General features: G+C 43.3%; 1 protein-coding gene across 6 annotated transcripts; it reads right to left on the reverse strand.

The window, feature by feature from the left end:
• Window positions 1-29,027: 29,027 nt before the first annotated feature.
• CCNA1 (cyclin A1) lies at window positions 29,028-39,176 on the reverse strand. 6 transcript variants are annotated; one of them, XM_045015653.1, is made up of 9 exons: window positions 39,059-39,176; window positions 37,525-37,701; window positions 34,665-34,908; window positions 34,314-34,438; window positions 33,457-33,680; window positions 32,635-32,839; window positions 31,644-31,757; window positions 29,710-29,843; window positions 29,028-29,269 (listed from the first exon to the last, which is right to left on the reverse strand). In XM_045015653.1, the coding sequence occupies exons 2-9, from the start codon at window positions 37,675-37,677 to the stop codon at window positions 29,218-29,220; spliced, it is 1,251 nt and encodes a 416-aa protein (XP_044871588.1). In that variant the 5' UTR covers window positions 37,678-37,701; window positions 39,059-39,176; the 3' UTR covers window positions 29,028-29,217. The 6 variants fall into 6 exon arrangements, with proteins under 6 accessions (XP_044871588.1, XP_044871607.1, XP_044871596.1 ...); XM_045015672.1 differs by lacking the exon at window positions 39,059-39,176 and adding an exon at window positions 38,768-38,903; XM_045015661.1 differs by lacking the exon at window positions 39,059-39,176 and adding an exon at window positions 38,645-38,700.
• Window positions 39,177-72,089: the final 32,913 nt, after the last annotated feature.

Raw genomic sequence — 72,089 nt, forward strand, 5'->3', positions numbered from 1 at the left:
CAGTCTAGAGATAACCAGGTTAGTTCAATCAGAGAGGATGAGGCCCTCTTCTAGCAGTTTAGGTGTGAACATCACGAGAGGAGAAACTGCTTTTGTAGTTGGTTAGACATTCACAGTCTTTGTTCAATCCTGAGCTGGTGATGTCAATTTTCAAATGAACTGAAGCTCAGTTTCTCTTTGAAGTCTGGTCCTGAAGTTTTTTTGCTGCAGGATGGCTACCTTTAAATCTGCTATTGTGTGTCCAGGGAGATTGAAATGTTCTCCTACAGGTTTTTGTATATTGCTATTGCTAATATTTGACTTGTGTCCATTTATCCTTATAAATAAATACACAAGTCAGATATTAGGAATGGCAATATACAAAAACAAGTCCACATTCCCAGAGGTCCCCAGATCAATCCTGCCTGCCAATGACCGGGGTCTGTTGTCATTACACGACCAGGGGAAATAATCAAAGCCATGGAGGAAATAAGTCCCAGCAAGACTCCCAGCCCTGATGGCCCACCGATAGAATTCTATCAAAGTTTCAAAGAAATTCTGGCCCCTGAGCTGTTATACACTTACAAAGATGCCTTAAAGAAAGGTACCTTGTATCCTACTATGAGGGAATTACTATACTACTTAAACCAGGTAAGGATTCACAAGCGGGTAACAACTATACACTCATCTCTTCAATCAATACTGATATAAAAATGTTGGCCAAGAAGCTTGAAAAAGTAATGAGGTGGGATTTATTTAACAAAGCATGATTCAGAGAACACATGTCACGTGATTAGTGTTATGGCATTCCATCAACATTCTAGAAATTCCCATGCAATCATTTCACTCGGTGCAGAGAGAGCCTTCCACAGAGTGTACTGGCAATAGTTGTTTCTTACCTTGGATAAATTGGGTTGGAGGAATCCTTTATTTCATGGATAAAGCTGTTATATTCTCACCCCAACCCTTGTATCCTAGAAAATAGCACCATATCCAGGGCCGGCTCTACAGTTTTCGCCGCCCCAAGCAGCGCACCGAACTGCCACCGTGGACAGCGGGGCAGTCCGTGTGCCCATAGGGCGGCAGGCGCGTTTCTGCAGCAGCGGCAATTCGGTGGCAGCTTCTATGTTTAGCTGAAGCCACCGCGGACAGCTAAACATAGAAGCTGCTGCTGAATTGCCACCACCGCGGAAATGCACCTGCCGCCCTAAGGGCACACGGACTGCTCCCCCGCCCGCGGCAGCAATTCGGCACGCTGCCTGGGGGCAAAACAACAGGGACTGCCGCCCCTTACAAATTGCCGCCCCAGGCACCAGCTTGGAATGCTGGTGCCTGGAGCCGGCCCTGACCATATCCTCCTCCTTTGATCTGTTTCAAGGAATTAGACAGGAATACCCATTCTCCCCACTCCTGTTCAGTCTGGCACTAGAACTACTTGCAGTACTAATTAGCAGCAACCAAGGGATTCATGGGATCAAATCAGGGACCCAGGAGGGATAAAAAAGTCTTTCAATATGCAAATGACATCTTCCTATTTATTAAAAATCCAGCTCAATCTATTCCAAATATCCTACAAACAGACAACTTTGGTAAATTCTGTGGCTAAATGATAAACTAGGATAAGTCAGAAGCAATGAAGATCTCATTGGATTTAGTTGGAAGTGGCTTTCCTATAGGGACGTTTAGCTGGCAAAAGACAAACCGGAGATATCTTGGCATCCATTTCCCTAAGGAAATTAAAAACATAGTCAAGGTTAACCTAGCCCCATAAATCATGCAGTTAGCAAATGATCTAATGAGATGGCAGGCACTACCTCTCTCCCTTTAGGGAAAAACAAACAATTAAAATGAATGCCCTTCCCAAGATCCTTTTTATTCTGAATACCTTCCTATCCATATTCCTTACTTTTATTTTACCACAATCAACATGTTCAGGTCCTTCTTGTGGAGTGCTGGTAACAAACCCAGAATCTTCCGACAAAGACTACCGCTCCCTATCTAAAAAGGTGGCTTTACATTTCCAAATTTTAAACTTTACCATCAGGCAGTAGTTCTTAACCACAGCTCATTCCCACATGCTGTAGAGCCCGCAGATTGGCTTCAGCTAGATGCAGATGTGGTTTCTTCTTTACCCCTTTCCAATGCACTGTATTTGGATTACTACCAATTCCCTAAAGAACAATTACCAATTATTGTGGCAGCCAGAAGTACTTGGCATACGTTGTGTACCCCTTCTGCATATCAAGGCTTCTATCTGGGGTGACTCAAAACTCTGTCTAGCAGGCAACCCCACTATTTGGCCACATTGGATTAGGAAAGGGATTTTGACCACCACTCAATTTACTGAAAACAATGTGATGGGTTGGATCACAGAACCCATCTTGGGACCTGCCACACGATGTGCCAAGACTACTACCCCTGCCTTCCCTGCCAGCTCAGCCAGACACTCCCATCTGCTCCAAAGACCCAGGGTCTGAATTACTTGCCCCCAAAGCTGCAGGTTTACCTGAAAGCAGCTAAGTAGTGTTTTTGTCTTTAACACCCAGATGTCCAACTCCCAGCGGGGTCTAAACCCAAATAAATCCGTTTTATCCTGTATAAAGCTTATGCAGGGTAAACTCATAAATTGTTCACCCTCTATAACAGTGGTCTCCAAAGTTTTTTGATCGCACACCCCATCAGTAAAAATTTTGACCACGCACCCCCTGCTCCCGGCCAAACTGTTGAAGCAAAACCACACAAAAAAACAAAACAAAAAAAAGCCGCTCGGACTCCCGGCTGAACTGCCAAGGGAGGGGGAAGGAAAAAAAGCAGCACTGCTTCGGCGGCACTCCTCCTGCCGCGCACCCTGAAGGATCCTCGCGCACCCCTCTTTGGAGACCACTGCTCTATAACATTGACAGAGATGTGCCGGCTGTTTGCTCCCCCAGATATTAATACATACTCTGGGTCAATTAATAAGTAAGAATTGATATTAAATACAGAAAGTAGGATTTAATGGTTCCAAGTAGTAACAGACAGAACAAAGTAAGCCACCAAGCAAAACAAAATAAAATAAAATGCACAAATCTATGTCTAATCAATCTGAATACAGATACTGAAGCATCTCTGAGCATGAGTGTAAGTTTTTTCCTCAGACTGGACACCTTCCAGGCCTGGGCACAATTCTTTCCCTGGTACAGCTCTTGTTCCAGCTCAGCTGGTAGCTAGGGGATTCTTCATGATAGCTCCTCTCCTTGTTCTATTCCAGGCCTTATATATCTTTTGCATAAGGCAGGAATCCTTTGTACCTCTCTGGGTTCCCACCGCCTCCTTCTCAATGGAAAGACACCAGGTTAAAGATGGATTCCAGTTCAGGTGACATGATCACGTCACTGCAAGACTTCATTTCCCACTTGCCAGCACACAGGTATACAAGAAGATTTACAGGTAAAAAACACCCATCTGCAGACAACTGTCCTGGTTAATGGGAGTCATCAAGATTCCAAACCACCATTAATGGCCCATACTTTGCATAATTACAATAGGCCCTCAGAGTTATTTTTATATTTCTAGTTTCAGATACAAGAGTGGTACATTTATACAAATAGGATGATCACACTCAGATTATAAACTTTGTAATGATACCTTACAAGAGACCTTTTGCATAAGCATATTTCAGTTACATTATATTCACTCATTAGCATATTGTTATAAAACCATATAGACTTCAACATCACAAATACTTTCCTCCTCCTTACAATATTAAAAGATTGAATCAAGGAAGAGTGGCAATATAGCCATCTTAAACACACTATCTCCCATCTGTTTGTCCCCCATGCCTTTGCTACCTTCAATCCACCTGAACTGATTTCATTTCTCCAAATATTACTCAGATTGCCAAGATTTATGGCAACACTATTTGAACTATATTTGAAGCAAATATCCTAACAAAGAAAGAGAAGGAACTAAGCCAATTATTTTCTGCCAACCAATAGAAACAAATTTTAGCCAGTGCTCTCAACAGCTCATTGGTCCTCTGTTTAAGAATAATCCAGCAGAAAATCATATGAGGAATGCATTGGATCCCTCACCAACTGTTCTGCTAAGTACCACTAAGTCAGACAAATGTTGGTGCTATGATGCATTAAGTGCTAATTTAGCCCATATGCTGTGGGAATGCTCCTATACCCATAGGTTTGGGGCAGAACTGAATTGCCGAGTTAAAATTTTATTCGACTGGAAAAAAATTCCAGTCGAATAAAAGCCAATATGTAATTTTAATCCTAATGGATGTTAATTGGAAGCTGAATAAATCTGAAAAACTTTGGCTAAGCAGAGTACTAATAATTGCTTAAAGGTTAGTACTACAAACATGGAAATCTAAAAACTAACCAAGAATTGAAGACTGGAGCATAGACATCATAAGTTTGGCCAGCATGGAAAGAATTGTATACCGCAACAGAAATACCCAAGAGAAAAAAAATCTCAGAAATATAGGATACTTTCCTGGAAGTATCTGAATGATCCTATTAAATACCTGCCTCCTACACCTCTCCCCATCTTTGATACCCTCTCCTCTGCATTTTGCTTTTGTTGTTCTTATTTTAATAATTTTTCTTTAACTAGTTGGATTTTTATAAGCAAAATTTGAGTCTAAATTATGTTATACAAATAATTGATTTATATTTTAACCATTAATAGGATATATAATTAGATGTTTAAAGTATAGCTAAAGCTAGGTAGCAATTGGTTAATAGATTATGAGAAGTTTATGTATATTTTGTTATGTTTTTTCTATTTTAAAAAGTTAATACAACATTAATAGAAAAAATGGAATTTTCAGAAATATTCAGTGCAGGCCTAACTCTGCTACTCCTGAGGTCAGTGCTCAAACTCCCATCAGCCTCAATGGAAGCAGAGTAAGGCCCTGTCTACACTACAAAACTATGTTGACCTAAGTTACGTTAGCATACAACCGCCACAGTTATGACATCACTTGTGCATGTCTACACTATCCTCCTTGTGTCAGTGGTGTGCATCCTCACCAGGAGTCCTTGTATCGATGCAGAGCGCAGTGTATAGTGAATAGCTATCCCACTGGGAAACTCATCACCATCCACTGCAAGGTGTTTTGGAAAGTTTTTGCAATCCCTGATGGGGCTGAAATGAGTCGAGCAGGAATGACTGAGAGCAAGGGTTTAATTTCCCATCATGCAGCATTCTCCATCCCATAATTTCATCTGCATTCCATAATATTTTTTGTCTCTTTTCAAAATCCCTGCAAACTCACGTCCGTCCTCGCTGTCCACCATCTCTGACAGAAGCCTGGAGCCTGCCCAGCTCTGCAGTATTGTCACAAGCCTTGTGAGCATGGGGCACCTGATCCTTCGGTATTTGCAGAGCCACAAGAGGAGCAGCAAGGAACATTACAATTCCTTGGAGGTTAGCTTATTCTGGGACATAGAAACAAATAATTCAAGTTTGTTGGTGGCATTCACAGAGCAGCTGCAGATAGTGGAACCCCAGTTCCAGGACAGAGAAACAAGGACCGACTGATAGGTTTAGGATGATAACCAGTGGTAGCAGAACTTTCAGATGCACAAGTCCACATTCCCAGATTTGTGCAAAGTCATCCTAACCTCCCAGAGCAGGGACACCAAAATAAGAAGTGTGCTGACAGTTGAGAAATGAGTAGTGATTGCACTGTGGAAACTTGCCAGATTGTTACCGGTCAGTCAGGAATCAATTTGGAGTCAGGAAATGATCCACAGGGGTAGATGTCATGCAAGTGTACAGGGTCACCAGAGCCAGCCTTATGAGTGGGTGACCCCAGGGCACTGTGGTCAAGAGAGGGTGCTGTGGTCAAGAGGCAAGGAATGGGGTAGGCCTGGGGTATGAGGCCACAGAAGGGAGCTTTGGGCAATAGGAGGGTGGGGAGCCTTGGGCAGTAGTGGTGGGGCCAGAGGTGATGAGGTGGCATCAGGGGTCAGAGGCAATGGAGGGGGTGGGGGTCATAGGGAGGGATCAAGGGTGAGGGGTGATGTGGGGGTGGGTGGGAAGCCCAGGGAGGTAGTGAAGGCCAGGGGAGGACTGGAGGGACTGGAGTGCCAAAATACAAGTTCACCCAGAGCAGCATTTTCCATAAGTTTGGCCCCGAGGGCCATCAATTGCTCCTGCTATGCAGGACTGTGAGTCTGGACAACATTTAGGACATAGTGGATGGTTTTGAAGCAATAGGCTTCCCCAACTGCAGTGGGGCAATAGAGGACATGCATATCCCTATTTTAGCACTTGACCACCTTGCCACAGAATACATCAACAGACAAGGCTACTTTTCTATAGTAATGCAAGTGCTGGTGGATCACTGGGGATGCTTTACTGACGTCCGTTTGGGCTAGTCAGAGAAGGTGCATGATGCATGCATCTTTAAGAACACAGGACTGTTCAGAAAGCTGCAAGCAGGGTCTCTTGCCAGACTGGCAGATTACTAAACAGGAATGTCGAAATGCCAATAGTGATCTTGGGAGACCCAGCCTACCCCTTGCTCCCATGGTTCATTAAGCCCTTCAACTACAGGCTCAGCAGTTGTAGAACAACAGTTAAATGTGCCTTTGGTTGTTTGGAGGGTTGCTGGCATTGTCAATTTACTAGATTGGACTGCGGTGGAGCGGGGGGGTTCCACCAGGGTAGAAAAGGAGCAGCCTTGTATCTAGCTACCAAATTCATGGCCACGAAAAACACATCACAGACCCTTGAAATTAGGTCCCCCAACCCCATGAAATCTGGTCTTTTGCATGCTTTTACCATATACTATACAGATTTCAGGGGAGAGACCAGAGTTTGTCAAATAGGGGTCCTGATCCAAAAGGAAGTTGTGAGGGGTCGGGGGGGGTCACAAGGTTGTTTTAGTGGGGTGGTAGCACTGCCACCCTTACTTCTGCACTACCTTCAAAGCTGGGTGGCTAAAGTGTGGCAGCAATTGGACGGACAGCTAGCTCTGAAGGGAGAACTGCCACCAGCAGCAGCACAGAAGTAAGGGTGGTGATACCATACCATGCCATCCTGTGCTGCTGGTGGCGACTCTCCCTTCAGAGCTGAGCTCCCGGCCACCAGCAGCCTCTGCTCTCCAGCCACCCAGCTCTGAAAGTAGTTCTGCCCCCTGCAGCAGTGCAGAAGTAAGGGTAGCAGTACCGTAACCCCCACCCTACACTAACCTTGTGCCCGCCCTTCCCCCACAACTCCTGTGATAAAATAAAACAGGAAAGTGGTGGTGGTCAGTCCTGCTCAGCACCAGCCAGCATATGCTGTGAACAAATAAAGATGAATTAAGTTCCAAAAAGAAAAAAAAAAGTTTTGCAACATGAACCAGGCAAACATTTAGAGCTTAATAAAGGGGAAAGAACAGTCATTTCCATTTCATCTGCACATACAGCACCTATGTGTCTTTCACAGGCCAGTGAATGTGGAACTGTGATTGTTTTTAACGTCCACTAGTGTGGAGTGGTAGGGGTAGCGTTGTGGTCCCTGATGCCATGTGGAATGTTGAAGGGTGGTGTAGGGAGTTCCCAACGCTGAGTTGTCTACAGAGGCAGGTGAGCATGGGATTCTTGGGCCTGTAGGTCCACCTGCATCCCATGCGTCTGATGAAGTAGGCATTCACCCATGAAACCTTATGCTCCAAGACATCTGTTAGTCTTTAAGGTGCCACAGGACTCTGTTGCTTTTTAGAGATCCAGACTAACATGGCTACCCCTCTGATACTTGGACCTGCAGGTCCACCTGCATCTGCAGCATCTCTGTTTGCTGCTTGAGAAACCCTATTATATCCTGATGCATCCCCCTCTCCTTTTCCTGTTTGGACTCCTGGGCCTCTCCCTTCTCCACACTTTCTGCAGTGGTCATCCTCCAGGCCCTGGTTTATTCTCTGCAGCACAGGCTTGCAGCATCTCCTTGAACAAGTCATCTCCAATCCTCTTCTTTCTCCTCCTCATTTGGCTCAGCTCTACGGCTGTGGTGCTGGAGCCCCTCAAGGCCACAATGGCAGCAGCTACAACTCACAGAAGTACCATCATATTCACAACAGAAATTAAAAACTTAGGATACTGAACTTACTTCCCTTGATCCCCCAAAGTTGTAAGCATTATGTTTTCACTTTTCCTCAGGACCGATACAGCACAGCACCAGTCACAGAACCAGCTGTGGTGAGGTCTAGGGTGGCATGTTGGGAATAGCTCACAGGCATGGAGTATATCTGCCTAGGGCAATGGAACTGAATCCTGGCACTGTTTTCTACAGGCAGTGATTTTAGCTGATCACTCACTCCGGAGGCTAAAAGAGGCAGAGATTGAGCGCACAGCTGCTGCTGGCATCCTGATGCTGCCCAGGCCCATATGCTACTGGCCTCTGTGCTGCAGTGGTACCTGCTGAAATAATCGCCGAGTTATTTAGGGAGAAGTGTCCTACTGCACAGGAACAAAACAAGGCAGCCCACCCCAGAAACCTTCAGTGGAGGAATGCAGCATACCTCCATGAAAGTTTCATCGTAATCTCTATGGAGGATTCAGGGGACATCCTGGTACATATAAACCAACTGCTCTGTGTGTACCCCACTGCCTAACTCAAGAGGTGAATGAAAAGCAGATACTACCTCTCATGGTTGTTTTACTACCTCTCATTACATGTGAGAGGAAAAGAAAAAAAAAGTCAAGAGGTTTTCTGCTACTGGATACTTACCAGAGATTCCTTCCCCTGCATTCGGCTTATGTATGCTCAACTGTAGGGACAGGCTGCACTGTGGTGGAGTCAAGAACATGTCCTGGCTTGCTGTGTAGCTGAATCCCCCAGTTGCCTCTCATCCTCACTGTTCAGAGCAGGGATCTCTGACTCAGGTTCCACTGAGTATCCACCATGCTCCTGAGGGTGGGTGTCTCCACTAAAGATATCATACAGCTCTTGGTAAAAGTGGCAGGTTTATGGCTCTACCCCTCACCTTTTGAGACACCTGCTGCAGGTCTTTGGCTGTCACATGGCATTACCACTGGTCCATCTTGTAGCCCTTTTTCTCCACATCTCAAGCAATCGGCTCGTAGATGTCAACAGCTATCCCTGCAGAGCCTCTTCCCACAGAGGCTGTGTATTCCAGGCAGGAGTGAGTCTTCAGCATGGTCACCTGGGCAGCTGCCCCCAACAGGATTGCAAGGTATGGTCACTAATCTGGCCAACCAGAAAAGGAATTTCAAAAATCTGAAGGGCTTTAAAGGGAAGGGGCTAGGGTGACCAGATGTCCTGATTTTATAGGGACAATCCTGATTTTTGAGTCTTTTTCGTATGTAGGCTCCTATTACCCCCCACCCCCTGTCCTGATTTTTCACACTTGCTGTCTGGTCACCCTAGAAGGGGCAGCTTCCTGTCCACCTAGCCTCTGAGCAGTAGAATTCACCAGAGTGGGGCAGTTCCTGGAGATCAATAGCAGTCAATGTAACACCCACAGTGTCTTTGCTGACACTCTGTCACCCCAACTACATCTGCCTTGACTATGCCACTTAGGGAGGTGGCCAATGCCAGGTGCCTCAAAGTGCATGAGCAGAGCAGGTAATCAAGTGATCCATCCCCTATTGTGCAGTCTGAGCTTCTAGGAAGCAGAGGTTAGAAACACTTCAGAGCATGGTTTTGCATCCCAGCCCATTCTGGCTAATAGCCATTGAAGGAGCTATTCACCATGAACTTATCTAGTTCTTTATTGAACCCTGTTATACTCTTAGCCTGTGGAACTCTTTGCCAGAGGATGTTCTGAAGGCCAACCGTGCATTGTGTGGAGAAATACTTCCTTTTGTTTTAAACTTGCTGCCTATTAATTTCATTTGGTGACCCCCTCATGCTTGTGTTATGAGTAAAACTTCCTTATTTACTTTCTCTACACAGTCATTTTATAGACCTTTATCATATCCCCCATAGCCCTATGTGCCACTGCTGTCCATGCCTCCCTCTCCTATATCCCATGCCTCCTCCTGTGGCCCCACAGGCAGGGTGCTGTGAGGAAGACAGCCTCTCCTCCTCCCTCTTTGTGGCTGGCTGTTTTGACCCATAACCCAGCTGCCCTCTCTTCTGTGGGCACTTCAGCCCCTGATGGGTAAAAGTTGTAATTGCAGTGCCTCCCCAGCAGAATGTGTGTGGGGGTTTTTGGGGGGAGGGGGAAGGAGTTGGGGGGCAGGGCAGCAGGACAGGACAAGTTCTGCACCTGCACAGAATTCCCCCAGGAGTGGATGCTGAAGGCAATATATTAATATGCCAACATATGCACCAAGACACAGAAGAATTACCGGGCCCTGGAGTGAAAGGACCAGTTCTTGTTGGACACCACTTAGCTTTTTCCCCAGCAGTGGATTTCACAAGAACCACATACAGTCCTGAGTAAATGTGTTTATACAATCATTTCAAAACAAGACATTTTAGATTACCACCATAATCAAAATTATTAGCATGACATTTAGTGAAGCAGTAGGTGTCCAAGAAAATTGGTAACACTTTCCATGGTGAAAGCTAACTAATTGATTCTGACACTGCTCTGAAAATCCCATGACCTGCCTTGAAATGTTAGTGACTGATGTGCCACACCTAGGGTGACCAGACAGCAAATGTGAAATCAGGACAGGGGGTGTGTGTGCGGGGGGGACAATAGGAACCTATATAAGAAAAAGGCCCAAATGTCAGGACTATCCTTATTTAAAAAAAATCCAGGACAGCTGGTCACCCTAGCCACCCCACAGCTTCCATTAGCAGATCATGTTTTAGTCTAAATAATCTGAAGTCAAATTTCCCTGAACAGACATCATCACAGAGGATTATTTAAAAAAAAAGTGATAAAAATGTAAGGCCCTGATTCAGCACAGCACTAAAGTACATGCTTCAGTCCCCGTGAAATCAATAGGAGTTAACAGGTTTAAATACATCCCTATTCAGCAAAGAATTAAGAGTCATTCTAGAAACACAACATTTTTATTATTAAGTGTGTGCTTAAAGTTAGCAGCAAAGAATCCTGTGGCACCTTATAGACTAACAGACGTTTTGCAGCATGAGCTTTCGTGGGTGAATACCCACTTCTTCGGATGCAAGCAGTGGAAATTTCCAGGGGCAGGTGTGTATATATAAGCAAGCAAGAAGCAAGCTAGAGATAACGAGGTTAGATCAATCAGGGAGGATGAGGCCCTGTTCCAGCAGCTGAGGTGTGAAAACCAAGGGAGGAGAAACTGGTTCTGTAATTGGCAAGCCATTCAGTCTTTGTTTAGTCCTAAGCTGATGGTGTTAAATTTGCAGATGAACTGGAGCTCAGCAGTTTCTCTTTGAAGTCTGGTCCTAAAGTTTTTTTGCTGTAGGATGGCCACCTTAAAATCTGCTATTGTGTGGCCAGGGAGGTTGAAGTGTTCTCCTACAGGTTTTTGTATATTGCCATTCCTAATGTCTGATTTGTGTCAGGACCAGACTTCAAAGAGAAACTGCTGAGCTCCAGTTCATCTGCAAATTTAATACCATCAGCTTAGGATGAAACAAAGACAGAATGGCTTGCCACTTTCAGAACCAGTTTCTCCTCACTTGGTTTTCACACCTCAGCTGCTGGAACAGGGCCTCATCCTCCCTGATTGATCTAACCTCGTTATCTCTAGCTTGCTTCTTGCTTGCTTATATATACACACCTGCCCCTGGAAATTTCCACTGCTTGCATCCGAAGAAGTGGGTATTCACCCACGAAAGCTCATGCTGCAAAACGTCTGTTAGTCTATAAGGTGCCACAGGATTCTTTGCTGCTTCTACAGAACCAGACTAACACGGCTACCTCTCTGATACTTGCTTTAAGTTAAATACACATGAGTATTTAGCTGAATTGGAGTCTAAGTTTAGATTGTGCCAGACCTGAGTAAGAAGCAGGATGTAGCCCGCTTCATCAAGAACAGTCCACAGAGGCATGCACAAGAGGATGATTAAGGAGGAGAATTAGCTACAGCCCTTTTCACAAAAAAAAAAAGCCACAAAACTTATTCCAACCTTGCTGGCTAGCACTAGGAAATACAGAGACATTGCTTGCTCTGCTTCCTTCCCCCTTGCTTCTGGAAGGAAGCACCAAGAGTTAGGATCCGGGTAGCGCTAATGCAGTAACATGAAGTAAGGAGAGGTTGCGTCCTGTTCTCTTGCATGGTCACATCAGGACTAGAGCCAACCTCACTATAGCTTAGCTGAATTCTAGACATAACCAATTCTTTGGGCTCCTCCCCCTCATGCTTGTGTGTGTACTTTTGTAAAGTGACTCCATTAAACTTGATTAAGAAATATTTCTTAATCAGTAAATGCTTCACATCACGATTATGCATAGTGCGTAAAATGTGCAAAGGCCCTTTAGATGTGTAGACTCACCCCTGTGGCACCTCCTGCTGGTCTCTCAAGGAATTAGCTCATTCCAGCTCCAGAGCGCCCTCTGCAGGCTGGTGATCCTCCCCCAATGTCCCTCCCTTGACCTGGTGCCCTTTTGCCTGGGGTGGTGCCCCCAGCAGTAACCCCTCAGTCTTAGGGTCTCCCCTCCCCAGGGAACCCCCACCCACTATTCCCACCTCACCTCAGTATCAGGCTACTGCCAGTCATTGTCTAGCGCCCACGCCCTGGGGCAGACTGCAGTATCAGCCTACTCATCACTGGCAAGGGTGGGTTTGGAGCTGCTGCCTTAGCCTACCCCTGGTCTGCCCTCTGCAACCCCCAGTACCTTTTGCCTTCTGCTAGGCTGCAGCCTAGGACTTTCCAGGCTGGAACTCCCCAGCTCCTCTGCTCTTCCCCAGCCCTAAGCCCTCTCAGGTACCCTGGCTGTAGCTCCCTGCAGCCAGGCCCATCTCCCTCTACAAACAGTCCCTCTCTCTGTTGTCTACCCCTGGCTTCTCTGCCTTTATGGTGCCAGCTGGGTCTGTTTGGGGTGTGGCCCAAGCTGCAGCCACTGCCCTCGATCAGCCCAGCCTTTTAGAGCTGCTTTCTCCAGCCACAGCCCCTCTCCCAGGGCTGGTTTAAGCCCTTTAGTGCAGGAGCAGGGTAACCACCCTGCTACAGGCCCCTATGTGATTTAAGAGGAAAATAAGACAAGCAACCTAGGTCATGCAGGCACTTTTGAAAACGTGCCCTGGAATGGTAAAGGAGGATGACTGGATTGGTAAAATTGACCCAGATTTGAAAGGCTCTACCTTAGCTCAGATTAAGAACTAAACTTTGTTACCTTCTACCAGCTGTAGAGTGTCCTTGTGAAATGAGTTGGTGACTTCAATTCCCCCTCTAATATAGAGTCTTATCACCAAACCACCACAGCTGGCACCTTTATTGGCCATCAGTGACATTACCCAGGGTACAAACTGGACTGATGGACAGCTGTGTCCCCTCACTTTGCCGATGTGGCATGCCTTTTATGCTACTTCCCTGTGAGAGCAAGTATGCTGATCCTGGTCACACACAGACTCCAGTATAAAAAAAACCAGGAGTACTTGTGGCACCTTAAAGACTAACAAATTTATTTAAGCATGAGCTTTCGTGAGCTACAGCTCACTTCTTCGGATGTATGCAAGTTACTCCCAGCTATATTGTCTGAGGGACTGGCCATAGCACTTTTGGATTACACTGCAGAGGAACATCAGCAAATTCCCCATCCTAGACTTCCTCCCCAGATATGAACATCTTGTACAGCCCAGCTCTCTTCTTCCAGACAATACAAGTTCATATAAAGTCATTTTATTAATAGAAAATATGCACAAATCCTGGGATTGAAATATCTGAGATAAATTTGTCTTTATCTAAACCAGCATGGTGTTAAATACAGAACAGGTGTAAGTGATGAGGTATAAAAAAAAGTCAGAATTGATTACAAGAAAATAAAAGTAAAATGCAGCTAATACCTAACTTAACAAATGAAGTGGATTCAAAGCAAGAGTCTCTTGTGCCACATATCTTAGCAGTCTGACTGGCTGAACTTTTCAGTCAGAATCTCCCTTCCAGTCCAATACTGTTTCCTTTGTTCAAGTGTTACTGATGCTGTGAAGAGAGGAAAGAGAAAGGAGAGAAACACCCCCCCCCCCAAAAACCCCAAACAAACCACTTATAGCATTTCTCTTGAGAATCATCTCCAGCTGAGTTCAGGAGACAAAGTTTGTGTTGATAGAAATCCCCAGCTGTTCCTTTTGTTATTCATGACCACCTCCTCTTCCCTGAGGAAGAATGACCACTTAATCAAGTGATGATCCAATTCATCTTGTTGGCTCTGGCTGAGGCTTTGGCTACACTTGCATTTCAAAGCGCTGCCGCGGCAGCGCTTTGAAGCGCTAAGTGTAATCAAAGCGCCAGCGCTGGGAGAGTTTCTCCCAGCGCTGTCCGTACTCCACTTCCCTGTGGGGAATAACGGACAGCGCTGGGAGCGCGGCTCCCAGCGCTGGGGCTTTGACTACACTGGTGCTTTGTAGCGCCGCAATTTGCAGCGCTGCAGAGGGTGTGTTTTCACACCCTGCTGCAGCGCTGCAAATTTGTAAGTGTAGCCAAGCCCTGAGGCACTGGACTAGCCTTCTGTATCTTGGGATCTGATTTGAGGCTGCTTTCCCAGACTTGGAACATGTCTTAAACATACAAGATTGCCACACATTTTATTGGGATAATAATGATCAGTGAATGATGAGTTTTCAAATGATACTTCACAATGCATACTTTGTACAAAACTTATAATCCTGGAAAGGGATGAACATAGGGGTACAGACTGTCACATCATCTCAGCAAAACAAAGTGCAGGACTGGAAGGGCATGAAGACAGTTCCTGCCATTTCATTCCCTGGCATCACCAGGTCCAAGTTGAGGCCTACTGATGAGGAACTGTGCAATGCCACTGTCTGTGCTGTACCTATCTTAAGAAAGATGTCAATGACCAGACCTTTCAGAGTACACAAAGCTGTGTGCTTTTAAGTAAGCGAGAGAGAAAGGCATGCAGACTATGTCTCTGAATACTAAAGCCAATGATACCCTTTGAAGGATGATAATTTTATTTGCTACTGAAGTATGTCTTCCACTTTAGGCATGTGGTGCTCCAATGTCTATGGAGAGAAAGAAAGTTAACATTAACTACAATAGAAGAGAGACCCCTATTGTTTCTTAAGCAAAGGGGATATTTATATTCTTATCCCTGTGGCAAGTATTTAGTCAAATAAAACTATTTCTAATGTCTTTGATGGCAAATAAATCAGTATTACACATTTGTTAGATTAGCAGGATGGTTTTGTGTTGACAGCAAAGGGGCAGGACCCAGGAAGTTTGTTGATTGAAAGCTGGAGTGACTCAATACTGCAATGGGTAACATGCTGCCAAAGAGCACTGGGCACCCTTAGCTCCTATGAAAGAATAAGCAACTAACTAAGTTACCCTAGTTGTGCCTCCCTCAACCCACCTAGAGACCCAAAAAACCAAGATCATGCTGGAAATGAGACTTCATTTGAGTTGCTGGGTAAATAACTTATCATTTTCAGATATTTAAACGGTGGTAAGAATCTGTGGTTCTCCCGAATGACTCAAGATGATCCTCTTGTGTGCCACACTCCTGCATGATGCCACCTTCTCCCTTCAATTTAACACTTGATTAAAACAGGATTGAAGTGTAGGGCAAAAGGCAACCGCTAAGATTGAATGCAATGGAAATAGTATATTGTGCAATGTTGCTACTTAAAGAACTGCTTTATCCCAGCAGACATCACTGAATTATAAGGCTGAAAGGGACCTTGAAAAGTCATCTAGTCCAGCACCCAGGCAGGACCAAGTAAACATAGACCATTCCTGACAGATGGTGGTTGACTAACCTGTTCTTAAAACCTCCAGTGATATGGATTCCACAGCCTCTAGTGGAAGCCTATTCCAGAGTTTAACTACCCTTTTAGTTAGAAAGGGGTTTTTTTTTTTTTAATATATCTAAACCTCAATCTCCCTTTGCTTCAGAATAAGTCCCCTTACTGAACAATTGGTCATTTGCCTTCACTGGATTTAGAACTAAAAAGAACACTAAATACATGACAACTGCCACTGAAATCTGAAATTGACAATTTAACTGAAGTAGACAGCAGCCTGAAATCAAGCCCCTGATCAATCCTGAAGTGTGAAGAAATGCATTGACAAACAAATTACTTGTTTTAAAAGCAGCATTGGACATCAGTACAAGTGGGGGTATTTGATAGTGTTACCGTAACTGTAATTCATTATATATTTGATCAGTGCTTCTCAGTGGAGAAGCCATCCAGTCAAACTTTGCCAGAATAAGTGCATTGGTCACTTGCCAGAAGACAGGGGAACCATGCTTAATTTGTATACATGCTGATTCAGCTTTCATTAGAAGCCAGTTGGGGCGGGGACCAGGTTTTCTGCAGTTTTTAATACTGTTCCAAAAACAGTGTCAGCATTTAACAATCAATATTTATTATTACAAGGGTATGTCCCCCAGAGATTGTAGATCCAGCAGTGTAATATCTGCGGCCTAGGCTTTGATATATGGCATCAGTTAAACCATTACTGGAAGACTGCAGCCAGTTCTGGTGTCCACATTTTAACAATGTTGCTGAAAAGTTGGAGAAGGTTGCAAAGAAGTGTTACAAAAAATGTGATTTGAGAGCTGGAAAATATACCTTACAGTGAGTATGAGACTGAACATATGCAGTATAATCTAATACAGTCCAGAAAGTAGATTTTTGCTAAACTAATGAAAAAGCACTTGCAACAGGACCATTGAACCATTTAATGATAGAAGACAGAATGAATACAAGTCATACTTCATGAGGTAAGCAAAGGGCTTTGTTTGTGCTCTGAATGAAAGCGATGTCTGTTATGTATCCCCATGGGATCAGCCAGGCCACCTGTTCACTCAGTTCTAGAGTTTACTGTTTTGCACATAAGAATTACAAGCCATCCACTTGGATCTCCTCTCAAGTCATGTAACTTATTTAGCACTGAAACAAAAAAGTTAAGGAGTTTAAGGAACAATACAATGGTAGCTTACAAACCAGCACATCTTTGTTGGACAGCCTTTCAGAAGCTGTGTGGTCCCTGGTCTTAGACAGAGAAGCAAATCATCATCGACACCAGCTTATCACCTTGTATGTGTGTTCCCACATCCTTCTAGCCAAAAGTTGAAGTCATAACTCATATGGACACCAGACCAGCTGATTTATAGACATCCAGTGAATTCTTCAGTTACTGGATTAATTTTACTGAACCAAACACATGTAACATTTATTGTTTCATGGAAAGCATTTACAATTAGTCTGGCAGCATCCTAACAAGGGCAGTTGGGACCAAGAATCAGAGCAGGATCAAAGGCTGGGGCAGTGGAGGTGCTGCTCATAGTCAGGTTCCAGACCAGGGTCAATACCAAGGGTCAGAGTCCAACTCAGGTTTCAAGGTCTAGGCCAGGAGGTGGAGTCCAAATCAAGCCAAGGTTGAAGCCAGGAGTTCAGGAGCAGAAATGGTCATGGCAGCTACAGGAAATCCACACTGTTGCCTGGACACTTCCTGGAATGCCCTTTGGTTTATATAGGATGGGAAGCCAATCAGGGGCCACAAGGCTGCTGCCTATCAGACCCCTTGAAGTGGGACTTCTTATGGTTTGTGTCCCCAGCCCATCATGGGCATTGGAGCACAAGTTGGTTACAGGGCTGCTTGGTGACAGCATTGGATGTTAGGTAGCTGGGAGCTCTGCAGACCCAGGTTTAGACCCATGGGGCCATATGTAGTCTTTCCCTTGTTTTCGAGAGGATGAACAAAGGTGATTTAGTTTTATGGAAGGTGTCTTTCCACCAATAGAGTGGGTGAAATCCTGGCCCCAGTGAAGTGGGAGTTTTGCCATTAGCTTCAATGGGGTCAGGGTTCTACCCTGCATACACACTAGTCTTTCATTTAAAGGCACTCAAAAGTCACAAGCTGCCCACAACACGTGTGTAGGTAGTCAGACAGAAAGGTGAAATCAAATAAACCCTGTAGAATCCTAGAATTTCTCAAAGTCACTTAACATGGCGCTTAGAGGAAAATGGTGGTTATGTAGACTGCTTTAAGAAGCTAAATAAATGGTCTTAAAATAGCATACTAAGAATTGAATTTTCCAAACTAATGTCCCTGACAATTCTCATACCTGAACCACTGCAGAGAAGAGGACATCTCCTGTATTACCTTTCACAGCCTTACAATGGACACTGGCTCATTGGACCAGACGAAGAACAAACCAGAACATTACAGGCCACTTACAAGCCAGGCCTGGATGCTTTTAGCATGCCAAGCAACCAGGAAAAATATGTAGCCGCTTTCTAGGTATGCATTCATATATTATACATTAGGCAATTTTTAAGACACTATTGGTGATTCCATCCTCTTTATAACTGGATGAAGCAACTCCAAATTCCTTTCATATTAACTCCAGTTTTCCTTCCTAGGCAACTGCCAAAAAGCTCTGAATATTTAATTTAGCAAGAGAAAAGGAATTTCCTAGTTTTAAGTCCACTTGGCATTAGCCATTTAAATCCTTTTAAAAAAGGGAATAAAATAACTGGCTAAACAAACATATTGAGCTGGAGATAATTGTCAACTGCCTGCAAAGATTACTGTGTCACACTTTGGTGCAGTTAATTTCATATAATTAACAATGCTCCATATTTATTCAAAGTTGTCAATAGCCCACATTGACTGAGGGCACAAAAGGGGACATCACTTCACTGCCTGTGCGCAGACAGTTCTCTGTTAATAGTAATAGTTACATACACACATTGAGAGAAGACTCTATTCCCATTAGCTAGCAGACCATACAACTCTGGGAAGAATAGATCAGTTAATACTGCAGAGCTCTGTCATCATGCAGAAATAAAGTTGTCAACAGGACATATTTGCACCCATTCAACCTGCACAGCTCTCCCTTTTGCATTGCAATATAAAATTACTCTCCAAAAAGACAAGACACATTACAACTTCATGAATCAGAGTTGGTACAGTGAAATTATTGAGATGAACAAATCTGTTCTTAGCAATAACATGTCAGTGTTGTATAATATTCTGAAAACATTATTATGCAGAAGACTTACTGAATACTGGTTATGCTCTTGAGAGCAAACCATGCACTTACACTCTGCAGATATTGTCCCTGGAGTCCTTCAGTTAGCCTATGTCAACAACCAGGGAGCGAGTGGCCAGAGTCAGGAACAGGGATCCAAGCCAAGGGGGAGAGTCTGGAACCAGGGAAAGAGCAGGACAAGATCAAGACTAGGAAAGGCAGCAAGACAAAGCATACACACAGGAACAGCAGCAGATGTAAGGGTCCAGTAACCAGCCATTAGCAGCAGCTGCTGATGCTGCTGAGCTTAAAAGCAGGTCTGCTAGCTCCCCTCAGCCAATCAGGTGAGTGGGCCAATCAGGTGGTTCTGCTGTAGCTCAGCTGGGTTCATTAGTCATCCTGGAGACTGAGCTAATTAGTCCTAGGCCCAGCTATAGGCCCTCATTCCCGACAGCCTGTGTTTTTGCTGCATGTGACAATGTGTTCTCAAGTACTATCCTAATAAAATCTGTCGGTTCAGACATCTGCACATGGTCAAGTGTTTGTTAAAGCTTTCCTTGCCTCCTCCTTACTACAAGCTGTGATGCTGTGTATTAGAAAGATGATCCAATGACCCTTACATAAGAACATAAGAGAGGCCGTACCGGGTCAGACCAAAGGTCCATCTAGCCCAGTATCTGTCTACTGACAGTGGCCAATGCCAGGTGCCCCAGAGGGAGTGAATCTAACAGGCAATGATCAAGTGATCTCTCTCCTGCCATCCATCTCCATCCTCTGATGAACAGAGGCTAGGGACACCATTCTTACCCATCCTGGCTAATAGCCATTTATGGACTTAGCCACCATGAATTTATCCAGTCCCCTTTTAAACATTGTTATAGTCCTAGCCTTCACAACCTCCTCAGGTAAGGAGTTCCACAAGTTGACTGTGCGCTGCGTGAAGAAGAACTTCCTTTTATTTGTTTTAAACCTGCTGCCTATTAATTTCATTTGGTGACCCCTAGTTCTTGTATTAAGGGAATAAGTAAATAACTTTTCCTTATCCACTTTCTCAACATCACTCATGATTTTATATACCTCTATCATATCCCCCCTTAGTCTTCTCTTTTCCAAGCTGAAGAGTCCTAGCCTCTTTAATCTTTCCTCGTATGGGACCCTCTCTAAACCCCTAATCATTTTAGTTGCCCTTTTCTGAACCTTTTCTAGTGCTAGAATATCTTTTTTGAGGTGAGGAGACCACATCTGTACACAGTATTCGAGATGTGGGCGTACCATGGATTTATATAAGGGCAATAATATATTCTCAGTCTTATTCTCTATCCCCTTTTTAATTATTCCTAACATCCTATTTGCTTTTTTGACCGCCTCTGCACACTGCGTGGACATCTTCAGAGAACTATCCACGATGATGCTAAGATCTTTTTCCTGACTCGTTGTAGATAAGTTAGCCCCCATCATGTTGTATGTATAGTTGGGGTTATTTTTTCCAATGTGCATTACTTTACATTTATCCACATTACATTTCATTTGCCATTTTGTTGCCCAATCACTTAGTTTTGTGAAATCTTTTTGAAGTTCTTCACAATCGCTTTGGTCTTAACTATCTTGAGAAGTTTAGTATCATCTGCAAACTTGGCCACCTCACTTTTTACCCCTTTCTCCAGATCATTTATGAATAAATTGAATAGGATTGGTCCGAGGACTGATCCTTGGGGAACACCACTAGTTACACCTCTCCATTCTGAGAATTTACCATTAATTCCTACCCTTTGTTCCCTGTCCTTTAACCAGTTCTCAATCCATGAAAGGACCTTTCCTTTTATCCCATGACAGCTTAATTTATGTAAGAGCCTTTGGTGAGGGACCTTGTCAAAGGCTTTCTGGAAATCCAAGTACACTATGTCCACCGGATCTCCCTTGTCCACATGTTTGTTGACCCCTTCAAAGAATTCTAATAGATTAGTAAGACACGATTTCCCTTTACAGAAACCATGTTGACTATTGCTCAAGAGTTTATGTTTATCTATGTGTCTGACAATTTTATTCTTTACTATTGTTTCAACTAATTTGCCCGGTACCGACATTAGACTTACCGGTCTGTAATTGCCGGGATCACCCCTAGAGCCCTTTTTAAATATTGGCGTTACATTAGCTAACTTCCAGTCATTGGGTACCGAAGCCGATTTAAAGGACAGGTTACAAACCTTAGTTAATAGTTCCGCAACTTCACATTTGAGTTCTTTCAGAACTCTTGGGTGAATGCCATCTGGTCCCGGTGACTTGTTAATGTTGAGTTTATCAATTAATTCCAAAACCTCCCCTAGTGACACTTCAATCTGTGACAGTTCCTCAGATTTGTCACCTACAAAAGCCAGCTCAGGTTTGGGAATCTCCCTAACATCCTCAGCCGTGAAGACTGAAGCAAAGAATCCATTTAGTTTCTCCGCAATGACTTTATCGTCTTTAAGCGCTCCTTTTGTATTTTGATCATCAAGGGGCCCCACTGGTTGTTTAGCAGGCTTCCTGCTTCTGATGTACTTAAAAAACATTTTGTTATTACCTTTGGAGTTTTTGGCTAGCCGTTCTTCAAACTCCTCTTTGGCTTTTCTTATTACACTCTTGCATTTAAGTTGGCAGTGTTTGTGCTCCTTTCTATTTGCCTCACTAGGATTTGACTTCCACTTTTTAAAGGAAGTCTTTTTATCTCTCACTGCTTCTTTTACATGGTTGTTAAGCCACGGTGGCTCTTTTTTAGTTCTTTTACTGTTTTTCTTAATTTGGGGTATACATTGAAGTTGGGCCTCTATTATGGTGTCTTTAAAAAGGGCCCATGCAACTTGCAGGGATTTCACTTTAGTCACTGTACCTTTTAACTTTTGTCTAACTAACCCCCTCATTTTTGTATAGTTCCCCCTTTTGAAATTAAATGCCACAGTGTTGGGCAGTTGTGTTCTTCCCACCACAGGGATGTTGAATGCTATTGTATTATGGTCACTATTTCCAAGCGGTCCTGCTATAGTTACCTCTTGGACCAGTTCCTGCGCTCCACTCAGGATTAAATCTAGAGTTGCCTCTCCCCTTGTGGGTTCCCGTACCAGCTGCTCCATGAAGCAGTCATTTAAAGTATCGAGAAATGTTATCTCTGCATTTCGTCCTGAAGTGAAGTGACCCTTCTCAAATCCCTCTCTCTCTCACACTGTGTTTACAGACTGGAGCAGACAGCAAATACATTTTTCAAGTAGTCACACACAGAGAATGAAATATATATTTGGGTGAATGAGCAACTTGAAATATTCAGCAAAACTCAATTCAAGTTAGGAATAGATAAAAAGAGGAAGTATGAAAAAGGAAAATCACACCAGTAATTATGTGATAGCACTGTGTAACCACTGTTCAACCGATTGGTTGTCTTGAAACAAGGCTTATCTCTGAAGTGTTCATTAACAGAGGAGCCATGCTCAGACTTCAGTGCTATCCTTAATGTTCCACTTCTTTCTCCTCCAAAGGAACCAACATCTTTCTAGAGACTCTCCTCCCACCCAAAGATTAACTATACCAGTTCCATAGCATAGCAAAGCACAAGTCTTTCCTTCCCCCTTGTAATGTAGCAAATTGCTCCTTCATCAAAACATTTTAACTTGCATATATAATACATTTTTATTAGTGCATTTCACAAGCTGATGATTAGCAGCTTCCATCTTTCTTTCAAGCAAATGCATGAGAAATTTAGAATCAACTACAGAGTACCTGGTTTGCACAGCTATGAAAAGTAACAAAGAAAGTTAAAAATATAGGTAAACTAGTGGAGTAATCTGAAAATTATTAAAATAATATAAAAACCCTGAATAGTTTAATTTACTTAAATAGGCCCTGAAGATTTGCCATTTAAAAGATTGGGAGATCCCAGAGGATGGCCTAACATTGTGTCTTAATTATCCCAGTTACATTTGGAGAAATCTGCCAGGACAGTATCTTGGTTAACGTATATTAACTGTACGTAGCTATCTGGACATTCAAAAATCATCTACTAATAGGATGGTCTTTGTGAGTTCTGATCCAGTGTCCCTTTGGGAAACTCTTGGATAAGTTTCCTTCCAAGCCCAGCAACTACAACAACTGTAGCCTGATTGTAGCCTCTAGGCTCTACCAAAAGGCAAAGAGATAATAATATAGTTATTCTATTATTTATTAATTATTAGTATTATAAGGGACGGTGTTGTTTTGGTTACTGGTACAATGGATTTTAAAGAGTCCACATTTTCATTCTTGACTGACTAAACTTTATAAAGAACACAATTGATTTCTTGATTATATGCCTCTTAGGTAAATAAAGCTGACAGAATGTAATTGTGTTTGCTGTTGATTCATTATTTCCTTGGCGCTTGCTATCAAAATGGAATTTGGGGTTAGTCTTGTTTTGCCACATCAGCATCTTAATCTCATTATCAGCTTTCATTATGATATACAAGAGAGAGAATCTGTGCTCGGGTTGCTCATTTGTTCTCTCAGGATGTACATTTTTCTGTTGTGTCGTCCATTTTGTTAATTGCAGGATACTTTGTATATCTATTTTCTTTCAAGAAAAGAATGTTGGGTCTGATTCATCAGGGTCTTACTCCAGTTTCCTTTGCTATCAGGCAGAGCGAGATAGGGTTTATTATATTTTATTGTACGTAGTTCATTGATTGGCATTAGGCTGTCAGAAACCGTGTTGGTAATGGCCAGGCCTAGTAATCAGAGCCAGAATCAGGAGTCCAGAGCAGGGCTGAAACAAGACTGGAGTGAGAGCAAGGCTGGAGCAGGCTAAGGCTAATGGAATCTGTTACCACTATCAGGCAAGGAAGATTTCCGAGCCATGATGTGACATTCAGCAGACTGAGTTGCAGTTTCTCCTGTGAGGCTTGTATACCTGCCCTGAGAGCCACCGGACCAGCTCCTGGCTTGTGAGTTGACCCAGTACAGGAATGAAACGTCAACACATGAGGTTTAATCAGGCTCTAGTTCTGTGATGAGTCATCACCTTACCTAGGCATCCAGGTGAGCCACGGATGTTCTATTTAATACAGCATTGAGCCCTGCAGCTCTCTTTCCCATTTCATACTTGCTGTCCATGAAAACAGCAAGAGGAGGTGGTGGAAGGAGAAAGACTCATCTCTTGACAGAACTTGATATCTGATTATGGACCTGATTTGCCATGGCATTACTCTATTACACAAGTGTGATCCTGTTGATTTCACATGAAACAGAATTGGAAAAAGTCTAAAATTCTTTAGAATATTTTTTCTTCTTTAGAACTCCAAAACAAAGCCCTGAGGACTCAGATTCTGCCCAATGATCAGGCATTCAATGCCATTAGCATGAAAGACAATAAAATGCCCTGGTGTGATGTTATTGATATAATCTAGGACCATATAGAACATGGTAGTGGCACCAAATCTTATGTAAAGGGGGTCATATAAGGTGTCTAAGACCAGGTTATGGGTTGCTGGTTATGATTGTCTATATGTATGCATCATTTTGTAGTTGAAGTTATGAGTATTGGCTCTATACTGTCTGTATTTCAAATTTGTGCTGCGCTTCTGGGAGACATCCCCGACAAGTTAGTGTTAGCTCTGCCTAGCCTGCTTGATGGCCCATTAAGGACTATCAACTACACAGACCCATGGAGAGAAGGCAGATATGCCTTTGTAACTCAGCAAAGTATGCAGGGAATTGCCCATGTGACTCCAGACTCCATTTTGCTGTAATTTTCCACAGTAAGAACAAAGAGGTTCTTACACCTGGAAAAGCCTATATAAGGCCCATGCCTCATCTCCATCTTGTCTTCAATCCTGCTTATCATCTCTGGAGGGACTTTGCTACAAACTGAAGCTCTAAACAAAGGACTGATTACCCATCCCAGCTGGGGATGTAATCCACAGACTTGATCTGAACCTGCAGTTTACTCCATCACTGCTACAAGCCTGAACTAAGAACTTTGCCATTACTGCATGTAATTGATTCCATTTAACCAATTCTAGCTCTCATCTCTATCTTTTTCCTTTTATGAATAAACCTTTAGATTCTAAAGGATTGGCAATAGCATGATTTGTGGGTAAGATCTGATTTGTATAGTGACCTGGGTCTAGGGCTTGATTCTTTGGGATCAAGAGAACCGTTTTCTTTTATTGGGGTGTTGGTTTTCATAACCATTCATTCCCAGGACAAGTGGCACTGGTGGTGATACTGGGAAACTGGAGTGTCTAAGGAAATTGCTTGTGTGACTTGTGGTTAGCCTCTTTGTCTGGCTGGTTTGGTTTGCCTTAGAAGTGGAAAAACCCCAGCCTTGGGCTGTAACTGCCCAGTTTAAGCAATTGGTCCTGAATTGGCACTCTCAGTTGGATCCTGCCAGAACTGCATCATCATGAGGGGGAGGGGGAGAAGAGGGGGGCTAATGTCAGGATGTCTCCCCCCTGCTCACTCCATCTTCTATAGAGCCGGGGAGGGGGACACAAAGGACAGAGGGAGCTTCTAGGCAGTAGCTGTGGGTCTCAGCAAGCTGATTTAATTAACAAGGCAGTATCCTTAAGCCTGGGGTCAGCTACTTAAAGGGGAAATGCACATTTTTTTCTCTCACACACAGGGTGTGTGTGTGTCTGTCTGCCCTCCCTCCTTTCCTACTGCCTTGTAGAGTATTGAGAGTTAACCCTTGAGGGCTCAGTCAATTGCTAGTTCATTTAGCAGTAAGGCAGTCCCTGGGAAATATCCCACCCTCTGACTCCTCTACCTCAACCAAGCTTCACAAAATTGTTTGTTTAAAACTTATACTGTGTGTGTGTGTAATATATATATATCTGTCTGGTGAAAAAAGTTTCCCTGGAACCTAACCCCCTCATTTACATTAATTCTTCTGGGGAAATTGGTTTGCTTAACATCATTTCACTTAAAGTTGCATTTTTCAAGATCATAACTACACTGTTAAGTGAGGAGTTACTGTCCATTGGAACCAGGGATAAAAGATCTGATCTGTAAGAGAAGTGCCCAGAAACTGCTAAATAAAGGTTCTCTTAAATAACCAAGGTTGGTCTATTTCTGCACCTCACTTTAATATAATGAGTTAAGAAAAACAAAGTCACACCCTCACATTAGACCATTTACTAAATCTAAGTAACCCATAAACTAGATTTCATTTTTGCAAGTGCCACTTTCCATCTAGGGTGCTATCTTAATCAATGTTTTACTTTAATAGAGCACTTGCTCTAGTGGCTCAATAAATTCTACTCTAAGTTTATCCACTCTGGATTGATACAGACAGAGGGTTCTCCCTGAGTCAACATGCCACTGAGGGCTGAAAACAAGGCCAGTATGTTTAGGTCCTGGGAGAGTGCAGGTCAGCAGGGGATCTCCCTGTATTGCGTTTTAGTCATCTCAAGAAGGGATTAGACAGGATGTTAATGACAACCTATAGCCACTAAATCAGATGGTGTTTTAGACACCATTAACGACAAAAACACAAGGGATCGAGACAGATGGCAGCAGATAGTGTCGGCTGTTCAAATGCACACTCAAATTTTTACTTCTAAAGAAGCAGTTTGCAAGATGCATTGGAAGCAAGGGGAAAGTCTCTTAGGGAAGACATGTGAAATGTCCTGTGGCAAAAAGAGGCAGATAGATACCAAAGCATCTTTTCAGATTAGATGAGGTAGTAGTCCAAGGCCTGATAGGACTGCAGTATTTACATACAATCTGAGCACATTGTAACTGATAACATAGTAGCAGACTGGAAGGACTTTAGGCCAACGGGGTAGTGGGGGGGAAGTCAGATTTGTTTCAAGCTTTCTTTGAAAAGCTGCAGCTTGGGTAAGGGAAGATCACAAGGGCTCGTTCCCCAATGAGTCTTTTGTGGTGTTATTGTTGAGTCTGAACTTTTTATGAGTTTAAACTTAACCCAGACTTGATGTCTCTATCTGAAACTTTTAATCAAAGCTCTGACCTGCGAACTACTCATGACACCCCTCTCCCCTTAAGTAGCCATCTCCCCCTTTTGTCTTTTCTAATTTACATTTTAACCTGTTTTATCCTGTAGAATCTTGATTGATTATGCATGACCATTATGATCTGTTAATCACTTTGTTTACTTCTGTGTATAAATATTGATGCTCACCCCTAATAAACTTGCCACACTTACTCCGAAGGCTTTTAAGCTAAGGATAGTGTGAGCCCATTGATCAACAAAGTGTTGTCTGGTCTCTGACAGATTTGTGAGCCCCATACCAACTCCGCACGAACTCAGGTGCTGGAGAGGTGAGTAAGGACTTGCTTTTTTACCTAACATTATGAACCCTAAGAAGCAGAGTTTAGATTACAAGGGTAAGATGGGAATGTTAAAAGTTGGATGAAATCAAGTATGGAAGAATTTAAGGCTGTTTCCCTGACAGCCTAGTCTTAAGTGAAGGGGAATCCTGGTGGGTGGCATATTGAGAGATCAGTGTATTAGAATGAGTGCAGTATTTAAGAATCCTACACTGGGATATAGAGATCCTCTAATTTCTATAGCATAAAAGTACCCAAGGCCACAGTATGTAATGTCCTCTAACTTCATCTTGGATTCTTTCTGGTTGGTTTTCTGCAACCTCTACTCTGCTTTCACCATGGGTTCTACTGCTTTAAGATCCAATCTCAGGTACCCTGCACTGCCTGCCCCAAATTCATCTTCACTGCTGCTTTAATCTGCTCTCCACTGAAGTCTTATCCTTTAAGGCTGTCCTTGTCTGTTTCTTGAGAAAGACCAGGTAAACAATTTGCCTGTTGTGCGTGCACACAAGTTAATCCTCTCATCAGCTACACAGATTCAAATATTTTTCCCACCAACCTCTCCACTCCTGACTTCAGTCTAGTCACACAGGCTGAAATAAACATCTCCACACCACTTTAAGAGCTTAATATGGCCAAAACCTCAACTCCTCTTTCTGCTCAAGTTCTGTCACTATTAACAAGCCATTCCTGTCATTCAGGTGCACAGCTGGGGAGGGAGTGACATCTTTGACTTCTCTCTCCTGTGTCATTTCCCCCAATGTAGTGTCCAAACCCTGCTGCAGCTCCCAGAAGAGAGTTAGACTTTCTTTCTACAGAGCTAGCACTCCTAGCCCTTATCTTGCATTTTAATGACTGCAGTGTCCACTTCTTTGGCCTCAAACATCTACATGTCCCTTAACTTTAGGCACATCTAAGGGGCCCAAGAATATCACATCTCTTCCCCTTCAATTCTCTGCATTGCCTCTTTTCCCTACGCCATAGCATCAAGTTTCATCTTTGCTTATGAAGTCCCCACAATTCTGCCCCTCACTACTCATCTGCTGTGGACTCAACTCACTCTTACCCTTTCTTTCCCCTGCCAATTAAGTATTCAAGGATTGCATGTTTGCCTCCCCAATATATGCCTACACATTCTACCTGGGAACCCTGAACTTAGCCATATGGCTTTCTCCAATTCCCTTAAGACCACTTCTGCTGTGATCTCACCTAAAAGAAGCTAGCCACCCACTGATGGTTTGATGGTGCAGCACGTGAAAGGAATTATATTCAAGAGGATTTGTGCAATAGCCAACTTTCATAGTTAGGTGATCTCATGTGTTGCCTTTGCTATCCTTCCTGCTTGAAACAAGACTCAAATGACAGATAGCTGCCCTGGAGATCTTGCAGTCAATTATATTAATTTATGGTAAGAGTCAATACAGTTTCTCCTCTTGATTCATAACCCATTTTGGGATCTAGATAAGATTTATAGGTTATAAGGCCAGAAGGACTATTATGATCATCCAGTCTGACCTCCTGTCGAACATAGGCCATAGGATTTCTGAGCTTTTTTCCCCCTAAGATGCTCCTGTTCAAACAAACTCACCCAATATTGATTCAGAGAGGTGCCAAAGATGGAGACTCCACCACAATTCTTAGTAAGTTGAGGCTTAGACTAGTGAAGTTAGAGACATTCATAAGGCAAGATTTATTAAAAGTGCTTTTAGTTTACATTAAAACTAGTCTAGAGTCCTTGTAAAAAATCATATTTAAAAACATCAGCTAAAACAATAAGCATCATGGTTACTGACACATGACCTGCAGTGCCCTATAAAAATGTAAGACCAACTCTGTTGATCAGGAGGCAAGTGCTTTGATTTTTTGTCAGTGTGTTGGTTCACTGGCATTTATTGCAGAGGAAGAACTGCTGGTGGCTCCATAAAGGATACATGCATGTACCTGCAATAGAAACCAGCAGCTAGTTAGTTACAAGTTATTTAACTGACATCTTGTTAGTAGGAAACCCTACTTGAGGTACAAGAATGATCAGGGTTTCAGCTGCTGAGTGCTTCAGCATCATGCAAGTCTGAAACAGAGTTATTGCTATGCCTAGATTATAAAAGATTGCTCTTATAAGAAGAACAGTTCTTACTATTAAGATCACCTCAACCTTCAAGATGTGTGTAGTTAGCATCAGCCACTACCTTGTTAGGGGAGCTACTAGATAGGACTACCAGTTATGTAGAAACTTTTGATTAAATAGCTTGCACATAGGACCTCCCATAGCATAGCTCCATTGATTAGAACAGCATGATTTGCATCAGTTGAGGAAATTTGGCCAATTTTAAGCCCTGCTGTTTGGAGCCAAACAGAAGGCATTTAGTGTCTTAAGAACTTACTTTGACAGCTTGTATTTCTCTCTAATTGCTTGCTGTGGTCGATGAGAAGCATCAAGGCATGTTTTATGTAGATCACTCAGACAAGGCACTATCTCGCTTAGCGAATACCCAGTGAATGCAGCAAGTGTTTCTGGCTGATCAGTAGAGAAAAGAATTACTGTACATTATTGCATGTGGCTAGGTACTGTGTCTTCCAGATTTTGGTAGAGGCCCTCTGTCAAGAAGCAAGTCACATTTCTGCTGAATACTGAGGTGGACAGATGCATCTATTTTGCTGCTGAAGTGAGATCCCATAGCAATCACCATAGAGGACGTGAGCCCTTTCAATACCCCAGATGCATCCTAGCATCAATGTCCACTTTAGGTCTTTACTATAGCAGAGAAGGCTGACAAGAAGCTCCTTCTGATGCAGACAGAATACTTGCTGGTTTCTTTCACCAGTTCTGACCAGTGTCCCCTACCATTACCACCAAATGAAATGATTCCTACAGCACATAGGCAAATACCAATAAGACTGGTATTTGGATAAAACCATGTGCACTAAGATTCTTCTCCCCCCATAACAAAGAGTTGCATAGAGCCCAGTTTTATCAGTTTTTTATAGGGTGGCGTCAATACATTGACAAGATGCTTAATTATATGATGAGTCTCATTAGGACTGTGTACCATAACAGGTTAGTCTCAGCCAGTGACCAAAGTATTGTTCCTGCCTGTGCAGAAGTTCTAGATCAGGGGTCGGCAACCGGTGGCTCGCGGCTCGCCAGGGTAAGCACCCTGGCGGGCCGGCCCGGTTTGTTTATCTGCCGCGTCGGCAAGTTCGGCCGATCGCGGCTCCCACTGGCCGCGGTTCGTGGTCCCAGGCCAATGCGGGAGGCAGGAAGCCGCGGCCAGAACATCCCTCGGCTCGCGCCGCTTCCTGCCTCCCGCATTGGCCTGGGACCGCGAACCGCGGCCAGTGGGAGCCGCGATCGGCCGAACTTGCCGACGCGGCAGATAAACAAACCGGGCCGGCCCGCCAGGGTGCTTACCCTGGCGAGCCGCGAGCCACCGGTTGCCGACCCCTGTTCTAGATGGAAGAGAGGAGCAAGTCTTCAACTAGCTAGATCAGGAGTGAGCAAACTTTTTGGCCTGAGGGCCACATCAGGGTGCGAAACTGTATGGAGGGCCAGGTAGGGAAGGCTGTGCCCCCCAAACAGCCTGGCCCTCACCCCCTATCCACCCACTCCCACTTTCCACCCCGACTGCCACCCTCAGAATACCTCCATCCAACCCCCCAGCTCCTTGTCCCCTGACCATGCCATCCTGGGACCCCTGCCCCTAGCTACCCCCCAGGACCCCTGTCCCCTCACTGCTCCAACCCCTATCCACACCCTTGCCTCCTGACACGCCCCCCAGGACCCCACCCCCTATCCAATCCCCCCTGTTCCATGCCCCATCCAACAGCCCCCTGACTGCCCCCCCAGGGCTCCCTGCCCCATATCCAGCCCCCCAACCCCAGCCCCCTTACCATGCTGCTCAGAGCAGCATGTCTGAAGCCACGCCTCCCAGCTGGAGCCAAACACACTGCCGCACTGCCTGGCATGAGCACGCAGCCCCACCCCAGAGTGCTGCCCACATGGCAGCATGGCTGCGGGGGAGGGGAAGGGGGAGGACAGCAAGGGAGGGGCTGGGGGCTAGCTGCCCAGACAGGAGCTCAGGGGCCGGGCAGGAAGGTCCCATGGGCTGGATGTGGCCTGCGGGCCATAGTTTGCCCACCTCTGAGATAGATATTAACTGTGTGCCAGTGGAAAAAAGCCTGTTTGGTTGAACTAGAACCCTCCCAAGAGATCTGCTAGTTCATACTATCTGGAGTGGAGATTCTTTCCACTCAAGTCTGAACCTGTAGATTTAAGAAACCCCCTTTTCCACAGCACCTCAGAGAATTAAGAACTTACCCACAAATGCCTGTTCACAGTGTAATTTGCTAGACAGTAAGCTGCTGCAGCAGTTTGCGAAGGAAGGTACTTCAGAAATGGATCAGCTTCCAGAAGACTCAACTCTGCTACATACTAGGCACAAGAAGTTTGCAAAAGTTACTTTCAAATAGACCCCTGCATATACAGTGGGATCAATTCAGTGTGCTCTAAACAAGCATTGGTTATCTTTCCAGCACACAGTTTTGGAGAACAGTGGATCATTTATATACTCTGTTTAGAAAGTTAGGGTGAAATCCTGCCCTCACTGGAGTCAACAGGAGTTCTACAATGATCTTCAATGGGGCCAGAAGTCACCTTTTAGACACAGATACCAGTTAGTTGAGTGACAGCTGGGCAGTCTTGTGGTCAAGGCACTGGACTGGGACTCAGGAGGCCTGGGTTGGTTTTCAGCTCTATCACAGGCTTCTTATATGGCCCGAGGCAAGTTAGTTTGTGCATCTCAGCTCCCCATCTGAGCCAGTGGGAACAAGACTTGCTTTCTTTTACCCTTTGTCCTTTAAATTGACAGTGAAAGTTTGTCCTGTAGAGCTATATTATATTGGTACAGTCAGTGGTTAGCATGGCATGGTCCTGATCTTTGTTGGGGCCTCTGGGCTCTACCACTATACATGTACTATCAATACAGAGGGACAGCGTAAAGCTGTAGGTTTTGGAAAGCAAGAAGTGCAACAGATTTTGCTATTAGGTTTAAGTTTAATTCCTGTGCTGTGTACTGTTACCAGGCCTGCACTTTATGCAATCTCCAGTTAGGGTATTGGATTATCGGGGGTGTTAGTCATGTTTGACAGGCAAGCACCCTCAGCATTTTCCCTATGGTAGGTGTTTTCCAATCAAGAAGATGCTCCTCAGAGTAAACAAAGTCTGAAAGTTCCCATGCCTCTACCCCCTACATGTTCCTGCTTTAGCAATTGCTGCCCTCCCACAGCCCTTAAAGGAGTGTAACACATACCCTTGCAAAGTTCTCTGTCCTGACGCAGACTCCATGTCTCTGTAAATACTGAAGGAGAAACTGGTTGATAGTTGGTACTGTCAAGTCAAAAGCCAGTACTTTCAGGAGCAGGTGTTCCATTCTTAATAGCTGTCTCTTTGTGTAAGTATCATCGGTTATATACACAAACTCCTCTATCTCTGGAGGGTAGATCTCTTCATATTTCCTAAAAAGGAGTGCAAAGTCCATTAAGTCTATAAAGTTGGAAGTTTCAGATCAAAAAGAAAGGCTTGTAGGAGTCAGTGCTAGGATGAGCATATGGGTCCACCTTCATCCAAGAAGATTCACAGACTTCAACCCCCACCTAGGCATATCCTGTAACACACATGGTACCTTTTGACAAGCTTAATACATTCAACTCTTGCCTACAAGTCCTTTTTAGATTGACTATACAACAGGGCAGCATTTACAGACATTAGACTGCCTCCTTAAGAACCAGATTATGCAAGATGCCATGTTGTAGCATTTTTTAAACAGAATTCACATTGAAGTTAAGAAGCCTGAGCTTTAAGCAAAAGTCCGAGTGATACAATATGCTCCAGACAAAATAAGTTTTGGTTTAGTCCATGTTCAAAATCAGTAAGAGGAGTTTGTGAATTAAGTAGAATGATAGCACGTTAGTTTGAAAACAAAATTCTTACCACAACAAGGTTTGTGTTGTCAGAACCAGCACAACTCTTCAGAACAGATTTTAGTTTCAACCTCTAAATGAGAGGAAGAGGTCTTTTCCCCACAAGAAGTTTGTCTGTCAAGACTTCTGTAGGCAACATAAAGAACACTTACGCAGCCAGAAGGATTGCTGCTGTTCCCACAAGCTGCAGCTTCCCTCTGAGGACAGACATACAGGAGAGAAACCTGTCCAGAAAGTTGACAGCTAGGTACAGTGTTTCAGTACGAAGTTTGTATTCTTGCCCAACTTCCACCAGCCAGTCCACCAAGATTGCACGCATCCCTGAGGTGATGTCTGGCTGCTTTCGCATGTAATATGGTTTTGGCCTGTATCTTACCTGTTTGGAAAGATTGGAGGTTCAGCAATTAGGACATTATAAGAACAACCACCTTTGCCATATCAATGGTGTAAGCAATTATTCTCACTGATGGTCGATATATTAAGACCATTACGGATTCCCACTATCAGTGAGTGGAGAGCTGTTCTGAATTCATGATTAACTTTTGTTGCTGAAGTTTGGTAACTGTAATTGAGGAAGATCTAGCACAGTGTAAAAGCTAGTGTATAAGAGACACTTTGGAGGGGAACACTACTCTGGTGTGGGTAGGAGCCACAGGTAACCATCACCTCCTCAGATTGCTACAGCCTTATTTGCCATATTCTCTTACTCTCAACCTGATAAATAGGTTCTCAAGAGCTGTTGAAAGTCTCTTCACCTTGGCAAAGCTCACACATTCCATCTAAGAGAGGAGCTAGAGTCAAAGCTGTCTCGGACCTTGGCCAGCAACACAAGGAGCTTACTGAGAAAGCTTTGTTAAAGAGAATGCAGGCAGAAACAGATGCTAAATGACAACCTGAGAATCTGAAAGTTGTGTCATGCAGCAATACTTTAAGAGTGGCAATCTACATCTAAGAGGCAAGTGTTGCCAGTACAAGGAAACACTGACATAGGCTTGTGAAAGCCACTCACTTCAGCTTCTCTAAGGTACTGATGAATGTCTTCTGCATAGTCTCCCACATTCATTACATCCACGATGTTATCCACATAAACTTCATGTTGTGACTGCAATGATGTATCCACCAACATAGGAGAACCTGCACAATCAGGATTCTTATTACACAAGGCATCCAACAAGACATTTAGATGGGACATTTTTCCTTTCAATTTATCCTGCCGATTTTCTGGCAGTACAAGTTTCAATCACATTTATATGAACAAGTAATCTACAGATAATTTAGACAAGTTTACTTTTATTAAAAACACAGCCACTTCATGTATGAGATTAATGTTACAAGCAAGGTTTTGAGCACTGACAGTTACCTGTACTCAAATCCAACAGCAGATGAATATTGGGCTTCATTGTGCTAGTATCCACTTCACACAGGCTGGATTCCACCTCTTCTACAACTGTGCAGCTGCATCTGTCTTTCTGCTCTGGTTCATCTACATATATAGAAAACCCTTGCTTGGATGTTACATTGACCATACAGCTGGGCAATATATTCTTTCCAGATGGAGGGAAAGCATTTTCAGAGCCAGAGAAGCGTCTGACTATTGTGGTACCCTGAAATAAAGTACAGATTAAACCTGTAGGAAGAGATTTACGTACAAACAGTGCAATTCATATTTTTAGAGGAAAACCACCCATTTTCCTTAGCACTGCAGACTGCAAGCACTTGCATCAATAAACTGAACATTAGTGGAAACAAAGCTTGCCATTATAACTGGCATTTAGGAAATTCTGCTTACTGCCATCTTGCTGTAATGATGGACATCTGTGCTACATGGAGAATTATCTATCTTCCAGTTTAATAAGCCAGGTTCAGTCTTGAATAATCTTATATTGCTAGTGTCAAACATTCATCTGCAAGATAGCCAGCCTGAGCAATTCTGCTGAAATGCCAACTGTAATTAGAAGCTCTGAGCTACAGTTCAATTTATTCATGCTGAGAACTACCAACATTAAATGCAGCCCAACACTTGTTACCTTAGCTTGCTGATGAAAACAAGAAATGCATTAAGAGTTTAAAGCAGTCTTTTATAATTTGATATTAAGGTTGTTAAAATGGTTTTTGCATATGTATACTAATGCAAAGCCTCATGTTGCAAGAGGTAATTTTAAGAGTATCGTTTTCAGAAAAAAACTGGGTTTTGTATTGAAAAGCTAATAAAAGCCTTTTATAAGGGTCATATCAGTCTTCCTGCACCGCCAATAGTCAAGCCTGTAGATGAAAGCTAGCAGAAGTCTCTTGTAATTCTAGTGAGTATGTCAGTGAAGTGCACAAGTAGATTACAGTTTAGTCCATGTCTATAGTGAAGGTTTTGAACTGGGCAAGTAGTTTGTCTGTTCATCCCATGAACATGAGGTAAAAGCTTGCAGCCCCCAATGAGCATACGCTGTATTAAGTGCATCATAAGTCATGTCTTTGAGCAATACATTAGGCACTGAGGTTTGAAAAAGCTTTGGCCAAAGTCAGGCTCTGAAATAAATAGGGCCAATTTTCAGAAAGTTGAGCAATCTCAAATCCCACCATGTCAAAAAAGAGCCGCAGTTGCAGTGACTCAAATACGAACTTTTCAGAGATGGTGAGCCCCTACAACTCCCATTTGACTTCAGTGGGATTTGTGGGTATGCCAAACTTCTGTAGCCAGGTTCCTTTATTTAGGAGCCTGGTTTTATACACACAGATTTGAAGACAGTGGGGGGAAAAGGGAGGGTGTCTGTTTTTATTGTACAATACCAGATGTACTCTAAGGATTACCACCTTTAAATGGTAATCTGTTATTACTCTAATCCCACTGGACTGTTTTCCTCAAGAGGTTTGCACAGGAGTAGCAACTACGATACATGCAAGGATCTACTGTGTCAGACTGGAATGAGTACTAGAGAGTCATGCTAACCAGATTAAAATCTGCATAGTGGCTCTGGCACCTAAATTTATTCTGAAGCATGAGGGAAACTGAGGAAAAAAAGACTATCCCAAAAGTAATGCTTGCTCTCTGAATGATTGCCACCATATCAACACAGCAGGAGCCATGTACCAAGCCACGGAACCTTTGAGCAGTAGTTGGCAGTTAAGAGGCATATACATTTCCACTGAGCTCTACATTCCATAGGCTAGGGGTATAGAGAAGCCACTTAACAGTCCCGCCCCTTCCAGAAACATTACTTAAAGCTGGGCTCCAAGTTAGAGCAGAGGAGAAATGGTCAGTAGGGCCACACTGTAGAATACTAGCTAGCCACGACCTCCTCAAAAAGCTCTGCTAACTGAACAGGGATTGAAGCTCTACCCTTTTAAATCCCACGTGTGAGCTGGATGAAATATTGAGAGAAAAGGAAATCATGTGATTTAGCCAAATTCTATATTGCAAATCTAGTACTGTCAGCCCCAAGAATTCAAAAAAGAATCATGAAATAACCTTAGAAAAGTCAAGAGGTAATAAATGCCGGGCTCTTTTTATTTGCCTTCTAGTTTGAGCCTTTAAGTTGCACTTGGGCCACATTTTCAAGCTTGTTTCTGCAACCCTGTGGGCTAGAAATTTATCCTTAAAAAAATAGCAGAACTGAGATTCTCCAGTAATCACAGGATTTCAGGAGCTAGGGCTTCAAAGAAGACACTAAAAAACATGATATTTGCAATAAAATTGCCAGAGTTGGTACTGTGTCCCTCCAGTGTAAGCTGAGGGTCAGGTCATTTATCAGGCTTTTATCACTTTGGAGGAGGGGCAGGAGGGAATGAAGCCAGGTTAGGTATTTACATACTTAAATAGTCCTGATCAGTCAGACTTTTAGATACCTGTTTTGCACATATGTTTTAACTCAGGTTTACCAACATTCACCACAATGCCCTTGATAGTTTACATATATCAGTTCACAAACATAAGGTTTAAAAAAAGATGAACTAGGTTTAAGAGAAACATTCAATTTGGGTAAGGAAAAAACTGTCATAGTTCCTCATTGTCTCTGGTTAAGAAGCATAACAAGAAGAAACCCAGTGCTGGAATAAAAGGGGCCTTGACAAAATCTGTTTGGAGACAAGAAAAGCTTCCATGGCAACTGCACAGGCTATATCTGACTTTAGTGTCATCCACACATGCACAAAAGGCACCTCAGGCATTTGCCAGCCACTTAGCAGTGTAACCCCACAGTAAGCAATGGGGTTCACCCCCCAAAAGTTACCTGACCACATGCCCTCAAGCACTGCCCATTCTCAGTCAGCAGCCCAAGTACAGCCCTCTGTGGGGGATTTTGGTTGGAATAAGGCCCAGCTGCAACCCGGCGGATCTCCCAACTTCCAGCTTGGGAGATCCCACTCTTATCATTGTGATGCATTGTTTCAAGGTCAGCAGCTGGCAGCTAAGAAGAGAAGAGAATGGCATGTTAGTCATCTCAGGCAAGTTCACCCCAATTTCTCTCTAGAGAAGACAGTCCAGATTCCCCTTCCCTCGCCTAGGAGGAGCACAGCTCTCTCTCATGACCGCTTCTCATTCTAAAGGCAGGATTCTAGGTCTCGTCATTAGCCACTGGAACAATTTACCAAGAGTCATGGGGGATTCTCCATCACTGACAAAGTTTAAATCAAGAGCGGATGTTTTTCTAAAAGATACGCTCTAAGAATTATTTCGTGGAGGTCTCTGGCCTACATTATATCAGTCAGACAAGATGATCACAATGATCCTTTCTGAGTTTAGAATCTGTGACTCATAGGCAGAAGATCTTTTTTCAAACTCACAGTGCGACAGGTTTGCCTTCATTAATGCCCCCCCTCCCAATCCCCACCAAAAAATCTGCTTCCCTGTTGGAGCCCTGGAGAGGCAGTTCTAGAAAGACACTAACTCCCTACAAGCGCTGCGGCTCCGGAGAAGCGGAGCAAGACACCAGCTCCTCCGAGGGGGGTGGGGAAGGGTGTCAGGGATGCAAGGGAAGAGGCTAGTGAAAGGAAGCGCCTGCAGTAACCCAGGCCAGAGGGCTCCCGCCGGGCTCTCTGATGCACAGGTCTGAGACGCTCCTTGCCTTTGCGCACTGCTAGGGCAGAGCTCGCCGAGCAGCGGCCAGAGCGGGAGGGTTACAGGCTCGCGAGCTCCCAGGAGCTCCTGCACCCCCAGCCCCGGCTGCAATGCCCGGGCCAAGCGCCCACTGAGCCCCCGCGGCCGCTGGAGTCCGAGCGGGAGGAGCCGCCCCCCCACGCACTAGTGCCCCCGGGAGCCCCGCCGCGCTCGGCATTACACGCCAGCCCCGCAGCCGGGGAGACCCCGCCGCCGCCGCCGCCTCCTCTGCCGCTGCCGCCGCCGCCCCTTGCCCGCCAGGCAGCCAGTGGCCAGGGCGCCGAGCCGCGCCGCTGCCCCAGCCCAGCCTATGTAGCCGCGTCCCGGGGCGGGGGCGGGGGCGGCGGCGCAGCCCCTCCCGCGCGGGCGCTGATTACTTTCAACCCGCCCGCGGCTGTTGGTGCCGCCGGCCCGTTGGAAGCGGAGACCGGCGGCGGCGGCGGCGGCTCCCGTGGCAACCGCGGCGGCCGAGCCGGGGCCCTGGCTGGGGATCTCCATGGAGACCCGGCCCGCCGCGGGGGTCCGCCCCGCCCCGGGGGGCAGGATGGGTCCCCTGCCTCGGGGCTCGCGGGAGTCCGGGACCCCCACGCCGGGCCGGGTCCCAGCAGGGCGCCCCGGGCCGGGGCGAGTCACGCTCCCGCCGCCGAGTAGCCCCTGCTGGGACTCACCAGCAGCGAGACGCTGCTCCCCCAGGTACAGTCACCCGCTGCCGGCCGGAGCCGTGCGAGCCATGGGAGAGGGACCCCCCGTTCCGAATGGCGCGTGGGACCCGCGCACCTTCCGCGCCCTCCCGTAAACCGCAGCACACGAGGCCCCACTCATTGGGCACCAGGGATTGCAAGTGGGTTTAAAAAAAAATCCTCAATGATGGGCCTTCGTGCATCCGGTGCAGGAGTACCGCAACAAAAACCAGAATCCAGTTGAAATTTGCAACTTTGGCCCTCAAATCCAAATGATACAATCTGAATAGGAAACAAATGTAAATGTCTTCTGCATCACTGGTAAAATCTAGACGGGGTAGGCAACCTATGGTATGTGTGCCGAAGGTGGCAGGTGAGCGGATTTTCAGTGGCACTCACGCTGCCCAGGTCCTGGCCACTGGTCTGGGGGGCTCTGAATTTTAATTTAATTTTATATGAAGCTTCTTAAACATTTTTAAAAAACGTATTTACTTTACATACAACAATAGTTTCGTTATATATTATAGACTTGTAGAAAGAGACCACATAAAATGTTAAAATGTATTACTGGCATGCAAAACCTTAAATTGGAGTGAATAAATGAAGACTTGGCACACCACTTCTGAAAGGTTGCCAACCCCAGATCTAGACCCTGATGCCTATTGACCCAACAGAACTGGAAAACACATATCTGGTACCTGGATCCTGCTTATTTTTAACCTCAGCACCTACTTCCCTGCTAAAATCTAAACAGAATTGTCTAAATAGAAACATGTAGCATCAATAGTGAAATGTAGCAGTATAGTAAGTATCCTGTGCATTGTACATCTGCATAGCCATAAGAACCCAGATCTGATATCATGAACTTTTTAGATGCATCCAAATGTCATAGTATAATATTTAAATTTTGCAACTGGTCTAGTATCTGTATGACCACGTTATATGTGGTTTTAGCTTATCACCGCTTGGTGGAGATGTACAAAGGTGTCTTAAGGAGCTAGGCACATCTTCCATCAACTTTAAACCACATTGTAATGTTAGATGTAAATCTAAAAATCCCCCAGATTGCTTTGAAAATTCCAATGCGTTGGATACAGATTTATCTGATGGAAAAGGATGGCTACACGTGCTGTCTATCTAGAAGGTTGGGGAGATAAGCGAAAAATGGGCTAAACCTCACTGGATCCAAATCCATATTTGGATTTTTCAACTTTTGTGTGCCAGGATGAATCAGAGATCAAATTTCTGTAGTGACCTTGCAGCAATTATACTTGGTCTCTGTTTCTCCAGTAAAACTAAATGATTTGTGCCCCCCCAAAAATGTTGAATCCAGATGCAAGATATGCATTTTTGCATTGCTTTTGCCCTGGGATGTGTCAGAGCCAGGCTGTTTCAAGTCAAAGAGGAGTAGCAACATGTGTTGTCTATTTTGACTGTACAATCTGGGGGTTTGTGGCATAATTCAGCAGGCTCCAGGTGCTGGATATTTGTCGGTGGGACTGCTGAGCAGAGATGAAGCAGGGTCTAGATTTTTGCAGTAGAAATGGAGCAGCTGCCCTTTTTTGTTTACCTGGTAGCATTTTCAGGTTTGGGATGCCAGATACATGTTTTTGTGGTGCTGCTGCATCACTTTGTAACAAGGTCTGGAGCTGAGGATTCACTAGGAGCAACTACATGTTTCTCTCTATTTTGACAGTAGTATGCCGGGGGGGGGGGAAGGAAAGAGGGCGGGGGTTGAGTTTAAAATTTAGCAAATTCCCTCAGGCTCCAGGTACTGAATATAGGTGTTTCCAGTGATATTGGACCAGTATTGATAAGAGTCAGATTTTTCCAGTGAAGAAGGAGTTGCTCCACTTATTTTCTATTTGTATTGGACAATTTGAAGTTTGACACCAGAAATTGCCAAGATACAGCTGGATCCAGGCACTACATGTACCAGAATGCATCAAACATTTATTTATTTGGGGTGCAATCACAATAGCTACACTTATTCTCTGTTAATGTAATAGAATTTGGATAAGGGCCGAAACTTGGATGGACTTTATAGGATCCAATTTCTTCATCTGGGTTTTTGGGGCACTCCTGCCCTGGAATGTGTCAAGTTCCTGAAATTTTTAGTGCAGTAGGAGCAACTCGACTTTTTCTCTATGGTGGCATTAGAATTTAGGGGAGCGGGACCAAAATTTGGCTGATCCAGCAGGTTCCAGGTGCTACACTTGGATTTTTGCAATGCTCATGATCCATAATGTGCTAGGCTCTGAATTTTTATTTTGGTGCAATGTTAGCACCTAGGATTTTTCTCTGTATTGATGGTAGAATTTGAAGGCTTGGGGCCAAAGATCCATGGGATTCAGATAGATTCAGCTTTTACCTTTAAAAATGAATTTAACATGTAGTGCTCCTGGTTGTCTTGCAAGTAAGAAACATGAAGTCAATATTTGATCCATAGACTGTGTGCAGTTATTTTTCCTTTAGTGAGTATGGATCCTTTGAACTCTATGTCCTTTTGAGAGGCTAGGTGGATACACAGGATGGTATGAGGGAAACATTGTAACAATCAGAGGGAAAGATTAAATACATGTCACTGGTGCTAGAGGAAGAAGGTAGACCACTATGAGTTGCAGGTGAGTCCCCTCTTTTTTTTTAATGGGATCTGGAACCTTGAGATAACCAGTTCTATGCTGACTTTCATAGCAGGAGAGATTCCACCTTCAGAGGCTTCTTTAAATACCTTTAATGCAAATTTTTAATGTCTCTCCTTTGAGAAAAAGCAAACTGAGACCTCAGTCTTGTAAAGATTAAGCATGTGCTTAACTTTACACACTGTGAGTAGTTCCATTGACTTTAATTGGATGACATAGATCTGTAAAGTTAAGCATGTGCTTGAGTCTTTGCAGGTTCTGAGCCAAATGTGTCAACACCGGAGCAGTCATTTTGTTACAAATTTTTGGTGACAGATTTCATTTTTTTAATAAAAGTTTTTGAAACAAATGGCAAATTATTGAAAATGTCAGGCAATTTAGTTTCATTTCAGTGGGATGGGGGAACATTTTAAACTTTATTTTGCTCCTTTTTTCCTGAGGGAAAAAAGTAAGAAGTGAGAGAAAGTGTTCCCCCCCCCCCCACCACCACCACCAGAATGAGGTTTTTGTTTGTTTGTGTTAAAAAAACTTAAGGCATTTTCCATTGGGAAAAAAGTGGATAGAAAATTTTCAACCCGCTCTAGTCAACACTTTAACAACATTATTACAACTCTGAGGTATCAGGATCATTATGAACACTGTTCAGCTTTTAATTATATTTTAAATAGTTGGTACCACTCTCCTGACCTTAAAATATAGTGGTTGATATTTTCAGAATTGATTTTGAAATGAATGGGAGTTCGGTAGCTAAGGGTAAAATGTTAACATTTCCAAAGCACCTAAATGATTTAGGATTCTAAGTCCCATTGACTTTCAGTGACACTTAGTGCAAATCTACATTACCAAATTAAGTCAACCTAAATTACCTTGACATAAAGCAACAGCAGTAATTAAATCCCTTTTGCATGTCCACACTATGCTCCTTGTGTCAGCAGTTCAGATTCTCACCAGGAGCATTGTACTGATTTAACTGTCAGTGTGGGGCATTGTGGGAGGGCTTTTGAAAGGCAGCAACAGTCAATGTAAGCAATGAAGTGTCTACACTGACACTGCATCAACCTAACTACATTGACCTAAGTGCTACATATCTCGCGGCGGAGTAGTTATTAAGTCAGTGTAGTGGGCAATTTACATCAGTGGGAGCTACATTTTAGTGTAGGCGCTTATGGAGTTAGGCCAATGTAAGCTGCCTCACATTGACCTAACTCTATAGTGTTAGTGGGTGTGGCGGGAAGCCATGGCCAGCACATCCCGCGGCCCGCACCACTTCCCATAGCCCCCATTGTCCTGGGACGGTGAACCGCAGCCAGTAGGAGCCACGGTCGGCCGAACCTGCTGACGCGGCAGGCAAACAAACTGGCCCGGCCCGCCAGAGTGCTTACCCTAGCGAGCCATGTGCCAGAGGTTGCCGACCCCTGTTAAAGGTGTTTGCAAATTGATTGCTTAATTATTTGCTCCATCATCTTTCCAGGTACAGAAGTTAAGCTGACTGGTCTGTAATTCCCCAGGTTGTCCTTATTTCCCTTTTTATAGATGGGCACTATATTTGCCCTTTTCCAATCTTCTGGAATCTCTCCCATCTTCCATGACTTTTCAAAGATAATTGCCAATGGCTCAGATATCTCCTCAGTCAGCTCCTTGAGTATTCTAGGATGCATTTCATCAGGCCCTGGTGATTTGAAGACATCTAACTTGTCTGAGTAATTTTTGATGTGTTCTTTCCCTATTTTAGACTCTGATCCTACCTCATTTTCACTGGCATTCACTATCTTAGACATCCAATCGCCACCAAGTTTCTTGATGAAAACCAAAAGAAAGACGTCATTAAGCATGTCTGACGTTTCCACATTTTCTGTTATTGTCTTTCTCCTCTCATTCAGTAACAGGCCTACTCTGTCCTTGGTCTTCCTCTTGCTTCTAAAGTATTTGTAGAATGTTTTCTTGTTTCCATTTATGCCCCTAGCTAGTTTGATCTTGTTTTGTGCCTTGGCTTTTCTAATTTTGTCCCTACATGCTTGTATTATTTGTTTATATTCATCCTTCATAATTTGATCGAGTTTCCACTTTTTGTAGGACTCTTTTTTTGAGTTTTAGATGATTGAAGATCTCATGGTTAAGCCAGGGTGGTCTCTTGCCATACTTCCTATCTTTCCCACGCAATAGGATAGTTTGCTCTTGGGCCCTTAATAATGTCCCTTAATATGAATATCCTTTATATAGAAATATCATTCATATTCATATATATGTACATAACTGAAAATATATTAATTTCTCAGTGAGATTTCTTTATATTTTTACATACAATCAATGTATGGATATATTTTCTAGTCAGATAATGTATATATGTAACTGGAACATATTGCAAATAGCTAGTAATAAGATTATCTGTCCGTCAGTATCCTAGGAACTGTTTGAAATGACCCAGTATGGATTTGAATCTGAGGGAGATCAGTGAGCTTTGCCAGTTACTACGTAATTGCAGCAACAGATCAATCAAGCTTTGGACCTTTAATTATTTCCTTTCCGAGCTTCCTTTTGCATGATTGAAAGGAAATTCAAGAATCCCTGTGTGGACTCCTTGGGGCTTCTCTCTGTAATTACTGCCTTGTGCAACTCTATAGCGATTAAGGACACAGAGTAGCAGCAGCAATGATGGACTCAGGTAGACTGCTTCCCCAGTGGGCCAGAAAGAGAGAGTCATTAAACGGACAGTCAGAAGTAGGCTCTGTTCTTTCATGCATCCTTCCCACCTCATTAGTTTGTGTGTGTGTTTTTGCTGTTTTTGTTTTGTTGTGGTTTTTGGTTTTTTGCTTTAGCTGCTGCCGTATTTGTTTTGTCTTTTGAATTCTATGGCCCCCAGTCTCCTCCAACTGAAGTGAGTGGGATTTTTGCCATTCACTTCCATGGGAGTAAACTGTGACTCCCGCTTTGCTCAGTGAGAACCAGCATGCCTTCTGACCTTTATATAATTAGGCCTAGATAGTGTAGTGAGATCCACACAGACGTGACTTCAGGATCAGGTCTATAGAGATTGATCCTCCAAGGTCTCAAGTCCTAAGATGAAAGCCTGACCCAATTGAAGTCAATGGCAAAACTCCCACTGACTTAATTGAGGCCAGGATTTCACTCCTATGTCTTCATGGGAGTGGAATGTTTAGTACTAGCCATGATTGCCTCAGCAGGACTGACTGGGTTTAGCCCCTGAGGCCTGCTCTACACTATAGGGCTATGTTGACATAGGCTGCCTTACACTGACTTCATTTAACACCACCAGACCCTGGTCATCAGTGGGTAGGATCAAACCTGGGACCTCTGGGAGCTTAGTGCATGAGCTTCTACCACATGAACTAAAAGCCAACTGGCTGTTAGCTAAGGCTGTAGAGCAGACTCATTATATCTCTCTCTCTCTAAGTGGTCTCGGTGCCACTAGATGGGACAGAACACCACACCCAGAAGGTGTGTGGAAGTGTTTTCACTTGAATTTGGCTCCCACCAATGTAAGTGCATCTCTATGCCAACTGAGTAATTCCACCTCCCCGAGCAGCGTAAAATCACGGTTGATGTAATTAGGTTGACGCAGTGTCAGTTTAAACACTCTTGCTTACATTGACTGTTACTGGCCTTCAGGAGCCATCCCACAAGGCCCCACACTGACAGTATAATCGATACAAGTGCTCCTGGTGAGGATGTGTACCATCAACATTAACTGGGCATGCACACCAGCGATTTAATAACTGCAGTAGTTCTATGCCTATGGAAGTTAGGTCAACATAATTTTGTACTGTAGACATGTAGTGACTATCTTGTCCCTGGGAGCTATGACCAGTGGCATCCAGTGACCAAACAGCCTTCTTAAAGCAAAGTATTGTTTATTTAGACCCAAAGCTTTTCAGAGTAAATATCTTAAAACAATAAACTGTCTATACATGTCTGTCTTACCAGCCTCTGGAATCCTGGGAAGGGCCCAACTGTGTCAGACATGTCCTTAGGACCTGTCTCTGTGCTCCGATGAACAGTTTACTGACAATTCTCCCCCCTCCTTGCCCTCTGAGAGTCTTTTTAACCATTAAGTGTCCCTTTGATTTCTAGGATCCCAGCATTGGCAAAATAAATAGCTGTATAATCTTGGGAGGGAGCCTGGAAGTGGCATCTTTACCCCTATGAACTGGGCCATTGTAATTGCCACCAAGTGTTTGTCACGAGGCTGCTTATCTAAATCCATTGTCTTCCCATTTGTTTTTCCAACAGCCCACTATCACTAACCCAATACATTCATACAGGAAAGCCCAATGACCTTGTATAGCTGTATAGGTCACCTACAGTATTCATAAAATTATTACAGATCAGTATTCCTAGATTATTACATAGCCACTCTATGACTGCCACAGGATCTTCTGATGTTGGCTTATTGCAGAATGACTCTGGAGGTCCCATTGAGTAAGACATTTAATCTTAGATGGCACAAAGCACTGGAAAATGTGTGGCAGGTAATAAAGGGAGGTACAGCCCTGGCAAATGGATGAAATATGTGATCTAACGTCTGTCTCATCTCAAAGCAACAAAGAGTCCTGTGGCACCTTATAGACTAACAGATGTACTGGAGCATAAGCTTTCATGGGTGAATATCCACTTTGTCAGGCGCACAGATCCAGACTAACACGGCTACCCCTCTGATACTCTCTCATCTCAGATATCTGATTTTTAAGGTTGTACAAAACCTCATTGGTTGCAGTTTGCCTGGATTGTAGAGAATTTTGTAAGTGGAATTAGTTCACTCAGTTTAGGCATCCACAAGTTTCGTCTGGAGTTTCTGTGTTCTTGTGAACCACAGACCTCAGAATGAAACTAAAAACCAAAAGGAAAATGTACTAATGGTTAAGGCAGTGGGCCAGGCCTTAGGAGAGAGGTGTTCCGGTCCTGCCTCTGTCATAAACTTCTTGTGTGACATTGGGGAAATCACTTAAGCTCTCTGTGGCTCAGCTCCCTGTGTGTTTAAAATGGGCATATTAATATTACCTTCCTCATCCCTTTGTCTGTCTTATCTACTTTGATTGTAAGCTGTTCAGAGTAGGGACTTTCTTACTATGTTGGTCCAGGACCTTGTGTAGTGAAGTCCCATTCTCAGATGGGTCTTCTAGGAACTACAATAATGTGAATAATAATAAGCAAATCTAACTGGGTTTTGTTAGTTTTTAAAACTCATTGAAGTCCCACATCTCTTGGATCACCCTTCTTCCAACAGGCCCTAGCTCTTCCCACACTTAACCTGTAACTATTTTCATAAGGGGCACAGAAGTTTGCTCCCCCGCATCTTTCAGGCAGCTATTGGCTGATTCTTCCCACATGTGGAAAGTTAGGTGTGAGAGGAGGAATATAGGCTTTCTCCCTCTCCACATCTAATTTTAGATATGTTCTGGGGTATGGACAACCATAAGGAAAACGTGTAACAATGGCAACAGTGGCAACATTGAGATGGAAAGAACATTACCCAGTGTTTCTGCAGAAGGGTGCAGGCTACCTGCTCCCAAAACATTCTGGCAGATGTGAGGTAGGAGTAGGCCTGCTTTGTTGCTCCCCAAAGACTCAAAAAGGGCCCATACCCTGAAGACTGGAAGGAAGAGAGTTTTAAGGAAGCCTGTTAGAGAGTGGAAGTTGTGAGGTGGAAAAAGAGAGTCCAAGGCCAACTCAACTCTTCATAGAGCTTCATGCAAACCTTGAAGAGTTTGTTTCCGGAAGGAAACCAGGGATAATTCATCTGAGTTGAGATATCGTTTTTAAAAGTATCACCTAGTCAGGAGCTTTTATAATTATGCATTTTAAATTCCTATCCTTAATACATTGTTCGTTAATAGTACAAAACATAGGTTGTTTATGTTCAAAATGACATAGGAAAATATCTGTTACTGTGGCAGACCATTGAAAAGGTGTCTTACTTAATTAATTCTAAAATTATACATTTTTGTGTTTCTGAAATGATCTAATTTGGTAGCTGACTACCACTAGTTCCAGTTGTAGGGCCTGATATAGGAAAGTACTTTAGGATATGCTTAAAGTTTAGCACATGTTTAAACATTCTTCCTCCAAAAAATGATGATTTCATTAATTGGAACCTTATTTTATAGAGCCTTAATTCATACCATCTGTTACTCAACTGTTTTTGACAGCTGTTGTTAATCTCCACTCAGAGGCTGACAGCTGAAATCTTTCATGAGGGAATTCATGTTTCAACTTGATAATCCTATGGAAACTGATTATTGGGCTCTATTTCTCAGGTTACAAGTCACAGACCAGCTTTTCACTTGGTGATCAGCATCTTGACATTTCAAAGATATTGGGGGAGGGATAGCTCAGTGGTTTGAGCATTGGCCTGCTAAACCCAGGGTTGTGAATTCAATCCTTGAGGGGGCCACTTAGGGATCTGGGGCAAAATCAGTACTTGGTCCTGCTAGTGAAGGCAGGGGGCTGGACTCAATGACTTTTCAGGGTCCCTTCCAGTTCTAGGAGATAGGATATCTCCATTAGTTTATAAAAAAAACATTTACAGATTATTACTATCATCACCACTTGTTTGTTCTAGCCAGAAATTAGCCTGCTGTTGTTTGTAAGTAAATGATGCAGAACATTTTTTATTTTGCTTTTTATGGGAGTGATATATGTGTAAACATCAATATAAAATTATGAAAAAATAAATAATCTCAGAAGGAAATTCTTGATCATGGTGGTTTTGAAAATAGAATGTTTGTTGATCTAATATCTCTGATGTTTTGTGGGAGAAGTAAATAAAGGCTGCTCACAAAGGCCCTGATCCAGGAAATCACTCAAACGTGTGTGAGTTTAAGCATGTGAAGAGTGCTATTGAAGTCATGCTAAGAGTTATGCGCATACTGGAGTGCTTTTGCTAGAATGAAGCAAAAGGATGTTACTAGAGCTGGTTCATTTTTTTTAGCTGAAGGGGGGTTTTTTGGAGAAAAAAAGTCTTTTTCAACAAAGCAAAATTTTCATAGCAGATTGTAGTTTTGCTTTAAATTTTACATTAAAAAATACAAAAGAAAACAGAAACAAAAACCCAAAAATATTTTGGAGAAAGTTTTCCATTTTCAGATTCAGACTTTGATTTTCAAACATCTTGAATTTCTGCAAATAAAATTTTCTACAGAAAACAGTTGTCAAAAATCAAAAATGTTTTGGTTGTCTGTCAGTTCTGATTTTTCATCAAAAACAACAGTGTTTCAAAATTTCACAGTAGTTGGTGGGTTTTTTTGACCCACTCTATATGCAGGGTCTTTATCACTGTAACCCTGCAGCAGAGTTATGTGAATGTGCACAGAGGACTGCACCCCTTTATGCCATGTGGGGGCCTCCTTGCTTCCCTGCATAAGTGGAGGGTGACACTGGTGGTTGGCTGGAGGAGAGGCTGTGAGATCCATGACTGTAGATGCAATGGCTCTAGCACTATGTTCAGATATGGCCTGACCCAGTTCTTACTGAAGTCAATGGAAAGATTCCCATTGGGAGTTGGATCAGCCCCTTTCCATTAACTTCAAGAGCCATTGGATTAGGTCCCAGAAGCAGAGGGATTATAGTCCATTGACCATGGAGGAGCTGTGCTGCATCCTGGCCTTAGGTTGAGTGCATGAATTTGAACCCCTCCAGCCTCCTATGCTTCCCCAGCAGAAAGTGTCAGATGAAGCCTAAAGTGTCTCATGGCACCCTAGAAATGCTAGTTTAAAAAAGAAAAATAATGGAAAATTACAAGCATATTGCTGCTTGTAACAATGTTATAATATGTGCCAAGATTATATAACTTGTGGAGTGTTGGGTATATTCAAATACTAAATTCAATTAGCCAATCATTTTGTTATTTGAATGACTCCCTAGAACAAATTTCCTGGCTTTTACTTGTGTTTACATACTTTAATTGAAAATATTATGCAGTTTCCATTACCTGACTTGGTCCTTGATTATCTGAATAAATCAGATAGCCAAACTTGCTCACTGCCAGTTAGTTAGGATCATCCAATTTCTGCTATTTCAAGTGGTCTGCAATAACCTGTGTATGAAATTAAATCACATTTCTGATAAATATTTACTTTAGATATATACCACGACAACACTCCTGCAGGTGCACTTCCAGGAGACTCTACCAGTGATCTAGTCATGCTTTGATATTTTTATTGTGTTTCTGAATGCCTTGTTAGTGACAAATGGTGTCAATTCCTCTCCACAGCATGTCAGAGCTGAGATTAAAACCCCATGTAATCACAACTGGATCTCAAAGGTCACAGTTTATTTGTCTGCATAACCCTTGTTTATTATAACTGATAACGTTAAAATGTCTTTCATAAAAAATGTTTGTTTATGTTCTCTTGATTCATGAAAAAACCATGCATGTTATGACGTATGTGTGATTAATGTGCATAAGTCTTGTCAAGTAGTGTCAGGCTAAGTACTGTTAGGCCTCAGCCTTCCAGAAGTTGTAAGAAGTGGGTACAGTTGAATCCTGCAAGCATAAGCATAATCTATCTAGGAAATTTCATAGACTGAAAAGGAAACTCTGTAAAGATAGAAACAGACTTGGGGTTACTATGCTCTGCAACCAAATACCTCTTTAAGCTGACTTGAGCATTTTTGAGTCTAGCAAATTGACCACAATTAGCTGCATAGAAAAGAGATGAGCTGAGCACAGGTGCACAGTTCATAAGATCAAGACAACCGCAAATACCACACTGAAACATTTGGCCACCTTGATTGGTTGACCTGTTTTGAAACACGGCCAGCAAATACTGTATAAAAAGGTGCAAAGATGAAAGTGTTTGTGTGTGTGTTGACCTAAAAGAGACCACTCTTTGTCAGGCTCAGATACACACCCCCTGAACCAAAGGCACTTGCGCTTCACCGACTGTCTGTGCCTGGCCAGTGCAGGAAACTGTCGACTAAAGGTAATGTATCTTTGGAATAACGCAGGGTAAGGTTTTGGAGTGAAGAGGTCTGGTTGTGCTCGAACTAGTTAATCTTAAGTCTGCATTAATATTATAGTTTAATTATATTAGTAAATTGTTTAAGTTGTTTAAAAATAGTAGTGGTCAATAGTTAATCAGTATATAATAACTGTATATGTTTTGTGCCTTCCTGGGAACGGGTACAGCGCTGGTGAAACTAGTAGTTTATAAACCATAATAGCTTTACAAGTCACTGTGTCTGTCTTCAGTATAAGTTACCATCAAGTTATCATAAAAGTCAATAAACGTTTATAAGTTGTTATATAAGGTTATTGGTAGGTTAAGGTTAGTAAAATATAGTTAATCAATATACTAGTATTACATATGAAATTGTATTTGTTGAGGGTGGTTACAGTACATATGAAGTTGCTAGGCAATCAGTAATGGTAGCCTTGCATGTGCATGTAACTATTTTCAATATTATTTACCTTTTATATGGGCACTTATAGAAATAGGTAGTTAATGCATAATATTACTTGTAGTTGTGCTCGTCTCCAGTATAACTTGCCATTTATATTAATCCTCACTCAGTGCTGGTCTTTAATTCTGTTTTTCTTATTCTGTCTATGTTGCTTTTATAGGCAACACAGACAGAATATGCATGGAGTGAAAGTTACAGATGCAGGCATGTGTCATTATATAATGCCTGCATCTGTAACTTTCACTCCATGCATCTGAAGAAGTGAGGTTTTTTTTACCCACAAAAGCTTATGCCCAAATAAATCTGTTAGTCTTTAAGGTGCCACCGGACTCCTTGTTGTTTTTGTGGATACAGACTAACACGGCTAACTCCTGATACTTGACACCATGCTAAGGGTAAACGTATTTTTAAATCAGCAAGTCTGGACAACTTGAACCCAGAAGAGTTGGCTGAGGAGATCTTTGACCTGCTGATGTTAATTTTTAATTAATCTTGGCATACTGGGGAAATTACAGAAAACTGGGAGAGTGCTAATTTCATGCCAATATTCAAAAAGAAAAACGAGATGCCCCAGTAACTATAAGCTGGTTAGGCTAACATCAATCCCAGGCAAAACAATGGAAACACTTGCAGAGGACTTAATTAATAAAGAAGGAAAGGATATAGATATAACTAATGCCAATCAACAAGATTCTCTAGAAAATAGATTTTGCAAACAAACCTGATTTCATTTTTTTATGAGATTACAAACTTGATAAAGGTAACTGCATGGATGGAATATACTTAAACTATTAGTACTGAACAACATCCTCATTAAAAATTTCTCCTCATGTGGAAGCCGTTCCATACCTCTAACCATTTTCATTGCCCTTTTGTGTACCTTTTGCAATTCTAATATACCTTTTTTGAGATGAGGTGACCAGAACTGCACACAGTTTTGAAGGTGCGGGTGTACCATGGATATATATAATGGCATGGTATTTTCTGTTTTATTTTTTATTCCTTTCCAAATGGTTCCTAACATTCTATTGGCTTTTTTTTTGACTGCTGCTGTGCATTAAGTGGATGTTTTCAAAGAAATATCCACGATGACTCCAATATATCTTTCCTGAGTGGTAACAACTAATTTAGACGCCATCATTTTGTATATAAAGTTGGGATTATTTTTTCCAATGTGCATTACTTTGCATTTATTACCATTAAATTCCATCTGCCATTTTGTCACCCAGTCACCAAGTTTTGTGAGATACCTTTATAGCTCTTTGCAGTTGTAACTAGATGCCTGTCTGGAAGCTATGTATTACTCAAACAAGTTATTGGGCTCAATAGTGGGGTAACTCATGAAATGTAATGGCTGTAATATACAGGTGATCGGACTAGATGATCTCATGGTTCCTTCTGGCCTTAAAATCTTTGACTGTATGAGTTGCTATCTGAGATTTATATTAAATGCTCAATAAATTCTATCTCACTCAGGCTATAGTAGATCTGACAGAGAATCTGACTTCTGAAGCTTCCACCTACTCCTTGATAGTTGCCTACCTTTTTCCTATGTTGTACCCTGGTTTCCTCATACATATCTTATGACAACTGCACTCTGCCCTCCCCTTCCAGTGAGTAGAGAAAGCAGGCAGCCTCCTCCAGTATTCCTCTGTACTCCAGGTGCTGCCATCTTGCCACCTTCTTCACTCTCCACTCTCTCCCAGAAGCCACAAGGGTCTTGTTCTCAGACACCCAGAAGCAAGCAAAGGTTGTTCCTAAAGCTAGAGGCCACACCTCCCTGCTTCTGATAACCCAGTAAAAAGAGATGCACATACGAGCGAGGCAGGAACTGTCGCTACTTCAGAAGAGTCTCCCTTTGTCAAGCAGCCCAAGCCTTTTTGTATCCATGTGAACTAGACAATCACTTCTGTTTGTCTCCAGCTTTCAAGTCAGCATTGTGACCTTTGTAAGATAATCAGAAACAAAAATCCCTCACAAAATTAAAGGTTTTAAAGATAATACTTCAGAACTTGATTTCACTTGTTGTACTTATACTTTCATTTTCATACTTAGCACCTGTATAGTAAACTTTATTTATTCTTATGTTTGCTTAGTTCCATGAAAGCGGAGCATGAAGCTTTTCACCTCCAGGTTACTGGCTCAAATCTATCCCCGTCTGTAGCCCACATCATCATCAGACTGTTTTAATGGTCTTTGTGAAGTTTGGTGGTGGTGGCCTCAGTCCAGTGTGTAGTGGTAATTATATCACATTTGGCAGTTTTATTAATCTCCCAGGGGGCTCAAGGAATGACTAGGCACAGGAAACTTCTGTTTGGGTACAGCATGGACAGTGCCAGGACATGCTCCCTACGTTGCCCCACCAGTTTGATTCAAACCTGACCAAGAGGGATTAGCTTCAGATTGAGGGCATGGCCCTGAAAGATGCTGAGCACCCTGGCCTCCCAGGCAGTTCTTTGGGACCAGTGGGCACACAGTTATTCAGCTGGTGCTGAAGTTTCCAAAACAGAACAGTAATTGACCAAGCTTCCCCTTTTTTCCCCCTTTAAGAACTCCCTCACTGTTGTCAATATCATTTCAGTATCAGTTCAGAACATGGGGTGGATTTAGTTCCACTGAAGAATGACTCAGAGTCTGGGCAGTTAGTGGTTAGTTTATGCCCAGTAACATTACAGTTTTATCCATTATAAACGTATATCCTTGCACATTTTTATTTTATCTAATGCAGTTGTGGATAGCCTTTTGTTCATATGAATCCTACTAAACTCTGTCTGTGAGATCTTGTAGCAGTAAGTTTTACTTATCTATGCACTGCATTAAAAAGCAATTCCTTTATCAGTTTTAAATGCGTGAGTAAAAACTAAAGCCATTTGTTTTGGGCCTGTTCCTGCTATTACTGAATTTAATGGGAGCTTTGCAGTTGACTCCAGTGAGAGTGGGCTCAAACCTTTCATGTGCCTAGCCAATTTTGCAGACCAAATTCTATTCTGTCTCCTTGTAAAGACTTAGAAAAAGCAGGGGGGGCATTATTTATGCAAATATATGTTCCAGCATATTCTAATCTTTGTGGATTTTAATATTTTAATATTGCCAGAGATGCATAATTTCTCCACTAATGCATGGCTTATTAATGAAGTCAGGTTTCTCGTGACAGGTATAAAATTGACGACTTCTAGGTATTAATTTGTTTGGCCAACCGAGGATTTTGCATTGTGATAAAAAATGCCAGAGTTGTGCTGGGAATAAAGTTAGGGATTTTGTTGTTATTTATATTACTGCTATAAACACAGTATGCTCAAGATATGTTTAGGAACAGAGAAAAATCTGACACGAGAAATTGTTTACAAATGTATTACTAAAAAACAGATGATAGAAATGAAACATTGCCCCAGACATTACCTACCTCTGTCATATATATCAGATCCAGAGGGACGTACTGGCAAAGCTACTAGTTTTCACTCATCTTGGCAGAATGGAGGAAAAGCAGTTCCAGGGACAGGGAGCTCAGTGGCTTATGACAACGTCGGATCTCCTAATTCACAGTGCAGTTAAAGAAGTGTAAGCAGCTTGTTGCCACAGGGAAAACTGTAACTACTGTAATCGAGTTATTTACTCAGTCAATAAAAACAAGTCTAAACAAAATGACATAATGGAAGTATGCACTTGATAAATGGGATCTGAAATAGAAAATTACTAAGGACAATGTTTGAGGCATTCAAATTGACAGATATTTTGTTTGGCTGTTTCTATATTAGCTTGATCACAATTCACTATCAGTACCTAGGCACTTGGACTGACGTGCATATTGAACTGCATGTGTCTTGTGCTGTATCTGTTGTGATGGGCACTGAACTTTGATCACTTTGCTGTGAAATAAGAGAAAGGTGAAATAGAAGCTTCCTTCCACAGACTATTAAGGGAACTGCTTGCTTCCACAGATCAAAAGGGAACGGACAGCACAGAAGCTTTCTAAGTATTGATTTTAATCAACTTTTCAGTATACTGGACTTTGAACTGTACTCCTGTGTTTTGGATTCTGAAATGAACCTCGGAGGATTTAGGGCCTGATCCAACAATCACTGTAGTCAATGGGAGTTTTTCCCATTAACTTCAAGGAGTTTTGAATCAGGCCCTTATTTCTGAACTACTGAACCCTTCTGATAGTTATACAAGTTTCCAGTGAGCCCCAAAGGGGCTCAAATAATGATCCAAAATTGATTTTGCACATAACTTTTTTTAAAAACAAAAAAGAAACTATACATGTCCTGGCTGAAATTTACTGGGATCCAAGAAAATTGCCCTGATTTACAACAATCCAGATCACCCTGACTTACAGACGTTAAATACCTATGAGCAGTTAATTCTGAATTGCACTTAAAAACACAAATAGACAAGTCACTGGTACTGCAAATTTTGTGCTGTAGCTGTGTCTTTTTCTTTATGTAAGCAGGATCTGAATGAGCTCTCCCTGACCATTAATGATGAGCTGGGGAGGGGAAAAGGCTTCAGGACCAGACTGTATTTACATGAACACACCCATTTTGCCTAGGTACAACCACACAAAGCTGTGTTGTCAAAGGGTATGTCTACACTACAAACCTACTGTGGTGGTGGATGTCCATATTGCCCTCCTTGGGTCGGTGGTGCATGTCCTCACCAGGAGTGCTTCCACTGACCTAAAAGGGGCAGTGTGGGGAGCTGAGACTCCAGTCTCTCAGCTATGCTGGCAGCTCCCTGCCAGGACCCTGGCTGCTACACAGGTTCCTGGGCTCCTGGCAAGCTCCCATCCCGCCGTCTGCTCTCTCTTCCCTGCTGGGAGCAGGGAAGCTGTCTGGGCTTCTCCCCAACCATTCCCTGCCAGGAGCAGAGAGGAGGCTGCCTGGGGCTTTTCTGTTCCTCACCGGGAGCAGGGAGAAAGCTGCTCAGGGTTGCTTCTCACACACACACACCCTGTTCCCCACTGCAACTGGGGAGACAGCCTCCCAGGGCTTCTTGCCCCCTGTTCCTTGCTGGGAGTGGGGAGGAAGCCACCCAAGGCTTCTTGCCGCCCCGTTCTCCATGGGAAGTGGGGTGGGGGAAACCTCCCAGAGCTTCTTGCCTCCAGGGAGAAGGATCCAAGCCACCCTGGCTTTTCACCCAGGCTCCCAACTGGGAGCAGGGTCCCAAGCCACCTGGGCTTCAGCTCTGAGCTGGGAGTGGGAGAACCCTCCCCCCCTCGGCTTTTGACCCTCCTCACAGTTAGGAGCAGGGTCCAGCAGCCACCCAGCTCTCTGTAGACCACCTAAAGTGATCAACTTTGGCTGGTGTTTGGGTTACAAATCACTTTAGTATTGAATGCAGGGGTAATGAAATGTTGTTATCCTTACTGTCTGAGTAAAGGGAAGTAAAACTGTACTTAGCTTGTCCTGATTAAGGGGGTCACCCTCAACTGAACTGAACTCTCTAGGCAGGAAGCTCAGATGCCAGACCCCTGTGAAGGGCAAGAGGGGGTTGGGACAGGCATTTCTGCCGAGCCTACTTCAGCAATGAAGTTCCATCACTAAGAGCTGAAAATCACTGAGAGCTGACAATCACTGAGAGCTGGGTGGAACCTCAAGAGATTGACCTGCAGAGGTCACAGTAGAAAAGCGGGGTGCAGCCTAAGGTGACAGTGTGCATCGTGACGGGCGGCCGCCGGAATAGAACAATGAGTGGTTGTCAGGGCAGTCAGCGGAGCGGCCAGCAGGGCAGCCAGAGGAGTGGTGAGCAGCTGGCGGAGCAGCTAGCAGAGCAGAACAGCAAGCAGCTGACGGAGTGGAGCAGTGAGCGGCCAGTAGGGTGGCCATGCCAGAGCAAGTGCTTGGACAGCAGAGCAAGTAAGGTGCCTTCTTCCTTTCATTCCTCCCTTCCCTACCCCTTGGGTGAGAGGTTAACTCACACAGATGCACCTCTGAACTATGGGTCTTCACTGACCAAGGAAAACCACTGTGAATGGGGTGTGGTGAGGGAGAAGGGATGGGCACGTTAAAGGAACTTTTGGTTGTTGGACTCAAGAACCTGAGGCAAAAGACAGTGCCCAGTGTACTCTGGGGTGGGTGTTTTGCTCATGGTTTTATATTTATGAATCCTGCTTGTGGCATTTTCCCAAATTAATGCTGGGTGACTTCCCTCGTTTCATTAAAAGTTTCTTTTCTACACTCAGACTCTGTGCTTGCTAGAGGGGAGCTATTGCCTCTTAGAAGCACCCAAGGGTGGTGTGTAATTTTCCCAGGTTACTGGGTGGGGGCTCAAGCTGGTTCTGTGTTGTATTGTTGAAAAGGAACCCCTAGATATGGAACCTAGCCCTGGTTGCCGCTGACTTCACCTGGCAGAAGGGTCACACTTGTAGCATTAAAACATCTAGAAGTGCAGCTAATCATAGTCTCATTCTGTTACAAACAAAGGGTTATGTCTCCTCCATGGGTCAATGATAGGATGGGATTCTAATACAGCTGCGTTACCTACTGCATATTTGAGGAATACTTGATATTTTAGAGAAATATAATTAAGAGAAAGTGACTGTGTACATTCTTAGTGCATATTAATGAGTTGTTACTTCTAGCAGAGTCAGTTCATGAATTGATTCACTCTTTAGGAGATATTGAGCATGATCCTGCTAACTCTTACTGATACAGGGTATTCCTTACTCACATGAATGAGATTTTGATTTCAAGGGACAGCTTATACTCATAGACTTTAAGGTCAGAAGGGACCATTATGATCATCTAGTCTGACCTCCTGCACAATGCAGGCCACAGAATCTCACCCATCCACTTCAATAACAAACCCCTAACCTATGTCTGAGTTATTGAAGTCCTCAAATTGTGGTTTGAAGACCTCAAGGTGCAGAGAATCCTCCAGCAAGTGACCCGTGCCCCATGCTGCAGAGGAAGGCGAAAAACCTCCAGGGCCTCTGCCAATCTGCCCTGGAGGAAAATTCCTTCCCGACCCCAAATATGGTGATCAGTTAAACCCCGAGCATGTGGGCAAGACTCACCAGCCAGCACCCAGGAAAGAATTCTCTGTAGTAACTCAGATCCCATCCCATCTAACATCCCATCACAGACCACTGGGCATACTTACGTGCTGATAATCGAAGATCAATTGCCAAATTAATTGCCAAAATTAGGCTATCCCATCATACCATCCCCTCCATAAACTTATCAAGCTTAGTCTTAAAGCCAGATATATCTTTTGCCCCACTACTCCTCTTGGAAGGCTGTTCCAGAACTTCACTCCTCTAATGGTTAGAAACCTTCGTCTAATTTCAAGTCTAAACTTCCTAGTGTCCAGTTTATATCCATTTGTTCTTGTGTCCACATTGGTACTAAGCTTAAATAATTCCTCTCCCTCCCTAAGAACATAAGAACATAAGAAAGGCCGTACCGGGTCAGACCAAAGGTCCATCTAGCCCAGTATCTGTCTACCGACAGTGGCCAATGCCAGGTGCCCCTGAGGGAGTGAACCTAACAGGCAATGATCAAGTGATCTCTCTCCTGCCATCCATCTCCATCCTCTGACGAACAGAGGCTAGGGACACCATTCTTACCCATCCTGGCTAATAGCCATTTATGGACTTAGCCACCATGAATTTATCCAGTCCCCTTTTAAACATTGTTATAGTCCTAGCCTTCACAACCTCCTCAGGTAAGGAGTTCCACAAGTTGACTGTGCGCTGCGTGAAGAAGAACTTCCTTTTATTTGTTTTAAACCTGCTGCCTATTAATTTCATTTGGTGACCCCTAGTTCTTGTATTATGGGAATAAGTAAATAACTTTTCCTTATCCACTTTCTCAACATCACTCATGATTTTATATACCTCTATCATGTCCCCCCTTAGTCTTCTCTTTTCCAAACTGAAGAGTCCTAGCCTCTTTAATCTTTCCTCATATGGGACCCTCTCTAAACCACTAATCATTTTAGTTGCTCTTTTCTGAACCTTTTCTAGTGCTAGAATATCTTTTTTGAGGTGAGGAGACCACATCTGTACACAGTATTCGAGATGTGGGCGTACCATGGATTTATATAAGGGCAATAATATATTCTCAGTCTTATTCTCTATCCCCTTTTTAATGATTCCTAACATCCTGTTTGCTTTTTTGACCGCCTCTGCACACTGCGTGGACATCTTCAGAGAACTATCCACGATAACTCCAAGATCTTTTTCCTGACTCGTTGTAGCTAAATTAGCCCCCATCATGTTGTATGTATAGTTGGGGTTATTTTTTCCAGCGTGCATTACTTTACATTTATCCACATTAAATTTCATTTGCCATTTTGTTGCCCAATCACTTAGTTTTGTGAGATCTTTTTGAAGTTCTTCACAATCTGCTTTGGTCTTAACTATCTTGAGTAGTTTAGTATCATCTGCAAAATTTGCCACCTCACTGTTTACCCCTTTCTCCAGATCATTTATGAATAAATTGAATAGGATTGGTCCTAGGACTGACCCTTGGGGAACACCACTAGTTACCCCTCTCCATTCTGAGAATTTACCATTAATTCCTACCCTTTGTTCCCTGTCCTTTAACCAGTTCTCAATCCATGAAAGGACCTTCCTTTTTATCCCATGACAGCTTAATTTACGTAAGAGCCTTTGGTGAGGGACCTTGTCAAAGGCTTTCTGGAAATCTAAGTACACTATGTCCACCGGATCCCCCTTGTCCACATGTTTGTTGACCCCTTCAAAGAACTCTAATAGATTAGTAAGACACGATTTCCCTTTACAGAAACCATGTTGACTATTGCTCAAGAGTTTATGTTTTTCTATGTGTCTGACAATTTTATTCTTTACTATTGTTTCAACTAATTTGCCCGGTACCGACGTTAGACTTACCGGTCTGTAATTGCCGGGATCACCCCTAGAGCCCTTTTTAAATATTGGCGTTACATTAGCTAACTTCCAGTCATTGGGTACCGAAGCCGATTTAAAGGACAGGTTACAAACCTTAGTTAATAGTTCCGCAACTTCACATTTGAGTTCTTTCAGAACTCTTGGGTGAATGCCATCTGGTCCCGGTGACTTGTTAATGTTGAGTTTATCAATTAATTCCAAAACCTCCTCTAGTGATACTTCAATCTGTGACAGTTCCTCAGATTTGTCACCTACAAAAGCCAGCTCAGGTTTGGGAATCTCCCTAACATCCTCAGCCGTGAAGACTGAAGCAAAGAATCCATTTAGTTTCTCCGCAATGACTTTATCATCTTTAAGCGCTCCTTTTGTATTTTCATCGTCAAGGGGCCCCACTGGTTGTTTAGCAGGCTTCCTGCTTCTGATGTACTTAAAAAACATTTTGTTATTACCTTTGGAGTTTTTGGCTAGCCGTTCTTCAAACTCCTCTTTGGCTTTTCTTATTACACTCTTGCACTTAAGTTGGCAGTGTTTGTGCTCCTTTCTATTTGCCTCACTAGGATTTGACTTCCACTTTTTAAAGGAAGTCTTTTTATCTCTCACTGCTTCTTTTACATGGTTGTTAAGCCACGGTGGCTCTTTTTTAGTTCTTTTACTGTTTTTCTTAATTTGGGGTATACATTGAAGTTGGGCCTCTATTATGGTGTCTTTAAAAAGGGCCCACGCGACTTGCAGAAATTTCACTTTAGTCACTGTACCTTTTAACTTTTGTCTAACTAACCCCCTCATTTTTGTATAGTTCCCCCTTTTGAAATTAAAGGCCACAGTGTTGGGCAGTTGAGATGTTCTTCCCACCACAGGGATGTTGAATGCTATTGTATTATGGTCACTATTTCCAAGCGGTCCTGCTATAGTTACCTCTTGGACCAGCTCCTGCGCTCCACTCAGGATTAAATCTAGAGTCGCCTCTCCCCTTGTGGGTTCCCGTACCAGCTGCTCCATGAAGCAGTCATTTAAAGTATCGAGAAATTTTATCTCTGCATTTCTTCCTGAAGTGAAATGTTCCCAGTCAATATGGGGATAATTGAAATCCCCCACTATTATTGGGTTCTTAATTTTGATAGCCTCTCTAATTTCCCTTAGCATTTCATCATAACTATTACTGTCCTGGTCAGGTGGTCGATAATAGTTCCCTACTGTTATATTTTTACTAGAGCATGAAATTTCTATCCATAGAGACTCTATAGAACCTGTGGATTCGCTTAAGATTTTTACTTCATTTGAATCTACACTTTCTTTAACATATAGTGCCACTCCTCCCCCTGCACGGCCTGTTCTGTCCTTCCGATATATTTTGTACCCCGGAATGATTGTGTCCCATTGGTTGCTCTCAGTCCACCAGGTTTCTGTGATGCCTATTATATCTATATCCTCCTTTATCACAAGGCACTCTAGTTCACCCATCTTATTATTTAGACTTCTGGCATTTGTGTACAAGCACTTTAAAAACTTGTCCCTGTTTATTAGCCTGCCTTTTACTGATGTGCCAGATTCTTTTTTATGTGACTGTTTATCATCTGATCCGGCCCTTACATTATACTTCTCATTCCTCTGCTCCTGACTATAACCTGGAGATTCTCTATCATCAGACTCTCCCCTAAGAGAAGTCTGTGTCCGATCCACACGCTCCTCTGCAGCAGTCGGCTTTCCCCTATCTCCTAGTTTAAAAACTGCTCTACAACCTTTTTAATGTTTAGCGCCAGCAGTCTGGTTCCACTTTGGTTTAGGTGGAGCCCATCTCTCCTGTATAGGCTCCTCCCATCCCAGAAGTTTCCCCAGTTCCTAACGAACGTGAACCCCTCCTCTCTACACCATCGTCTCATCCACGCATTGAGACTCTGAAGCTCTGCCTGCCTACCTGGCCCTGCGCGTGGAACTGGGAGCACTTCTGAAAATGCCACCATAGAGGTCCTGGATTTCAGTCTCTTCCCTAGCAGCCTAAATTTGGCTTCCAGGACATCTCTCCTACCCTTCCCTAATATTTATCCCTCTGATATATTTATAAAGAGCAATCATATCCCCCCTCAACCTTCTTTTGGTTAGGCTAAACAAGCCAAGCTCTTTGAGTCTCCTTTCATAAGACAGGTTTTCCATTCCTCGGATCATCCTAGTAGCCGGTCTCTGAACCTGTTCCAGTTTGAATTCATCCTTCTTAAACATGGGAGACCAGAACTGCACACAGTATTCCAGATGAGGTCTCACCAGTGCCTTGTATAACGGTACTAACACCTCCTTATCTTTGCTGGAAATACCTTGCCTGATGCATCCTAAAACTGCATTAGCTTTTTAACGGCCATATCACATTGGTGGCTCATAGGCATCCTGCGATCAACCAATACTCCGAGGTCCTTCTCCTCCTCCGTTACTTCCAGCTGATGTATCCCCAATTTATAACTAAAATTCTTGTTATTAATCCCTAAATGCATGACCTTGCACTTTTCACTATTACATTTCATCCTATTACTATTACTCCAGTTTACAAGGTAATCCAGATCTTCCTGTAGGATATCCCAGTCCTTCTCTGTGTTAGCAATACCTCCCAGCTTTGTGTCATCTGCAAACTTTATTAGCACATTCCCACTTTTTGTGCCAAGGTCAGTAATAAAAAGATTAAATAAGATTGGTCCCAAAACCAATCCCTGCTTATGGGAGTGAGTCAGACTGCTCAGGTGAGTAAGGGTTTCATGACTGGAGCCACATTGTCATGGCTTTAGGCTCCAGAATTGCCCTTCACTGGCATTGGTTTGATCTTCTGCAGGAAGTCCTCTTAATTCGGAGGGCCAAACTTTCAAAAACTTCATTTTTGTGCCCACATATTGCAGGCACAAATAACTATGCACAAAATTGCATCTGTGGTTACTTGTAAAAGATGTTTTCATCTCTTGGACATCTAAGTACCTGTCTTGATACAAGAACCAGCTACTTAGCTATTCAAAGCCCCACTCCAGCAATGAACTCTGGTTGGGTGCAGGGACTAACCACACACAAGGCCCTATCCTGAAAGATGCTAAGGGCCTTCTATTCCCATTGACTTTAATAGGAGCCCCATGTGCACATCTGAGGCACCCATTAAATTTTCTCTATTATGCCTGATGAATAGATCCTAATTCTCCTCTCATTTACACATGTTTGGGATCAGTATAACTAATTACACCAGTGTAAAGGAAATCCGACCAAGCAAAGCTGACTAATCTAATCCTTTTACCTACAGAGGTGTAAAGTAGAAATAATTCTCTGTTGAAACCAACAGATTTACACTAGTATTAAACCAGTGTAGGTAAGAGGAAAGTCAGCCCTGTCAGCTCATCTAGCTAGCATATTTTAAGGACACTGTAAAAGGACAGCAGGATCTATGACCCTACAGAAGGATGCAGGTGTCAGGACCCCTGTGTTAAATCCAGGACCACCAGGACCCTAAATGGCATCCCTGATCTCTGTGCCACAATAGTGTGCTGAACCACTGCCCTTGAGCAACAACCTTAGTGCTAAAACCCTACAGCCCCACAGCAGCCACACTCCAGGCCTCTGATTGGCTGACACACACCATTCTCATTGGTAGCTGGACTATATAAAGACCCCAACAGGAAACAGAAGCTGTCTGGGCAACAGACCATTGCCTGTTGGTTGCTGCCTGATCCTACCTTGCATACCTATCCTACCAACCTTTCCCCTTGGATTGGATCTTCTGGCTACTGATCCCCGGAGAGAACTCTGACCACTGGGGTGGACTGTCTCTAACACCACTTAACCTCCGGCTATCAGACCACCTCTGCAGCACTTGACCATGGCTCTGAACTGTCCCTAGCCCAGTTCAGCCACTGGGCATTACATGGGGCTTTTCTGTTGATCCATTCTATTAGCGAGAGATAGAACCATGCCTACAGCTGCTGAGTAAATTCTGCCAACTCTTTGTGTCAGTACAGTTTTTTAACTCTCACAGAATATAAGAAGTGGGCATTACCCACAGGTCAGAGGGAACCAGGGGCAGACATGGGGTCTGGATGAAACCCTAGGAATGGCTAGGCTTCAGAAGAAAGATCAGGCAGAGGTGTATGTTCTCTTGCTGTTAGGAGCAGCCAATTCCATTTTGCTCCTAAGCACTCATCAATGTATTGTCTAGGCACCTCCATAATTTCAGACCACAGTAATGTCGTTCTCCCAAAGTATATTCTGCTGAGTGTTGAACGGCACTGTGAAATATTGCAGATATTGAGTGCCCTTTACTGCAGAGCTCATTAAACTCCTGACTATTGACAAATCTAGTGTTGACAGCCCTCTTTAATTTTATTTTACTGCCCCACTTTATCTTACCAATTTCTGTCTCTGATTTACTGCTAATAGTAAATGACAGCAGAACTGCATTGTGTTAGAGAATCTGGAAAATAAATATGCAGGGTTTTTTTTAAAAGTCCCTTATTTGAGCCATGGGAACATCAGGTACTAGACACTGAAAGTGTTGAAAAGGTGATTAAAGATTAATAAAACTGTCAAGTGAAATAAACGGATCTCTTTACAGAACATTCTGTTTACCAGGTGCTTGGATTTTAACTGGTAGAAAATTCTCTTGCAACAGTCTGCTTAAATGTGTGACAGCCTGATGTTGTACCTGCCAAATCATACTTTGGTTTTATTTAGAGTTACTAACAGAAAGATGATTTAAAAGGCATACAGATTCTGCCACAATAAATGCAGTATAAGTTAGAATGGATATGCTATTATCTGTTTTCTAAAAGTTACTCATCTTTGGCATTGGAGCCTGATCCTCCATCACTGTGGTAATACTAATATTAGTGGTAATAATAATCACTGCATTCAAAGATAAAGGAGCCTCATTTTTTTTCAGTTGTGTAGCCAGTTGCAACTGTCCAAGTTGTAAACTGCTCTCAGTCTGACTGATAGTGTGTTCCACCTACTTGTCATTTGTATTTTCCTTGTGTCTAAATGATTAGACATGGTTCATGGCAATGGAGAATCTGACTTATGTGTCCAAGTGTAAAATCTGCAAACACTGAAACCACATGAGATTTCTAATCACACTTGGTCCAAGTTTAGCAGAGATGTGTTGGCATTAAACTGTAAAGATTACTATATTAGTGGATTACTCTTTTTTAACTGAGTTGTTACACAACACAAAGAAACACTAACATACTATAAATTGCATTTTGATCAGTATACATAACACATAATTATCTGCAACTCACATGTCCTTTTAAGCGCCTCCTTTCGAGCCCTTGTTATGATCACTCAAATGGGTTAGTAGAAAAGATAGGTCAAATAGCAAAGAAAGTGATTTTTTTAAAAAGCCCTGGTAAGTTCAAGGGATCCATATTTATCATAGTTATATTATCATAGTACTTCTTACCATGTTTTATTAGGGTTGCCAATGCAGAGACTTATGGGCATAGAACCAAGATCCAGCCAGCTTCTAGAGCCAAAGACAATTAAGCCTGAGTTACAAAAGAGAGAGACTCCAGAAAACCAGATGAGAAGAAATACTATGTCAAACAGTTACTGTAGCAGGGTGCTCACCCTGCTCTGGCCCTGGAAGGGTAAAAGCAGCCCTGGAGAGGGCTGCAGCAGGGTAAGAGAGATTACAAATGGTTGGGGAAGCTGAGTGGGTAGCTGACCACAGGTGTGACTTGCTGAATGAGGGCCCAGCTGGCCCTTATAAGAGGGCTGGGGCCAGAAACCAGAAGTGAGTCTCTCTTTTTCTCGATGTGGAGAGGGATGGTTGGAGCTGGCTGCTAGGAGCTAAGCGGGGTACCGAGACTGGAGCAGGGCTGGGGGAAGGCTAGAGTTGCTGGGGAGGTTTCCAGCCTAGAACCCCCCGGCCCAGGCTGCAGGCCTTGTTAAAGGCCAAGAAAAGGGTACTGGGGTTGCAGAGGGCAGCCCAAGGGTAGGCAGAGGCAGCAGGTCCAAACCCCGCTTGCTGGTGATGACTGGCATTTACACTGCAGTCTGCTCCAGTGAAGAGGGGCTAGATCCAGACTGGCAGTAGCCATAGTCTGAGGTGTGGTGGGGATAGAGGGTGGTGAGGTGAGGGGAGACACAGATCTGTGGGGGTACTGCCAGGGGACAGCACCCTGGCCTGACAGGGGCACCGGGGTCCAGGAGGGACTCAGGGCCAGCAGCAAGCGAGACACCGGCCTGCAGATGGTGCTCTGGAGGCCAGCAAGCTAATTCCCTGGATGACCACCAGAAAGTGCTGCAGGTTGAGTCATCACATTGCTACAGTTACCCACAGTGTAAGTGGGATATAATATTGGATTCCGAATAGACAGCCTGATTCTCATATACACTAAGGTCCCTTTAGGCCACTCTGGCTGCATCAAGAGGCCTTGAAGATGGAAGAAATGCCCCCCTGAGAATACCCATATGCAGAGGGCCTCCCTATGTGTTGCAGAGCTCGTAGAAGGCCATTGTGCCAGCCTGTCTCTGATACATACAGGGGGCAGATGGGGGACATGGCTGAAGCACACTCCCTCACAGCCAGCTATTCTCTGCTTCCCAGGATCCATGAAGCACCATGGCAAGCGGAGTGTAAAGCCATGTCTATATTGGGAAAATGCATCATGTTAGAAAACATGCTTTGTGATTTTAATCAATGTTATCCTCATCCTCCCTCCAGCACTTAGCACAGTACCCTGTGGCTGCTACTGTACTATAAAAAAGGATTCTTCCAATAGGTCATCATTAACTTTCCTGAAAAAGTCTGACTGACTTGTACGGAGCAAAAATAACGAGAATATGCAAAATTAAAAAGGTCACATGAATGTCAGTAGGGCTTGCATTTTAGACTTCCCCTTAGCTGGTTTGTGCTTGTCATAAGATGTGCAAATTTATACAAAGTTTTAATTAGCGCTGCATGAGAATTGACAAGCTTTAGGCAAACATCCATTTACAGTTTTATCCGGAGGCTCCTAAAGATAATGAGATAAAGCTCACACTTTTTTTTTCTCTGCTTCTGGCTTTTCACTTGCACTGTATAATCCCAACACATGTTGTGCTATATTCAATATTATCTGCAAATGTAAAAATCAGCCCTTCACATCACAACAAGCACCATAAGGTTAGTTTTCTTTAGGGAAAAATACTTTTTTTTGCTTCTCTGGGCATTTGATGATGGCTTTGAAAAAGGTGTATTTAAAAAGAACAGAGCTTTCTGTAGTAATAATAAGAATTAATTGAATAGGGTGTCTATTCAGTAGAAATTTTAAATTCAAGAAAAAACTCAGCCCGGTTGGGCTATTATGAGCAAAGCCTTCACTAAAAGTCTGTTTACTAAATAACACTTTTTATTCTGAGTAACAGATGATGCTTATTGTGACAAAGTCACACCTGACAGTTCTGGAGGGGAGTGTTGTCACATAACGTACTTTGTTTTTCTCACTACCTATATCCAAATGATTTAGTCTGTTTATTCTATTACAACACAATGCACAGTTGACAACAATATCTTCCTGTTACATTTTCAGACAGAACATGAAGTGCAAAGGCTTTATAATACTCTAGTGCAGTGATCCTCAACTGCTGGGTCACGGCCTCCCAGGAAGGTCATGAAAGGCAATCAGGAGGGTAGTGACAGATTGAAAATTTTATTATTATCCAAAACAAAGAAAATCTCGCTCCCCCAATCCTGGCATAGCTTTATCCTTCAAGGACAAGTATTGTCTCTGAATTGATCAAAGCTCACCAATAAATTATATAGGCTTATCATTGTTACATTTGTTTTATTCTTTTGAAGTTAATATAAAAGGGATGGGGGGTGTCATGAAATATTTTTTTACTTCAAATAAAAGAGTGAGAAACAAACCCAGTTCTAGGGGTGGGTGAGCAGGGCAGGTGCTGAACTACTATGCTGCTTGGTGTTTTTGATTGGCTGGCCTTTTTTTAAATCTTGGCCACTTGGAGAGGCGGGGGGAACTGGCTAGAGCTGCTCTTGTTGAGAAACACTGGTCTAGTGGGTAGGATGCTGCAGTGAGAGAGAAGAACTGCCCTTTTGTGTGACCTTGGTGTGACGAAGTGGGAATGTTCTTAATGTTTTCTCTGAATACTGTGTGGGTGCCTCAGTTTCCCCTATGCATTTCTTAAGTATCTAGGTGGTGGGATAAGGGTGTGTGATTGTTGCAGAGCCTTAGCGGGCCAGTGTGATGCTGTCTGCACAGAGAATGGCCAACACTCTGTCTCCTGGCAACTGATGGCCTGGGCCCTCCCCTGCAAAGGTGCCAACTGAAGGTGTTGGAGAACAAAGAGACCAGGTGGCCTCCTGGCCCGGGAAAGAGACAAAGGCCAGAGGAGGGGCTGGTGAGTTTTTCAGTTTGGAGCTGACTGGGGAAAGAGAGGGAGTCCCAGACCCAGGGTCTGGCGTCCCTGGCCCCAAGATGGACCTGACTTAAGGGTCTGGTTTCTGTACCTACAAGCTCTGGCTTGGACTGTTGTCTAATAAACCTCCTGTTTTGCTGGCTGGCTGAGAGTCACATCTGACTGCAGAGTTGGGGTGCAGGGCCCTCTGGCTTTTCCAGGAGCCCCGCCTGTGCAGACTCACTGGGGGAAGCTCACGGTCTGAGAAGGGGATGCTGAATGCTCCGAGGTCAGACCCAGGAGGGTCGAAGCTGTGTAAGCGTCTTTCCCTGGAGACAGTCTGCTCACTGAGAGAAGGCTCCCCCAGAGTCCTGACTGGGCAAGTCACTTCACCTCTCTGTGACTTAGTTTCTCCTCCCACCCTTTGTAAAATCTGTAGAGTCAGCACAATGGGGCCGTCATCTCATTTGTGATCCTTAAGGTGCTACTGTAATACAAACAGTAACTAACAGTATGGGCTAAGACTCACAACTTTGCAAAATAGATATGGCCAATACAACTAGAGGTAATGGGCCCAGTCCTGCAGCCCTTACTCTGATGCGTAATCTCAGTGACTGCAGTTGGATTACTAACAATAGTAAGAGCTACAGAATTAATTTCTTAACACACATTTCATTATCGTACAAGGCCTGACCGCAATAGGAGTGAATGATCTGTATTTTAATATAATCAGGTTTTATAGCTGCTTAAATGAGACATTTTAAATGTATTGTGTGCCATTAAATGCCCAGTGAAGCACTGCTCATTAATGGAGGTCAGAATCAGAAGCTCCAGGCATAGAAACAGTTCCAGGGCCATGAAACCTTGTGACAGGTAGGGGCTTGTGGACCCATGGCAGGGGTAAGGTGGTATGGCCTCCAACAGCCCAGGTGCCCCATGGTCCATAGCAAACTTCTTTAAGTCACAAGGCATCTGCTCTAATTCCTAGGCCCTTTGTGCCGCAGCAGCATGGCTCCATTTATTATTTGCATCCCAGTAGTATCTAGAGCCATGTTGCCATTGTGTCCCCATGCTCTCCTCCATCTATGCAGATGGTACGGTGTAGGAGTCACTGGTGACAATCAGTATTCACTCCTGCAGGAATTCTCCAAGCTGTTTGTCAGTGGGTGATCCTCCTCAGAAAGCAGCCCTCCTCAGCTTGCACAGTACCCTCTTCCCACACTGGTTGACAACCCTCCCAAAATCCACAACGCCTAACCTCTACAGCGTTCCCACAGAAAGACTTGTGCTGACTCAGGGGGGCAGTGGCACCTCCCTTTTTGACAGTTTATGGGCCATTAGAACAAGATTTTCAGCCATACATAACACATGCTGAGCCATGGGATTTAAGTGGTTATGGAAGAGTTGAATCACAGACCTAAAGAATAATAAGAAATTAAATTGCTGCTGCCAGACACTGCAAATATGTTCATGTATAAGGCACTTGCTGCTGTTGAATGTCCCAGGTGTGCCACCGCACAATCTTTCAGACCATCCCCTTCAACTGAATGCTAATGGGTAGTAGCAAGTAAAGTGGGAGGGTCAGTAATTTTTATATTCAGACTATCTAAAATCCTGATTTGTGCGATTTGGCTGATCTTATTCTGAGAGACCACAACCTCTGTGTAATTACACTAGTGTAGCTACATCGGCACATTTCTTCAGTTAGATAACTAGTGTATTGCATGGCCTAAATTAGCGCTTCAGAGAGCTTCAAGCCGATCTGCAATCACACTAATTGCTTTGCAAGGGACAAATGTACATATCAACTTGTAGAAACCCATACCTAAAGCAAATATGCTGTGTCATTCACTTCCACTGGTAACAGCTTCTCTGTGAGGTCTTTTGTGAAAGATTGTTTACCAGGAGGTTTTTTTCTACATGCATTTGTTGACATTTGTTTGTTGAACTATGTAGAGTATTTATGTGCAGCTATCAGCTGATACTGGGTCTCAGAAGTGGCAAACAGATGAGTAATCCAAATTGTTTCTTTACTGGCTGCCTCTAAAGCATAAACTATGTTTGTCCACAGCTTTCATTATGAAAAGGTTTTATGCTAAATACACTCACCAGCATAGAATTACAGCCCTTTGTTTTTCTCATATGAGAGATTTCTAACCCTCTCACAAGCCAGCTATATTGCAACTGAGATAGGATTTATTTTCACTTCCAAGAAAAATCTGTCAGTAACACTGGACTCTGTCGTTTTGAAAGAATTTACTTTGTTAACACTTAAGTGGTTTGTAAAGATAGATGATCTACATAGAGTATAATAAGGTATTACTAACAGCTTTCAGGCTTGGAATTTATCTGAAGGACAAACAAGCTGCCTCAAGGTGACTGCTATGAGATTTAAGATGTAATTGCTGTGATGGGTTGGATCACAGAAACCCCCTTGGGGCTGCCAACTGATGTGCCAAGACTACTTCTACCCCTGCTTTCCTGCCCTGGCAGCTTAGGACTTCGGTGCTCTGCTTGGTTTGAGCCAGACCCACTAGCCTGCTGCAAACCCAGACCCAGGGTCTGAACCATGTCCCCTAACAGCTGTAGGCTTAATTGAAAGCAACTTACAGAAGTGTTCTTGTCTTTAACACTCGGATGCCCAACTCCCAATGGCGTCTAAACCCAAATAAATCCATTTTAACCTGTATAAAGCTTATACAGGGTAAACTTAAATTGTTTGCCCTCTAACATTGATAGAGAGAGATGCACAGCTGAGTTAATTAACAAGTAAAAAGTGATTAAATACAGAAAGTAGAATTTAAGTGGTTCCAAGTAGTAACAGACAGAACAAAGTGAATTAAAATAAAATAGAACACCCAAGTCTATGTCTAAGGAACCTAATACAAATAACACTTCACCAGCTCCAGGAAGCTTCCTTTTACAGACTAGTCTCCTTCTAGTCTGGGTCCAGCAATCGCTCACACCCCCTGTAGTTATTGTCCTTTGTTCCAGTTTCTTTCAGGTATCTTTGGGGATGAAGAGGCTCTCTCTTTAGCCAGATGAAAACAAAATGGAGGGGTCTCCCATGGGCTTAAATAGACTTTCTCTTGTCGGTGGAGACTCCTTCCTCTCTCCTATGCAAAGTCCAGCTCCAAGATGGAGTTCTGGAGTCACCTGGGCAAGTCACATGTCCATGCATGACTCACAGTTTTTACAGGCAGAAGCCGTTGCCCACATGGTATCTTGAATGTCTCCAGGAAGACTTCTTATGTGGATTGGAGCATTCCAAGACGCATTGTTCCTTAAGTACTTCTTGATTGGGCACTTAAATTTGCGAATTCCTTTCTCCGGGAACTGACCAAATGCTCTACTAAGGTTATTTAGAAATCAAGCCAGTACACAGCCAATATTCATAACTTTGCATACAAAAATGGTACATGCATACAAATAGGATTAATAGATTCAGTAGATCATAACCTTTACATAGATATGTTGCATGGCATATGTAGCACAGAACATATTCTGGTTATATCATATATATATTCATAAGCATATTTCCATAAAGCCTTATGGGGGGCACCATCACAATTGCAATCTACAAGTAAGAGCTCAATGAAATAGTGACTACTAGGGAAAGAGAATGCTTACACATCTAGAAAACTGAAGCAATGGAGTGAGATGATATAATACTGCAATATGCACTAGGAATGGATACCCTTTCTAAAATAGCCAAGCTAGGAAAATG

Source organism: Mauremys mutica, chromosome 1 (genome assembly GCF_020497125.1).
Source record: "Mauremys mutica isolate MM-2020 ecotype Southern chromosome 1, ASM2049712v1, whole genome shotgun sequence".
In the NCBI taxonomy this organism is placed as follows: domain Eukaryota; kingdom Metazoa; phylum Chordata; order Testudines; family Geoemydidae; genus Mauremys; species Mauremys mutica.

Coding starts and splice junctions, on each gene's coding strand:
- CCNA1 (XM_045015653.1), bottom strand. CDS start 37,677: ATGCATCACAATGATAAGAGTGGGATCTCCCAAGCTGGAAGTTGGGAG. Junction 31,758..32,634: donor GGACAGAGAACTTTGCAAGG/GTATGTGTTACA, acceptor TCTTGTGCCTAG/TATGTAGCAGAGTTGAGTCT. Junction 29,844..31,643: donor CTGTGAACAGGCATTTGTGG/GTAAGTTCTTAA, acceptor TCTACTGATCAG/CCAGAAACACTTGCTGCATT.